The sequence below is a fragment of the Dermacentor albipictus genome, chromosome 4, assembly GCF_038994185.2.
Source record: "Dermacentor albipictus isolate Rhodes 1998 colony chromosome 4, USDA_Dalb.pri_finalv2, whole genome shotgun sequence".
In the NCBI taxonomy this organism is placed as follows: domain Eukaryota; kingdom Metazoa; phylum Arthropoda; class Arachnida; order Ixodida; family Ixodidae; genus Dermacentor; species Dermacentor albipictus.
This window is the reverse complement of record NC_091824.1, coordinates 17615889-17687977: the sequence shown is the minus strand read 5'-3', so window position 1 is coordinate 17687977 and position 72089 is coordinate 17615889.

Sequence of the window (72089 nt, the reverse complement as noted above, 5' to 3'; positions counted from 1 at the left end):
TTCGGTTCCTCAAGCGGCGAAACCATCGGTCACTCGCCGACATGGTGCACAAGGGTACAGTACTTGGCGCTAAGCGTGAACAAGTAGTCGCCTCTAGAATACCGCAACAAACTACTCCACTTAAGGTTTTTATTTCACTAACAAATAAAATGCACTCACCTCCTTTTTCCGATTCCGAGGGCATGCCTCCGAGGAACAAAATACCACAACGGAGGTCGCTGCAAACTCTGCTGCGGTAAATACCAGAGCGTTGGTAAATACAGAAAACGCGCGAAACGCTGACGGCTGACTGGCCTTCGGCTTGGACGTGACTTGACTTTGTTGCATGCACAACGTTGCCAGCATTAGTCAATCTCAAAGGCCTTGTTTTTATGCACAACAAGTGCCGGAACCCTCCGAGATTCCCTTTTGTTGAGAGCCCGCACTAGTCTGCGCCATGTGTACCGGTTCTTCGTGCAAGCAAGCCACTGAAGCACAGCCTAAAAAAATATGAGAAAAAGGATGTTTGGGAGCGAAAAAACGTAAGAGAAACTCCCCTGAGAAATTTGTATGGTATATATAACTTTAAAAAAAAAACAGCAGTTGGCAACGAACACACGTACGGCTCGCGCGGGGTTGTGTTACTCCGCCTGCCAATGTCACCTTTTCAAAATGGCGTCGTGCTTAATACCTCCAGAGCGTCTGCTGTTCTTGAAGAGGCTTTTCATCGGAGGAAGCGATAAGGTGTGCAACAGAAATGAACAAAGTATATGAAGTCTGAGCATTTCAATCCTCAAAAGTCTGCAGTACAGTTCATTTTACTGCTGACCCCGTTTTACTCATGAGATTTCACTGCCGGCTTAAACTTGACAATAAATAGTTACTGCGAAGCATGCGTTTTATTTCAGCTCAATAAAAAATTTGGTTTTCACCATTCCACTATAGCATACGAGTGAAAACGTCCAAAATTACGCGTTTATAATTTAGTTTTTTTTGATTACCATCTCATTTAGGTAACAGGGAAAGTTTGAAGTACGAACTATTTGCAGCCTCGTGGGGGAACAGTGGCATAGCGGTTATGAAGGCGTGGGATCAGTCTTTTTCTGGGGCGTCCAATCAAGCTTAATTGCTACCTATATTTTAGTATAAGTTTCAGCATTCTTGCCTTGGAAATTTGCATAGGTTTAAGCCTGCTGCAGCTAAACTGTGGGTTTTCGAGGTATTGCACTACCACCGAAATCGGTCACTCACCTCCGCTGCCTTGGTCGGCCTGGTATTGCGCTAACACCGGGTTCAGCCCACGTATGGCGCGTTACGTTACCCCATGTATTCCTACGGAGCGCGTAGATATGTGTTAAAGACGAACGGATAGGCAGATTTCAGGGGAAGCTTAGCCGAAGAATGCCTACAGCATCAAAAGAGAGGTGCAGTTCGCCATTTTCCACACAGCGACCAAGCAGCAAGGGCGGATGGATGTTCCACCTGCACCTGCCTAGCGCACGTCTAGAGGCTACAGACACCATCTATATCAGATATACGCTTATATATATATATATATATATATATATATATATATATATATATATATATATATATATATATATATATATATATATATATATATATATATATATATATATATATATATATATATATATATATATATTGTTAATTAAAGATTTATTCAATTGCCCTATTCTGAATTCCAAGACATTTATGCCGGCATGCACATTTCATGGCATAGATACAATGGTTAGCATACATATCGTTCGTTGCCGCAGGCACGTGAACTTCTGTCACTATCGCTAATTGACAATGAATATGCTATATATATATAATTCATTTATAATTTTCTGGTTAATAATGTAGGCTCTTTTCAGGACTTCCAAAGGACGTCCTATCACGCACATTTTCGGGATAAAAATGTAGGCTCTTTTCAGGACTTCCAGAGGACGTCCTATCTCGCACATTTTCGGGATAAAAATGTAGGCTCTTTTCGGGACTTCCTGAGGATGTTCTATAAGGTACATTTTCTGGAACAAGATACCAGGTCGTGCTAGGGATGTCCTCAGTTCGTCCGCTACGTGATGAGGACATTTTGACCATTTGAGGACATCCTGAGGATGTTTTGTGTTGTCTGGGGTGAAATTCAAGTCATTTCAATAGATGATCTGTTACAGCGGTTTTCAACGGTTATGCATTAATATAACATCAATAGAACAGTAATGTAACCTTAGAATTCCTTTACTTTATTAGAATGAAAAATGCAACCTAAAACTTACCCTTAAAAAAATTACGCTGCCATCATGGCTAGAATAAAAAACAAGTGTCCTTAGCTATCGCCGAAGAGACACGAAGGCGAACGCCTTGTGAAGCCTACCCTAATTCACTCTAATCTTCCTTAATTAATACACCTTAATCCCTCTCATTGAGCCTTATCCCCCTTAATTCAGTCACTACAATGAATAATTAAATTTGCTAATCATTTAGCATGTCCTATACACGGCTTGACATGCTTTGGTTCCTTTCTGGCCTTCCTTGGATCGTGTGATATGTTCTGTACCTCGCAACACGGCCTTGGAACATGCAGATCAAGGCATTTGCCTTAGAAATTACGTTTTCTCTTCGCCAGCATAGAAACACATCAGGTTCCCGCTCGAAGCCCAGCTGAGCTAGCACACGCTTTTCACGCAAGCGACAAGCGCTAGAGAAGCCTGTTGTAATCAAAACAAACCCTGATTTATAAATCAGCTGCCCACATTTGAACTGTGCTGCTGCTACAGCATAATAAAAACAAAAAGCGCAGCAGCCCGCTTGCCGATGCTGTGGAAACACGGCGGGCTACGAAGACCGGATGGTGCCGCGGCACCCACCTGCACTGCAGCGCCCCTAGTGGCAGCCGCCGGCATTCATTGCATTTGGTGCCACCCGAGAGTCCGCGGACGGCACACTAGCCAGTATATTCTAGGCACTATAGTTCAGAGACAAACCACCAGGAACGTTATGGCGCATGCGCTGTCATCGAGAATTGTACAAAGAAAATGTTTACATTGTATATATATATATATATATATATATATATATATATATATATATATATATATATATATATATATATATATATATATATATATATATATATATATATATTGAAGACGACCTGTGTTCCGGCTTGATATAGCGTCGCCCTTTTGGCCTCCGTGAGCTTCCCTGTAAATAAACTGTAAATCGTATTCGGCTTCAGCTTCACGTAACATTAATTTGGTCGAGGTGGACGTTCCCCGTACCCGTCTGGGAGCTTCGCAGCGGTCACAGCGGCGACAATGCAATTTCGGCTCCTGCTGGTGGCACTTCATCTGCACAAGCGTCTCCGCCTGCAGCCCCGACCTACGTCGCCGTTTCCCCACCTCGGGATCCTCGTGTTTTCAACGGAGTCGGCAGTCCTGATGTTGACGACTGGCTCTGCTTATACGAACGTGTCAGCACCAGTCACAGTTGGGATCCGACTATTATGCTTGCCAACGTACTTTCCAACGTCGACGGAGCCCCATTGGCGTGGTCCCAGACTCACGAAGAGGAGATCTCGAGCTGGGAACTCTTCAAAGACAAGCTACGCGACCTTTTTGGCAATCCGTTTGGTCGACAAGTCAATACCAAGAAGGCCCTTGCCACACGTGTACAGACGTCGACCGAGTCCTACGTGTCGTACATTCTTGACGTCTTGGCCCTTTGTGCCAAGGCTGACCCGAACATGACTGAGGACGATAAGGTTAATCACGTCCTCAAAGGCATTACTGACGATGCCTTCAATATACTGGTGTTTACGAATGTACCGGCATCGATGCCATCCTCAAGGAGTGTCGCCGTCTCGAGCATGCTAAAAGCCGCCGGGTATCTCAGCACATCACGCGACTTCTAAACACAGCTGCCACGTCATCCTGTGACGACCTCTTCCACCAGCCGTCGCGATGTGACAACTTGACCCGCATCATTCGTCGTGAGGTCGAAGCGGCACAACCGGCGGCCCTTTCATTCCCGTTACCTGATCATTCTCCGGTCACAATCTCCTTGATCCAGGCCGTCGTCCGTCAAGAGTTGTCCAACGTCGGCCTACAATCTATTCGTTCCGTACGCTCAGAACCTTTGTCTCCACGCACGTCCCCACTGCGCTCTTCTTACTCTTCTTATGGACAGCGCAAGCCCTCCAAATGGCGAACCGTAGACGACAAGCCGACCTGTTTTAACTGCCGACGCATTGGACATGTCGCTCGCCGCTGCCGCAGCCGCTGGACTTCTCTGACGCGCTGTTATCCTGATTACCCCCCTCGCCCCTCTAGCGCATCCTTTTCCTTCGTCCCTTCTATGCCCGCTCCATCCTCTGACCCTGCGACACCTTTGACACGACCCCGCTACTTCCGCATGCCTTCTCCCTCCCGCCGCCAATCTCGCTGGCCCCTGTCACATCATCAGCCTGGTTACGCCCACTGCAGGGCAAAGGCCTCTCCCATACTTCTCCAACAAACCCGGTCATGTACTAATTGTGGCCATGCCGTCCCTGCAAATTTCTTAATCTCATCCGCCCACCTAACTTTCTGCCGTCCCCTGCTACGCTTACCTTCCCTTGGAATCCAGTCCGTAACCCTTAATGACCATCGGTTATCTTCCCTCCTCATTACATGTCCTGCCCATGCCCATTTCTTTTTCTTGATTTCAACTAAGATGTCATTAACTCGCGTTTGTTCCCTCACCCAATCTGCTCTTTTCTTATCCCTTAACGTTACACCTATCATTCTTCTTTCCATAGCTCGTTGCGTCGTCCTCAGTTTGAGTAGAACCCTTTTCCTAAGCCTCCAGGTTTCTGCCCCGTAGGTGAGTACCGGTAAGACACAGCTATTATACACTTTTCCCTTGAGGGATAATGGCAACCTGCTGTTCATGATCTGAGAATGCCTGCCAAACGCACCCCAGCCCATTCTTATTCTTCTGATTATTTCAGTGTCACGATCCGGATCCGCAGTCACTACCTGCCCTAAGTAGAAGTATTCCCTTACGACTTCCAGTGCCTCGCTGCCTATTGTAAACTGCTGTTCTCTTCCGAGACTGTTAAACATTACTTTAGTTTTCTGCAGATTAATTTTTAGACCCACTCTTCTGCTTTGCCTCTCCAGGTCAGTGAGCATGCATGGCAGTTGGTCCCCTGAGTTACTAAGCAAGGCAATATCATCAGCGAATCGCAAGTTACTAAGGTATTCTCCATTAACTTTTATCCCCATTTCTTCCCAATCCAGGTCTCTGAATACCTCCTGTAAACACGCTGTGAATAGCATTGGAGATATCGTATCTCCCTGCCTGACGCCTTTCTTTATTGGGGTTTTGTTGCTTTCTTTATGGAGGACTACGGTGGCTGTGGAGCCGCTATAGATATTTTTCAGTATTTTTACATATGGCTCATTGACACCCTGCTTCCGTAATGCCTCCATGACTGCTGAGGTTTCGACAGAATCAAATGCTTTCTCGTAATCAATGAAAGCTATATATAGGGGTTGGTTATATTCCGCACATTTCTCTATCACCTGATTGATAGTGTGAATATGATCTATTGTTGAGTAGCCTTTACGGAATCCTGCCTGGTCCTTTGCTTGACAGAAGTCTAAGGTGTTCCTGATTCTATTTGCGATTACTTTAGTAAATAGTTTGTAGGCAACGGACAGTAAGCTGATCGGTCTATAATTTTTCAAGTCTTTGGCGTCCCCTTTCTTATGGATTAGGATTATGTTAGCGTTTTTCCAAGATTCCGGTGCGCTCGACGTTATGAGGCATTGCGTATACAGGGTGGCCAGTTTCTCTAGAACAATCTGCCCACCATCCTTCAATAAATCTGCTGTTACCTGATCCTCCCCAGCTGCCTTCCCCCTTTGCATATCTCCCAAGGCTTTCTTTACTTCTTCCGGCGTTACCTGTGGGATTTCGAATTCCTCTAGACTATTTTCTCTTCCATTATCGTCGTAGGTGGCACTGGTACCGTATAAATCTCTATAGAACTCCTCAGCCACTTGTACTATCTTATCCATATTAGTAATGATATTGCCGGCTTTGTCTCTTAACGGCCCCGTCACACCGTGCTCCTTCTCCGACCTACTCGCCGCACCCCCGACCGGAAAGCTAGACAGTGCAGCTTCTGGAGGTGAAGCTGCATTGACGACATTGGCACGAAATCCTCGCTTCACCTTACCCACGAACAAGAATCTTTTGGACGTTCTCGTCGACAATGTTCCTGTGCGCGCGTTGATTGACACCGGGGAGCATGTGTCCATTATGAGTGCTGCCCTTCGCCGTCGGCTCAAGAAAGTTCTGACGCCTGCCCCGAACTGAGTAGTACAAGTCGCTGACGGAGGGACTGTCGCTATTGTTAACATGTGTTCTGCCCGACTCACCATTGCTGAGAGACACACCGTCGTTCTCAGCACCGTCATAGAGCATTGCCCTCACGAACTCAATCACGGTCTGGATTTTCTTGCCAATCATTCTGGCCTCATTGACTATTCGGCCGGCTCACTTCGCCTTAACTTGCCTCTTCTTGCCGTCCCTGTGGACCCACCTCCAAGCCATCTGAGCTGCATGGATATTATTCGCCTACCGCCTCACTCTGTGACACACGTCGACTTGTGCTCACCAGCTATACCTGATGGCAATTACGTGACCGCACCAATTCCGGCCGTTATGCTTACACATGGTGTTACCATGCTGCACACTGTGCTGAAAATTATGGCAACCGCACCTGCCTTCCACTTGTCAATTTCGCGCTAACCACGCAAGTTCTGCCTCATGGGATCTCCTGGGCTATAACTAGCGCTTTGCAGGATGATGAGGTCGAGCCATTCACAGTGGAAGATCGTTACAGCTCAGCCCATACCGTGACGTCATCGCACGGTACTGACGTCGACATTAAGAAGATGGTTTCCTGTGACCTTAGACCTGCTCAAGCTGAAGCTCTTTGCCGCGTTCTTAAAGGCTATCACAACATTTTTTACTTTGACAATAGACCCTAAGGTCAAACGTCCGTCGTAACCCATCGCATAAATACTGGCGATGCGAACCCTATTCACCGACGTCCATATCGTGTTTCTGCGTCGGAACGAGCTGTTATCCAACAGGAAGTCAAAAAGATGCTTGCAAAGGACATTATCGAGCCTTCCTGTAGTCCCTGGGCATCTCCTGACGAACTTGTGAAAAAGAATGGAACGTGGCGCTTTTGTGTAGATTATCGCCACCTGAACAAAATCAGAAAAAGTACGTGTAGCCTTTGCCACGTATTGATGACGCTCTAGACTGCCTGTACGGTGCCACCTATTTTTCTTCTATCGACTTACGAACCGGCTACGGGCAGATATCCGTCGATGACATGGACCGAGAGAAGGCTGAATTTCTTACCCCTGACGGCCTTTAACAGTTCAAGGTGATGCCTTTCGGTCTCTGTAACGCGCCCTCCCCATTCGAAGGAATGATGGACTCTTTGCTTCAGGGGTTCAAGTGGTCCACCTGTTTGTGCTATCTGGACGACGTCATCGTTTATTCGCCAACATTCGACACGCATCTAGACCGTCTTTCACCGATTCTTGACGTGCTCCGCCGCGCCGGTCTCCAGTTGAACTCGTCAAAATGTCATTTCGCTTGTCGCCAAATCGCCGTCCTTGGACACCTCGTAGACGTCAGAGGCTTGCGACCCGATCCGGACAAAATTCACGCCGTTACGAATTTTCCTGTTCCGAAGTCTACTAAGGACGTTCGTAGTTTTGTAGGGCTGTGCTCTTATTTCCGACGCTTTGTGAAGGATTTTGCGACCATCGCACGTCCCCTTACCGACCTCTTGAAGAAAGACGCCCCTTTTTCTTGGGGTCCTGACCATGCCGCATCTTTTTCGCAGCTGACTACTTTCCTTACCACGCCTCCAATTACCGGCCCACTTTGACCCGACTGCCTCAACGGAAGTTTGAACTGATGCCAGTGGTCACGGCATAGGAGCAGTGTTAGCACAGCGCCAGCGTGGACATGATCGCGTTATAGCCTATGCCAGCCGACTTCTATCACCCGCCGAGCGCAATTATTCAATCACTGAGCGCGAGTGCCTCGCTTTTGTGTGGGCTGTTGCGAAATTTCGTCCATACTTGTACGGACTGTGTCATCACTGATCACCACGCTCTCTGCTGGCTATCCTCGCTCAAGGACCCCACGGGACGACTCGCTCGCTGGGCGTTACGCCTGCAAGAATATACCTTCTCCGTGGTATATAAGACGGGACGCTTGTACCAGGATGCCGATTGTTTGTCCCGCTACCCCATCGACGAACAGGCTGATGCGAACGCTATCGGTTGCGTTTTCTCTGTGTCCCAGTTGCTTCAAATCGGCAACGAGCAACGGCGCGATCCTTCATTACGAGCCCTCATCGACCGTTTGGAGTCAACTCCTGGCGACGCCTCTCTCCGGATGTTTCTCCTTAAGGAGGGGGCATTATACCGCCGCAGTTTCGATCCACACGGCCTTGACCTTCTGCTCGTCATTCCATAGCACATGCATTCGACTGTGCTCCAGCAACTTCACGATGCTCCCTTGGCTGGACACTTGGGCGTCTCGCGCACATACGACCGTGTACGCCGTCGATTCTTTTGGCCGGGTCTCGCCCGCTCCGTGCGACGCTACGTTGCCGCTTGTGAGCCCTGTAAGCGCCGGAAGAAGCCTTCACACCTCCAGCTGGATGTCTCCAGCCGATCGACATCCCACCCGAACCCTTTTTCCGTGTTGGTCTAGACCTTCTTCGACCATTTCTTCTCTCGGGCTCCGGAAATAAGTGGGTCGCCGCGCTACCGATTATGCTACGCGGTACGCAATCACCAGAGCCCTCCCGAAAAGTTGCGCTACTAACGTTGCTGACTTTCTGCTCTATGACATCATTTTAGTGCACGGTACTCCGCGCAAATTATTCACTGACCGTGGCCGCAGCTTTCTGTCGGCAGTCGTCGAGGACATCGTCCGCTCCTGCTCGACAAAGCACAAGTTCAGCACGTCCTACCACCCACAGACCAACGGCCTCACGGAGCGCCTCAACCGGACCATCACCGACATGCTTTCGAAGTACGTTGCGACCGACCACCACGACTATGATCTTTACTTACCATATGTCACGTTCGCGTATAATTCATCGCGTCACGACACCGCCGGCTATTCACCATTCTATCTCCTATATAGCCAAAAACTCGTGTTGCCCTTGGACACTTTGCTGCCCTCCGCCACACGTTCCGCCACTGAATACGCCCGTGACGCGATTGTACACGCCGACCACGCGCGCCAGCTCGCCCGCACCCGTCTCGAGGCCTCACAGGAGCATCAGAGATGCCTCTATGATTGCCACCATCGTGACGTGCGCTTTTCTCCAGCTTCTCTGGTGCTTCTCTGGTCACCCGTTCGACGTGTGGGCCTTTCCGAAAAGCTGCTGTCGCACTACAATGGCCCTTACCGTGTGGTACGACAAGTGACCGATGTCACGTATGAAATCATTCCCGCCGATCTCTCAGCATTATCATCAGCAGCAAGTGACATCGTTCACGTGGCAAGACTAAAACCATACCACACACCTTTCACCGCGGATGTGTAGATTAAGCACCGGGACTATCGTGTGTCTTTCCACACGTACCATTTCTGGTGGAAGTCAGCGATCCCCGTCCTCAACACGGAACTCCGAAGTGGTCGGCACACCGAGCTTGTCACCATGCCTCCTGGTGACGAGCCCGCCTCTGCAACGGTTTCGGCCAGGTGTGTTCTCTGGCCTGGAGGGACAGGATGTCGACGACTGGGTCAAGCTCTATGAACACGCTAGTGCTAATAACAGGTGGGACCCAACGATTATGCTCGCCAATGTCATCTTTTATCTCGGCGGCACCCCACGCGTGTGGCACCAAACGCCTGATGACGAAATAACCAGTTAGGACAGTTTCAAAGAAAAGCTACGGTAACTGTTCGGCGACCCCATTGGGCCCAAGGCTGCCGCGAGAAAGGCTCTTGCGTCTCGTGTTCAGTCCATCTACGGAACCATACGTTTCCTACATCCCCGACGTCATGGCTGTATGCCGTAACGCTGACGATATGTCCGAAGCAGATAAAGTGTCACATATTCTAAAAAGCATTCCCGACGACGCTTTCAATTTGCTTGTTTTCAGCAACGTCTCGACTATCGACGCCATTATAAAAGAATGCCATCGCCTTGAACAGGCTAAGAGCCGCCGTATATCGCACCACATTGCGCGGCTACCCAACACTGCTGCTACGTCTACATGTGAGGGTCGACCACGTCAGACCTGTGACGACGTCACCCGTATTGTTCGCCGCGAACTCGAGGCCGCCTGCTCACCAGCCTTCTCCACGACACCTCCCGATCCGCCAGCAACCACCATTGCGATGATTCAGGCCGTCGTGAGACAGGAATTTGAAAACATGGGTCTGAACACTGTGTGTTCCACGTTTCGACCCAGCGTTCCCCAGTAATCTAGCGGCCCTCCTCGTCCCCGGCAGTCCCTTTCTGCCACATCTCGCCGCAACCCGTCCGAATGGCATACCCCTGATGACAGGCGGATCTGCTTCCACTGCTGTCGCATAAGCCATGTCGCCCTTCACTGCCGCAACCAATGGCCACCACTTCCTCGGACTTACGCCGCAACTTATTCCCGCACCTTTGGACCTTCTGTACCCTATGCCAACCACCATGAACCCACTACCGCTGATGCCCCTGCTCCGAACCTTCGCTACAGCCGCTCGCCCGCACCTCGACGCCATCAGTCTCGTTCGCCTCAACCCCGCCGCTTCTCATCGCCGCCTATCGCCGCCCGGACCCAGCCGGAAAACTAGGCTCTGCAGCTACTGGAGGTGAAGCTGCGTTGTCGACCCTGCCCTCAAATCCTCTGCTCACGTTACCTACTAACCGAAACCTTCCTGACGTTGATGGACATCCTGTCACCGCACTCATCGATACAGGAGCACATCTTGCTATTATGAGTGCTGCCTTCCGACGACGACTGAACAAGCTCCTAACCCCAGCGTCGGCACGCGTCGTCTGCGTTGCGGATGGCGGTACTGTGCCTATCATCGGCATGTGTACGGAACGTGTCGGCATCACCGGCCGCCACACTCCTGTCCTCTTCACCATAATTGGTCATCGCCCCCACGACCTCATTCTCGGCCTCAATTTTCCCTCCGCCCATTCTGCTCTCATTGACTGCTCTTCCAGTACCCTTCGCCTTGAGTTGCCAATGCTCGCGGAACCTTCTGACGCATCCCACTGCCGCTTACGCTCCACCGGCTTTCTTCGCTTGCCGCCAAAGTCCATAGCCTACATTGAACTGTTGTCTTTCCCACCAGTTCCTGATGGCGAGTACCTCGTCACTCCTCTGCCCGACATCCCAATACAGTATGACGTCACCGTGCCTCACAGTATACTTACTATTACTGCGAACCACTCTCGCATGCCTGTCTGTAACTTTGGATTGGCAAAGCAAATTCTACCGCAAGGTATTTGCCTTGGCACCATTGATTGTCTCGGTGACCAATACCTGGCAGCGTTATCGACCGATGGTTCTTGCGAGCTTAGCATGCCCCTCGCGCCAGCCTTGGGCGTCGATCCCAACATAAAGAAAATGGTTCCGACGGACCTGTCCTCTACGCAGGCTGAAGACCTTTGCGAAGTATTATCGTCCTACCGCGATATCTTCGACTTCGGCGATCGCCCTTTAGGCCATACGCTCGCGGTCAAGCATCGGATTCTTACTGGCGATGCTGCGCCTATTCACCGACGACCGTATCGTGTTTCTATGTCGGAACGCCGAGTAATTCAAGATGAAGTGAACAAAATGCTCGATAAAAGCATCATTGAGCCTTCATCGTGTCCCTGGGCGTCACCTGTGGTGTTGGTTAAGAAGAAGGACAGCACGTGGCGCTTCTGTGTAGACTACCGTCATCTGAACAGCATTACAAAAAGGACGTCGACCCGCTCCCACGTATAGACGACGCCCTTGACTGCCTGCACGGTTCCAGCTATTTCTCGTCTATTGATCTTCATTCGGGATATTGGCACATTGCTGTTGACGAAATGGACAGAGAAAAAACCGCGTTCATCACACCTGATGGCCTATACCAATTTAAAGTAATGCCGTTTGGATTATGCAACACCCCTGCCACCTTTGAGCGTATGATGGACTCTTTGCTCCAAGGTTTTAAATGGTCCACATGCCTCTGCTACCTCGACGACGTCATCGTCTTCTCGCCAACGTTCGACACTCGCCTTGAGCGTCTGACAACTACACTTGATGTATTTCGAAAGGCGAAGCTGCAACTTGACTCGTACACATGTCGTTTTGGCCACCGACTATACTCTTCTGGGCCATCTCGTTGACGCTTCCGGAGTACAGCCTGATCAAGACAAAACTCGCGTTGTCCGAGAGTTTCCGGTTCCGAAGACAGCCGCAGACGTTCGAAGTTTTGTAGGGCTGTGCTCGTACTTTCATCGTTTTCCAGATTTTGCGACAATTTCTAGGCCCCTAACTAATCTTTTGAAGAAAGGCGTACAATTCTCGTAGAGTACTACAGAAGCCGCCACCTTCTCTCGTCTCGTCACTCTTCTAACCTCACCAGCCATTCTCGCCCACTTCGACCCTGATGCCCCTACAGAATTACGTACTCATGCCAGCGGTCATGGCGTAGGTGCCGTCTTAGCCCGGCGTCAGTGTGGCAAGGATCGCGTTATTGCTTACGCGAGCCGCCTCCTAGCACCATCGGAGCGCAACTATTCCATTACGGAACGCGAATGCCTTGCTGTTGTCTGGGCGGTTGCGAAGTTCCGTCCTTACCTTTACGGTCGCCCTTTTTCCGTAGTCACTGACCATCATGCTCTCTGCTGGCTCTCATCGCTAAAAGATCCTACAGGCTGGCTTGGTCGATAGGCTTTGAGGCTACAGGAATTTTCATATTCCGTAGTGTATAAGTCTGTCCGCCTGCACCAAGACGCTGACAGTTTGTCGCGTTACCCTGTTGACGACTGACTCCTCCAATATTGCCAGTGCTTTTTGCGTATTCTCTGCATCCCAGCTGCTTCATTTCGCCGATGAGCAATGCCGTGACGCTTACATCAGAGCACTCATCGACCGTTTTGAACACTCCCCGGCCGATGCTGCTCTACTCCTCTTCGTCCTCCGCGACGGTACTCTGTACCGTCGTAACCTTCATCCGGACGGCTCTGAGTTCCTGCTTGTAATACCTAAACACCTCCGCTCCACCGTTCTAGAAGAGCTTCAGGACGCACCAATGGCAGGACACCTCGGCGGATCTCGAACCTATGACCGTGTACGTCGCCGTTTTTTCTGGCCGGGCCTTGCCCGTTCCGTACGACGTTACATCGCCGCTTGTGAACTTTGCCAATGACGCAAGAAGCCTTCCCAGCTCCCCGCTGGTTACCTGCAGCCGCTCGACATCACTGCCGAGCCCTTTCATCGTGTCGGCTTAGAGCTCGGCCCATTTCCGGAATCTACATCAGGGAGCAAGTGGGTTGCAGTCGCGGTGGACTACGCAACCCGCTACGCCATAACCCGTGCTCTTCCGACCAGTTGCGAAACTGATGTTGCGGACTTTTTCCTACATGATATTATTTTGGTGCATGTTGCTCCGCTTCAATTGCTAACAGACCGTGGCCATACGTTTTTGGCCAAAGTCATCGACAACATCATGCGTGCCTGCTCAATGCGGCATAAATTTACCACCTCCTACTATCCCCAAACGAACGGCCTCACTGAGCGCTTGAACCGCACCCTTACAGACATGCTATCCAAATACGTTTCTGACGACCACCGTGACTGGGACCTGGCTCTACCTTACATTACCTTTGCACACAATTTTTCCCGTCTCGAAACTGCTGGCTTTTCCTTGTTTTACCTCTTGTATGGCCGCGAACCAACGCTACCAGAAGACACTGTGCTTCTGTCTGCCACATCTTCAACTAACTATTATGCCCGTGAATCAATCGCCCATGCTGTCTACGCGCGCCAACTTAGGCGCACTCGTCTACAAGTGTCTCAAGACAAGCAGAAGCAACGCTACGACCTCCGTCACCATGACGTCCATTTCGTGCCCGGCAGCCTCGTGTTGCTTTGGTCACCTTCGCGTAAAGCTGGCCTATGTGAAAAACTCCTTTCTTGTTACACAGGTCCATATCGCGTAAAGTGACCGATGTACCCTATGAAATCGTTCTAGCCACGCCCACTACATCCTCCGCTGTGACAACCAGTGGCATTGTCCACGTTGCCCGACTCAAGCCCTACAACTCTCCATGCACCTTGGATATTTAACAGCCCCGTGACGGTGCTTTTGCCGCCGGGGGGTGGTATTACGATATCATCGAGCGATGCTCAAGAGACGAGCCGCCGCGAGAACGACGTAGTTGGTCGGTGCCCTTGGCACAAGCGAGCGTCAGCCTGGCTGCCTGGCTCCAGTGTAAATCGCCTGTAAATAGCATCTTTCGTCTGCGTCTTTCCACACGTAACAATGTATATTGTGATGAAGAATATTGGCAGGCTAAAAAACCCCGTTGCCATCGCGTTGCTTATACCCAGTTCGTTCACTGGCTGCGCCCTAGCTGCTGTTGCCGCGTTGGTCGCTGCTTCTTACGACCCGAATAAACCCCCTTTACAATTGGTGGAAGTGCGGGGTACAACAGGAATTCTGGAACTTCGCAACCGGACACTGCAGCCTGTCTTCATTATGCTGGAAGAAGGACCACCGCAACCACAAACCGCTGCCCCGGTGACTAGCGTGGTCTGCCCCGGCCCGTTGCGTCAACGCGACCCACCCATCTTCAGCGGTACCCAAGACCATGATGTAGAAGACTGGCTCACTGACTACGACCCGGTGAGCATTCACAACCACAGGGACGACACCAAAAAACTGAATTACGGGTCGTTATATTTGAGCGGTGTCGCCAGCGTGTGGCACCGCAACCATGAACGTGATCTCACGACGTGGACAGTCTTCAAACTAATGTGACGGAGGTATTCGGGTGCCCTGCCATTCGCAAGCTTCGCGCCGAGCAACGTTTGCGCAGTCGTGCGCAACAGTTCGGGGAGACATTTACTAGCTATATAGAGGATGTTGTCGAGCTCTGCAACCGCGTTGACGTCACAATGGCTGAGGCCGAGAAGATCCGCCATATCTTAAAAGGCATTGAAGACGACGCCTTCCAGATGCTGTTGGTGAAAAATCCGGCGACAGTCTCTGAACTCGTCAGCCTGTGCCAAAGCTTCGACGAACTCCGCAAACAACGCATAGTCACCCGCCAGTCCCCTCCTCAGGCGACTTCAATGTCGAGCTTGACTGCTTCGCCGGATAACACGTCGCTGCTCCAGCAGATCAAGGAGTTCGTCCGTGAAGAGGTGGCTCGTCAGCTTTCTCTGATTCCCCTTAGACACGGCCAGTCGAATTCTCCGTTGGCGCCCGCTCTCCAATCTGTCATCAAGAGCAGGTAGCCGACCACATTCCACCATCTCCCCAGCAGGCTCCGGTTGCCGCTCCCCTGACGTACGCCGAAGTCGCTTGAAGGCCTGCACAACAGACCTACGGTCCCCTTCGCCCGCCTTGGCGCCCGCCCGATTCCGCTCCAGTCCGGCCACTGGTGCAGTATGCACGACCTCAAGATCACTGGCGCACGGAAGACAATCGTCCGATTTGTTTTTATTGTGGCCGTGTTGGACACCTAGCACGTCACTGTCGCCTGCTTACACCGAACGTCCCCTACAATGTACGTCCATGTGCGCCATGTTTCCAACAACGCCGCAACTATTAGGACACCTTCGAATCTCCTGTCGTCGAGACCGCATTCTCCGCTCGCCGTTCACCTTCTCCACGCGGCCGCTCCCTTTCTCGCATGCACCGTCGGCGGAGCCCTCTGCGCCAGGAAAACTAAAATCGCAGTTCAGGAGGCGGGAACTACGGTGCCTGCGAAATGTATAAGGCCCCACACTTCCCCGAAAAACGTTATTGAAGCCGCAATAGAAGGAACATTGGCGCTAGCACTTGTCGACACCGGCGCTGCGCTTTCAGCGATAGATGCCCATATTTGTCGCAAGATAGGAAAAATGACGATGACGCTTTCTGTACTGACTGTACTTTCGGACTGCCAACGCGCAGCACGTCGAGCCATCCCATGCCTGCACCGCTTGTGTCATCATTCAGGAGGTCCTCTATATAATAGAATTCATCGTGCTGCCATCTTGTTCTCACGACGTCATATTAGGTTGGGACTTTCTGACCACACATCATGCGACCATTTACTGCGCCCGCGCCGAAATCGAGCTGTCTCAGTTTTCGGGCGATATTATCACTGATAAGAAGGACCCTTGTCACAATATCGCCGTTTCTGAAGACACCGTTATACCTGTCTGGTCTTCCGCCCTTGTCAGTATCTCTTGTGGCTCTGTAGATGACGGAACAGTATTCTTTGCTCAGTCTGAACTTTTAGTTTGCCGCCGTTCACTACCACTGCCGTTCGCCGTCCTCGAGTTCAAAACTGGCGGCTCTCTGATGTGCGTGTCAAACCCGTCGGCCGAACCAGTTATTTTACGTCGCCGTAAAAGCCTTGGCAGAGCAGAACCCCTGGCTTCATCTTCAATATTTGACACGACGGACGACTCCACTTATCTTGCAGCTCTCGAGGCATCGCCTCCTCAGTGATGCACTGCCGCGTTGTCTTACGCCAGCTATTGCCAGTGACCTTACGACGACGCAGGGCTGTGAACTTCTTCACTTGCTCGAAGGCTTCTCTTCTTCCTTTGACTGCCAAGAAACATCCATCGGCCGCACAACGATTGTCTCGCACACCATCGACACTAGTAGCCATGCACCCATTCGGCAGCGTAACTACCGAGTATCGGCGACCGAAAGACGTGTTATCAATGGCCATGTGAATGATATTCTGAAACGCGGTGTCATCCAGCCTTCTAGTAGTCCCTGGGCATCACCAGTCGTCCTAGTTAAAAAAAAAGATGGCACCATACGATTTTGCGTGGATTATCGAAGGCTTAACAAGATTACCCGAAAGGTTGTATACCCGTTGCCACGTATCGACGACGCCCTTAAATGTTTGCAAGGAGCGGAGTGTTTTTCCTCCTTAGATTTCCGCTCTGGCTACTGCAGTTGCCCATGGCTGACGCTGACTGTTCTAAAACGGCGTTTGTAACACCAGACGGCTTGTATGAATACACTGCAATGCCGTTTGGTCTGTGCAACGCGCCCGCCACTTTTGAACGCATGATGGACGGCATCTTGCGCGGCCTGAAGTGGCACACTTGTCTCTGCTACCTCAACGACGTTGTCATCTTTCCCCCTGATTTTCCGACCCATCTTCACCGTTTACATCAAGTTTTGACCTGTCTCAGGAATGCTGGGCTTCAGCTTAACTTGAAGAAGTGCCTATTTTCAGCGCGAGAATTGACTATATTACGCCATGCGGTCCCCATAGAATGCATCCTTCCGGATCCTGCTAAACTTCGCGCCGTATCCGAATTCCCGAAGGCCACTAAATTAAAGGGCCCCTGAAACGGTTCGGACAAACTTTGTAGATGCGTAGGGTACAGCTTAAGGAGAACATTCGCACCGCACTTTAAGTGCAGCGTTACGTAATAATGGGGATACAAGCGATTACAAGTTACCCTCCTCTCTAGCCATGCTTTTCCTCCTCAACTCATTCACCGAGCGAACGGGGCTAAGCTCCGCCTTCACTGGTTCTGCGTCGCGATGCGACGTCAGATCGTCCACTTCCGGTTGTTTTGGAGACCGCCCCCGCCCGCGCGAAACCTCTCCGCTAGCCGCTTGGCCGTAGACCCCAAGCGAGAGATTTCGAAGCCACGTGCGTTGCGAGCATTCTGTGGCAGCGCCGAACGTGTCTGGTATTCTGGTAACCACAGGATAGCCGAGCCCTTCGAGGTATGGGTGGAGGCATAAACTCAAGCTGATGAAGGAACTGTAACGCAGACGTACATGAGCGTCCTGATCGGTCTCTACGGTCCAGCCACCCGTGGCGCAGAGCTTAACCAGCCAAAGAAAGAGCTAATATTGCTCTAACCAAGTGTAAAACATTTTAAACATGTGCAAAAACAACGTGTTAACGATTACCCTCCTGGGAAAAATTTACACCAATAGCAATGAATACATCTTGTTACTGCTACTGTATCTGGTTGAGCTCTATGCCATGGCTGCAGCATGCATACCATTCACACTTGCGCTTCTGTTCATCCCATGAAATGACACGCAAGGGGACACGGCCAGGCCCTGTCCCCTTGCGCTTGAGTTTACCCTTATACCGGACTCGCGAAACGCTATTGCGTTAGTAATCTTCCGGTGGAAAGTGACGGCCGCAATCGCACAAATCCTGGCGCTGATCGGATAGCGGGAGTTCGATGCGCTGCAGCCAGTCCGCTCGTCTACTGGCTTGCAGAGGGACACGATGTCGCAGCTTGATATATTCGAATCATAGCGCTCGCGACAAGACGGACCGACACTGACGGCGGAGCTCTCGTCAAAGACGGAGCACGTTGTAACACTAGCAGACGACACTTGCTGTGTGCCGGAAGTGCTTAAGTGTACTGAAAAAAATTTCATGTGCATTCCCTTTGTCACGGATCTCCTCCGGAGAACACTTTGGCCGAAAGAATGGACTAGGCGACAGGTGTACCCACACAGATGCACATTTAATACAACCCACGCGACACGAACAGCAGCTCACAAACTTAACAAAAGTAACACACAAGATACAAAAACTATCAGTACACACGAACCGGTAACACTGCCACTAGCGTTCTATTGAGAGTGGTTGGCGTTCGTGCTCACGTCTGGTTCGGTGCGGATGTGGCGTGGTGTGGGTCCCGTAGCCGGCGTCGGAGTGGCGTTCGACATTCGAGGGCTGGCGTCGCTGGAGGCATCGTTGGTTGCGTCGTACACGCTCCTGGTCCAAGCGCCCATGGAGGTGTGGCCGAGGATGTTGGCGTTGGGGCACCACCCGGAAGGGTGGCAACAGCGGTAGAGACACCCCTGGCCGTAGCAGGTGGTGCCCTCCTCCGTGGACTCCCCGGAACGGGCTCAGGAACGGCAGGAAGTCTGCGGTGCAAAGGTAGAGCACGAGCACGTCGGAGCAGTAGCCGGCGTCGCTCTCTTCCGGTCGAACCGTCCCTCACCCGCCGAGTCTCCGCTGCTTTCTTCTTCCCCCTGTGTCTCGCCCTTCCTCGCCCTTTTATAACCTTCTTGTTAGTCCACGTAATCCTTCACTTCGTCTTCTTCTCTTCTCCACCAATCACCGCTTTCCATCTCACCGGATACTTCTCCACCAATCATCTCTTGTCACCTCACTGAGAACTTCTTCTTTATCTTCTTTCGTCTTCGGTTAATCCACGTCATTCTTAACGCCATCCTCGTCGTCTTTTTGAAACCTTTCTTCGTCTACCATTTTATTTTATCTTCCCTCTTATATGTGACACCCTTTATGTTACTTTCTTTTCATAAAAACAAATGAACTAACATTCCAACTATTACGAACATCATTTGTTTATCATAAAGTTGGAAAAATTATCGATCACGCGCCCTGGTCAGCCAATCGGATAGCTCGCTCCAATGACGTCATATGGGTGATTTGCGTCATATGGGTAGGGGCGGCTTAAAATTCCGCCGCGCAGTGTGCTGCGATCGGTAGCGATGTGCATTTTTAAAACCTTATAATAAATTACACGCTTTACGCGGAGCACTTAGTGCGTCAATTAATGATCAGAAGGACCTACTCTAACGACTTAGTACGTTTGTAGAAAATCGTCAAAACTGTTTCAGGGTCCCTTTAAAAGCACTACGCAGCTTCATTGGCCTATGCTCCTATTTTCGACGTTTCGTTCGCAATTTCGCTACTGTGATCGCACCACTACACCAACTTCTACAAGGCGACAATGAACTTTCTGCTTGGTCGGAAGCCTCCGATGATGCCTTTACGACTCTTTGTCGCTTACTCGCGTCTCCGCTGATCTTGCGCCATATTGATCCAAGCGCACCTACAGAACTTCACACTGACGCCAGTGGTGTCGGCCTTGGTGCCGTGCTGGCACAGCGTCAGAACCCTAATGGCGAATACGTGGTCGCTCATGCCAGTCGTACCCCCACAAAACCTGTGGCCAATTACTCAGCAACAGAAAAAGAGTGCCTGGCTATCGCATGGGCTCTTCGAAAATTTCGCCTAGTTTGACTAGGCGCAAATGATTGAGGATTCGAATTATGCTAAAGTTTACGAAACATTTTGTGAGCACCAAAAATAGTTTCAAGTTTCTAGCATGCGCGCAATAACTAAAAACAAAGGAAAAAATTGCCCCTGATTTTAGGCCGACATAATGAGCGGTATTTCCTACAGAGACTGGATGTGGAACAGTAGCAGGTGTGCGCTCAGAAATCAACACTTGAAAACGGAATATAAGATTGCGAGGAATAGCGTCATTGCTTTCATGAGATCAGCAAAATAGCGGTATTTTTAGACAGATTTAATCAAGCACTCAGAAATTCAGCAAGAACTTTGGCTTTAATAAGTAAGCTACGAGGCAATAGTGTCGCACCTAGGAATTTCTTAGGATCTTTTTCAGAGACGCATGATATAGGGGCAGATAAGTTCAATAATTTTTCACACGTTTTTCTAACGCTACGCAGACCCAGAGACACACTTTCTCGCTTAAACAAGCTGTTCACGAATCTGATTTCTTGCTGACGTAGTGGAAGTAAGACCTGCTGAGAATAATGAGATACAGACGAGCTGGCTGTTGCAACATTGTTGCCAAATTTTTACACATTAGCACACGTACTTTTCTTTATGAATAATTGTTTTATAAGCAACGCATCAACTTCCAACACATTAAAAACAACAAGTTTTAAGCCGCTGTATAAAGCAGGCAAAAAAGAGATCTTGAAAATTATAGACCTATCTCTGTCTGGAAATTTTCTGTTTGATTGTATGACTTCCTCCTTAAAGAAATTTTGAGTCGTAACACCAAAACAGTCTGAATTTATTGCTGAGCGAAGTGCTATTACATTGTTAGAACAGTTCGCCGATGTATTCTGCTCTAGATAAGAACCTGTATAGTTGTGATTTATTTCTGGATTTAGCGGAAGCGTTTGAAACTGTAAATCATCACATTTTATTGGAACAGTTGTTTCGTTTGGGTTTCAGGGCACCATTTCTTGATCTACTTTATAATTATTTGCATGACAGGTGACAGGCAGTCATGGGTAGTAAAGGAATCGTTAGTGCTAGGAAATATACTACAGCTGGGGTTCCACAAGGATCTGTGTTGTCTCTGTTATTCAATTTATTTGTGAACGACTTTGCCACGATAATTACAAAAGCTACGGTGTATCAATATGCTCAAGATACGGTCCTACTGACACGCCACGTACGTTATGGGCACGCTATTAACGCCCCACAGAAGGCAGTACACAAGGACATGCAATGGTTTGAAAAAAAATTGTGTATATGTTGTTACGGATGTAGAATGGATTTATTTACAATGAAAAGGATAGAGTAGACATGGGACGGTCCCAAATAGCCGAGCACCTAAAAACCTCGCACCGCTTCTTTTTTCTCTTCTACGCTCCTCCCATGCAGCGTTACATTTTACTCCGGGGCAGACGAAGCTAAAGAGTGCGCGTTGGTGGTACGGTTTCAGCCGTGCGACGTGCACAACTTGCGTCTTCCTTGAACGGCGGTTATCAGCTCTCACTTTAGCGATGACATAGGTCACTTCGCTCAAGCATTTGAGAAGGACGAACGTGCCCGAATACTTCGAGAGATGTTTTTGGCAAAGTCCCTTTTCCGAACCGGTTTCCAGATCCTCACGAAGTCACCGGTGGCGAATATGACGGGCAGATGTGCGTCGTAGCGAGCCTTAGCATGGACACGTGACGATAGGGTTCTGAGCCGGGCAAGTCGACGTGCTTCTTCGGCACGACACAATATCTGCGTGACAGAAGCATCGTCGTTAGGTGAAAAAGAGTATGGTGTCGTGGAAACTTTGAGGATGGCGAGCGTAGAGGAGAAAGAAAGGCGCGTATCCTGTGACTTCATGCTTGGCTGTGTTGAAGGCATGCGTGATGAACGGTAATACGGCATCCCACTTCCTTTGATCCGCTGGGACATGCATTGAAAACATGTTGACAAGGGTACGATTGGTGCGCTCAGTTACACCGTTGGTTTGCAGATGGTAAGGCGTGGAATGACGTTATTGAGTTCCACAAAGGCGTAGCAACTCTTCCACGACGTCAGCGCTGAACTGCCGGCCGCGATCACTTATCACCACACGAGGAGCTCCGTAGCGGAGGATAATCAAACGCAGAAGAAACCCGAAAAGATCGGATGCTGTAGCTGAGACAAGTGCCATTGTTTCAGTATAACGTGGTAAATATTCCACACACACGATTATCCAGCGGCAGCCAGTGGCAGACTTGGGGAAGGGACCGAGTAAATCTATACCCGCTTTATCAAAAGGCGAAGTCGGTGGTCTCACCGGTTACAGAGATCCTGCAGGAGCTGTAATCGGTTGTTTGTGGCATTGGCAGACATCAAAGCTGGCGACATTCTGCTTAGTTGTCTTCCACGATTGAGGCCAGTAGAAATGTTGTCGGAGGTGGTGGAGCGTTCGGGCGAATCCAAGGTAACCGGATGTAAGGTCGTCGTGCATGGTCCGAAGTACAGCAAGGCGCAGGCATTTTGGGACGACGAGCAGCAGTGGAGCAGCATTGTTTGAATAATTCTTGTGGTAAAGCAGGCCGTCACGAATCACAAATGGCGTAGCCCGTTCATATCTGTGGATCGCATCAATAATCGGCTTTAAGGGTGGTGCTGTTCGTTTTTGAAGACGGCAAAGTAAGGAAAATCCAATGAGATTGTAGTTAAGCAGTCGTCGAAATCGTCATCATCAGTACCCTCGCTCTCAGAGGGAAGACGAGATAAGCAGTCGGCATCTGTGTGGCATCGACCGCTCTTATAAGCAACAGAAAAGTAGTATTCTTGAAGGCACAAGGCCCACCAAGCCAACCACCCTGCTGGGTCACGCAGTCACATGAGTCAGCACAGAGAATGACGGTCAGTGACAGTCTTGAAATGGCGGCCATACAAATAAGATCTAAACTTGTGGATGGCGAAAACAAGAGCAAGACATTCCAGTTCCGTGACTGTATAATTGCTCTCTGCTCTCGTCAAAGTCGTCTTGCGTACGCATAGATGTGTTGGCGTCCGTCATGAAACTGGGCGAGCACAGCACCAACGCCCACACCATTTGCATCAGCGTGCAGTTCGGTGAACGCCTCCGGATCGAAATGGTGGAGAAGTGGCCCAGAGGTGAGCAAGAACTTCAGCTGCTGGAAAGCAGCGTCGCACTGAGCAGACCATATGTAAGGAGCATCCTTGCGGAGTAGGTCAGTCAGTGGAGAAGCAAGCTGGGCGAAATCTTTAATGAACCTGCGAAATTTACAATAAAGGCCCAGGGAACTTCTGAGGTCTTTCACTGTTTTCGGCTGCTTAATGTTGCAAACAGCAGAAATTTTTTGGGGATCTTGCCGTATACCGTCCTTGTCGACGAGATATCCTAACAGAAGAACTTGACGCTAACCGAAACGACACTTATTAGAGTTTAAAACGAGGCCATGGTCTGTTGGATGCAGTCCAAAACAGTGCCGAGCCACTGGTTGTGCTATTAAAAGTTAGGCAGAAAATAATCACGTCATCTAAATAACACATACAAATCTCCCCTTTGAGACCACGGGGGATGGAGTCCATAAATCGCTCGAAGGTTGCTGGGGCATTACATAAGCCAAACGGCATGACGTTAAACGCATAGGGTCCGTCAGCACGCAACAAAAGCGGTCTTTTCTATATCAGATGGTGCATCGGTATCTGCCAATACCCGGACCGGAGGTCAACGAAGGAAAAGTACGATGCAGAGTGAAGGCAGTCAACAGCATCGTGAATACGTAGTAAGGGATACACGTCTTTCTTTGTGACAGCATTCAGGCGGCGGTAGTCGACACAAAATCTCCACGAGTTGTCCTTCTTTTTCACTAGCATAGCAGGAGCTGCCCAAGGACTGCAAGACTCCTGAATAACCCCTTCCTGCAGCATGTTGTCGACCTGTTCGGCGATCACTTTTCTTTCCGTCGGAGATACGTGATAGGGTTCCTGACGTATCAGAGTCGCTTGCCCTGTGTTGATGCGGTGGTGCATGCGGGATTCCTGTGACATCCGAGAACGCTCGAGTTGAGTAAATCAAATACTGACGTATAGCGGGCTAGCATTTGTTGAAGTACGTCCTGCTCGGAAAACGACAACGACTTGTTTATCATACGGCGCAAGTGATCGGAATAGATGGGCAATGGTCGATTGATGTCTGAAGACGCTGCAACTGTTCGCACATCAATTGTGGCATGCTCCTCAAATGTTGCCAATTTAAGTCCTACTGGCAGGGTAACAGACTCCGTAGAAGCGTTCACTGTCCACAAGAAAGTGCACCCGTCGATGGCTTGAACAATAAATCGAGGGACCAACACATTCTTCTTAATTGCGTTGTCATGATCTGGCTCGACAAGAGCGCTGCATGAACCCATCCGGACACGTGAAGAACTCACGGTGTAAAGAATGGCCACCTGCAGTGCCGGATTGCCGCCCGCTTACGACTATGAGGGCAAGATACCGGGAGCTTCGCCGCCAACTTCTAGCCAAAGCGTGACTAAATCGACTTTGTGACGGAATGAGTTCGGCGGGCCAACTATTGTTCCCAAACTCCCCAACGCGCTACCCGGAACGGCTCCGAGTGCTACGGGGCCCCTCTGTCGTCGGCTCCGGACATTGGAACGTGTGTGCCTTTGTGTGCGTAGGTCGTCCTGCGGGAGGCGGCTAGGTTGCGTTGGCGCAACGAACGTTCGCCGCCTTGTATCGCCAGAGGACCGAGTGTTTAAAAACTGCTGTTGTGCGGATGCTCGACTCCCTTCTCTTGAGCAGTCATATTGGACAGACACACTTCTCTCAAGCAGTCATGTTAGACTGATGTACTTTCTCAAACGGTCATGTTAGACTGATATAAATATTGTAAATAAACCCATATTCCTCGTTCTCGATGAGAAGCAGTCCTTCCCTTCATCAACGTCCTCAGCGTGGATAAGTTGGACGACGGCATGGGCCAGCTACCTTCTAATTCATGCCGGACTCCAATCTTGACAACGGATCACGAGCGACGGGATTGAGCCCCCAATCCTGACAACGGGAACATGGCTGTCCGACCCGGCAGTTACTCATCTTCAGGCATCGAAAACACGTCGGCTTGCTCGGTCTACAAATCATCAAGTACGGCGATTGGAAACGTGCTCCTTAGTCAAATCTCTCCAGTATACCACAGTCAAGCGTAGCGCTGCATTCACGTAGGAAATATATGCCTAAAATATCATCATGAGTTGCGTGGGCCAATACAGTCAATTCGGCTCTAAAGATCGGTCCTCCGATCGCAACCAAAACTGAACAAACACTAACAGGGCGCAACATTTGACCTCCAACTCCAGGAAAAGTTTCTTTGCGATAACTTTGCGACATAACTTTCTGTCCTAAGCGATCTTGAAGCGAAGGCTCATAACAGAAATAGCAGCACCCTATTGACAAGAACAGTAATATTTACACCTTGTCTATACACACGCACACACCTTGTTCTTCCGCATAATAACTGACGGAGGAATTGGCTAGTCTGACCGTCCCGTGAAGGCCCCTCCATCGGCCGCTCCAGCTAGTTTCCGAGCTGCGGCGGGGAAGCCGACCGACGACGGTGCGGGGAGGGCGAACGGCGTAGTCGGGTCGGCGGCGGTGTAAGGCTGTGCTCGGAGACAGGCGACTCATCGCGCGATTGGAGCGACCACTGTTGCCGCAGAGGATGGCCTCAAAATGGCGCGGGCGCGTCTACGTGCACACGAGCTGTGTACTCCGAAAAACGAAGTGCTCGCTGCGGGCGGCGGCGAAAAAAGCGCGCAATATGTCCTCGGGAGCCGCAGGCGTAGCAGACTGGTAGGTCGCGGTTGAAACTAAATGGAACAGGTACGCGTGGCGCCGGGTATGATTCCGCGGGAGCATGTCGTGGCATCGAGTATTCCGCAGGAACACGTCGTGGTGTTGGGTAGTGTCACGACGAACTGGTGAGGACTGGCGGCGACTGGGATTCGCCGGAAGAGACCGAATACTCGTGTTATTTAAGTGTGGTTCTTCAGAAGGCCGTCGGCGCTCGATGCGATGTTCTCGCGACCAGGATGGTGGTTCGGGAATGCACTCGTCAAACACGCACTCATAACCAGCGTTTGCTCCCTGAAGTCGTGCTAGCTCTTCTTGAACTACTCGACGCACGATCGAGGCAATGTAATCACAGGCTGCGACGTCCATATTTGCAACTGTGGTGACGTCGTCCAAGCGCCTGAACTTCGGTAAGATCCTTCGGGTTTTCAGAGCTTCGAACGCGCCACATTGCTGCCATGATTCGGAAGGAGTGTTCAGATTTTCTTTCGTTATTAAATAATTGTAGACGTCTTCAGCTATGCCTTTTAACAGATGTCGTACTTTATCTCCGATTCGTAGATAATATTGCCTTGCTTAGTAACTCAGAGGACCAATTGCAATGCATGCTCACTGACCTGGAGAGGCAAAGCTGAAAGGTGGGTCTAAAGATTAATCTGCAGAAAACTAAAGTAATGTTTAACAGTCTCGGAAGAGAACAGCAGTTTACGATAGGTAGCGAGGCACTGGAAGTGGTAAGGGAATACATCTACCTAGGACAGGTAGTGACCGCGGATCCGGATCATGAGGCTGAAATAATCATAAGAATGAGAATGGGCAGGGGTGCTTTTGGCAGGCATTCTAAGATCATGAACAGCAGGGTGTCATTATCCCATTATCCCTAAAGAGAAAAGTGTATAACAGCTGTGTCTTACCAGTACTCACGTACAGGGCAGAAACCTGGAGGCTCACGAAAAGAGTTCTACTTAAATTGAGGACTACGCAACGAGCTATGGAAAGAAGAATGATAGGTGTAACGTAATGAGATAAGAAAAGAGCAGATTGGGTGAGGGAACAAACGCGAGTTAATGACATCTTAGTTGAAATCAAGAAAAGGAAATGGGCATGGGCAGGACATGTAATGTGGAGGTAAGATAACCGATGGTCATTAAGGGTTACGGACTGGAAGGGAAGTGTAGCAGCGGCCGGCAGAAAGTTAGGTGGGCGGATGAGATGAACAAGTTTGCACGTACAACATGGCCATATTTAGTACATGACCGGGGTAGTTGGCGAAGTATGGGAGAGGCCTTTGCCCTGCAGTGGGCGTAATCAGGCTGATGATGATGTACTTTGTCTTCATGCGACATATTAGCGTTTAGAATTCCGCATAGCTTCAATATTTCTTCAATATACTTTGTACACGTTTACCAGGCAATTTGGCTCTGCGCGAAAGCGTGTGTTCCGCTTTCTTCTTTTTGTAATTGGAGTCGCCAAAGCAGGCTTTTCATTTCTGGACAAAAGTTTCCCAACTGGTCATCACGCGTTAATGATTGTCAAACTAATGTATATAGAGTGGTACCAGAGAGAAAAAATCTAACGTTCACAAGCTGCGCTGACGTACTCTACCCGTTACGCCGACTTACTCTTTCGTAGTGTCTCAACCAGTCATCCACGTCTTCATGTGTTTTTCAGGAGAATATGTGTGGTTCCGACGTCCAGTAACTAGGTTGCCTTGGTCTCTGGCTGACTTAAACAATGTTTTCTTCAGTGGTGTTCGTTGACCGGCCTGCATGGGCGTCGGCAATGCTTGTTGGATCTGGTGGTAGTACATCCAGGCGTCTGCTTCTTCGAAGGTCTTGTAGGATTGGGTTGTCCAGGGCGTCCAGTGCACTTGCATCTGCACTATTTGTTACCGTTGTAGAGTGGATTTATTTACAGTGAAAAGGGCACAGAAGACAGGGTACGGTCCGAAACGGCCGATCACCCCTAAACCTCCCGCCGCTTCTTCTTTATCTTCCACGCAACTCCGATGCGGCGTTATAATATCATTGCTACAAAAAGCAAAATAACGTGCTTTCGAAGTCCATTAAAAACTAAAAAAAAGCTTGCCAATATTTTTTAAATGATGAACATTGTATTTCATGTAAATGTATTGCTATATATTATGTGGAGACATTCAAATACCTGGGTATAACATTCCACAGCGGCATATCTTGGCTGTATGGCATGACATTCTTATTTGGCAAAATAAGAAGTGTTGCATATCTGTTTTTCAACATAAATGGTTTAGTGCCTCTACCAGTCAAGAAAGTGATAGTCCATACACTAGCGTACAGTGTGCTGAGGTATGGCGTTAAGATCTTCGCCTTTTGTTCAGAGCGCTGGAAAAATCGGATTGATAAATTACTAACCGATATATTAGAAAATTTTGCTTATGACGTACTACACTACATTACAATATTTTTCGTGAATTGGGTTTTTGCACTTTCGAAGATTTATTTGCCCGGACGGTTATTATTCGACATGATTGGAGTGCTGAATTCAAAGAGGCATACGTTGCACCTCGATTGTCAAGAGACAAAAAATGGTTTGAAGTACCCTATTTTGCTATTAAGTATTGTAAAAATGTTGTCTACCGCAGATCCAGCTAGCTAACCACGCACTTGGCTAAAAAACTAGCTCTGGTCGAGTGAGGCCCGCGAATGTGCCACTGTGCACCAGAAACACGGGACGCAATGTAAGGCACACGCGTACACTTGCCTCAAGCGGCTCCCACTCAAAAAGGGCGCCTCGCGAACTTGGGGGAGCAAACAGACACACCACCTTTCTCTTTGAAACGCAATTTTACTCTTCCTACGACACCGGCTACTGTACGCCGCCGGGGTCGTAAGACGTAGGGCTCGAGGCGGAGGGAGATGCCTGCTGTCCGCGAAGGGGGTCGAACCGGCCGAGCTGTCGCGTCGCTCGTCGGATGGTTGAAACTCTGGAGAGCGTGGGGGCGTAGGGAGCGAGTGCGGGACCAGAACCTCGACGAAGAACGGAGTGAGAAGGGTGCGAGGTCATCGAGACGTCTGACAAGGGCGTCCAGACGGCCTTCTGTGCTCGCGAGCATAGGGGCTGAGGCAGTTGCCGGAGTCGTAACGGCGCCGAGGCTAGGGGCTCGCGAGTTGTCCGCAACTCGGTCAGCCAGTTCAGCGAGCTTGTCTAATGGCACATCACACGGAGCCGCAAGAACTGGGACCATGTTCTGCGGGAGGCACTGGAGGAACAACTCACGCAGCAGCTTGTCCTGTTGAAAGGCGCAAACTCCGCCAAGAAGCTGGCGCATGCGTCGAAGGGGCTGTGAAGGGCGACTGTCACCGAGCTGCGTAGCTGTGAGGAGCTGCTGGAGTCTGCTCTACTTGGACTCTGACCTGCGCGAAATGATAGCCGCCGTCAACGTGTCGAAGGGATGGCTCGGGTCCGGTGAGGTGATAACATCCGCTGAGTCCTCGGTGGCGTCCGGAGGTAAGGAGGACACCAGATGTAATACCCCTGACACACGGGCACTCTAAAGTCCTTTAGGTAAGGGGACATCTACCGGAAAGGCGTTCGAGTGCAGTGACACACGACAAAGGAGTATCTCCTTTACGTCAAAGTTCCTTTTCGGGAAAGGAGATCGCGCAACTACTTTTCGAGCGGAAAAGGAGTTACTCTCGCACACAGCGTGCAGAACTCGTCAATAGAAGGAAACCTGCCACACAACTACGGTGCCCATAGGTATTTTTTGTACCTTGCGAAAACGTTTTAATTGTTAGCGGTAATACAATTTGTTGAATAGTGAAGATTTCCTCTAGCTATACTCTCAAACACTCGCATAACGTCGCTAGTGCCGCCATGCTGAATTCCGACAGTGTCGTCCTCGTTTGCTGCGCGCATGTGGTGTGTTCACGTCGCGAGATGGAGACTGCACAATCAGCGCCCGCAAGAAATACCCAGAAGAAACCACAGTTGTTGGAATGACATATTGAATAAAACGCATTACGCCTGCGCGCACAAAGGAAGGGACGACAAAGACGTGAAAAAGGACGACAGAAACGCGGGCACCACCACAATAAACAGCACGCACAGCAAAACACCGGCTGCACATAGTTGCTAGACCAAGTTAAATGGCTGCTAACAACGCAAAAACACGAATAAAATAAACGACTATAAGCATTATTAGCCATCAACAATGAAAAAATATATAGTTTTAGGTTCTACAGTAGCTAAGTGTAATTAAATACGCAGCTTTTTAAGAATGTTTTCTCTCTTGTGGCTTTAACAGCCAGCGCTATTTTTCTTGCGGCGTTCATCTGAGGAACTTCCTGAAGAAGTTCAGTGCGGTGCGTGTGTCATCGGCGCAACTCCTTTCTGCAAAGGGTCCTTCAGAGTAGCAAAAGGGGTTTACTGGAAAGGACTTTACTTTTGCCCGTGTGTCAGGGGTATAAGAAGTTAGTCTGTGGACTCGTGACACGCCGGAGACGAAAGTGCGCCTCGACCTGCAGGAGGAAGGTGCTGGGGTTGTTGGGCCAAATTTGTGGTGGGTTGATGTGTTGGAACGCGGTGACCGTAGCACCGCCATGTCAGGCGACCTCCTGGGCGTCGACACCGGCAGGAAGAGTGGTAGAGCCGGCAGGATCCGTGCCGGAGGGTTGGAGCTGCGTTTTTTTTTACCGGGTCACCAAGTGTGCCGGAGCTAATGGGAACCCGCCGTGGTTGCTCAGTGGCTATGGTGTTGGGCTGCTGAGCACGAGGTCGCGGGATCGAATCTCGGCCACGGCGGCCGCATTTCGATGGGGGCGGAATGCGAAAACGCCCGTGTACTTAGATTTAGGCAGTGGCGTAGCAACAGGGGGGGCCGGGGGGCCGTGGGCCCCGGGTGCAAGGGGCCAGTGAGGGTGTCATATACATCTGAAGACACCGGAAATTGTCGATATCCTCGCCTTCCTCGACTACAGGCGAGGGGGGGGGGTGACAGAAGACCTATGGGCCCCGGGTGCCAGACGACCTAGTTACGCCACTGGATTTAGGTGCACGTTAAAGAACCCCAGGTGGTCAAAATTTCCGGAGTCCTCCACTACGGCGTTCCTCATAATCAGAAAATAGTTTTGGCACGTTAAACCCCCCCAAAAAAGAGCTAATGGGAAGAAGACCTAGCTCCGGCATCGATGGCTTTTGAACTGTTGTTTTTATTTTTCATATCATGCTACGCACGCTGCGCGGCCTGGAGCTAACTTCCTCCTCGTTGACGGGCGCTGCACTCGGAGCGAGTTGTGGCCTGAGGCCTGGGCCTGAGGAGAGCGTGCAGCCGGTGCAGAGGCCAGACCCAATTATCAGGCCTTCAAGTGACTTTCTGTAGATTCGAGGGATCTTGGCCGGAACTCTGGGCGCCTTATCCCGGCTTTCAAAAGTGGGGGCAAATGGCCCCACAGCTCTGAGAGTGGAAGTGCACGGGTCCCCGACGCAACCACCGGTAGATACGCCTATGTGTGTGGACTAACTGTCGGGGTGGTAGTGTTATGCTGTTGCAAATAGGGCACGTAAACTGCGGGTTGCTTTCAAATTCTTGTATCTGCTGTAATAATTTTCAAATAAGAACAGCTCATGTGAATGATTATGTGTTTCCTGTTTGCTATACGCCTCGTGCACCGCCTATAGAGGCGCCACTGAAAGCCACCTAGCGGACGCTTCCAACAATACACGCGGGAGCAGTAGCAGACGACAACCCTTTGCAGCAAGGGTGGCTTAAGTTCGCGGCTGCGATTTCTCCTTTGTTCGGGTGCCAGGCTGCTTCTTCTGCGGTGATAGTTGTAGGGAAGATGCTGACCTTTGTGCGAGCGGGTATGAACACGGTGTTACCGGTGTTTGGGACAACATGGTCCACATACGTGCAAGGTGTGTCCCGCAGAAAAACACCATGAACCCCATTTACATGACGTGGAGCTCATGTTGACTAGCCGATAAATTTTGTTGAGTGATGCGATCTCTCGATGTTTTTTTTTTATTCTACCCTTGCCGCAATGCTGCTTCTGTACCTGAATAATAAGCACCCGTCGTTAGTGCAGGCTTATATCAAACAAATCCGCACGGTGCAATCTCTGCATATGCCGTTGTGATTTTTCTGCCGATGAATACATGTGACATCGCCGAATAACTGCAGTCGAAGTTGCCTCAAGAAGAGTAATTGTCAATTTATTGATGGAAACGCGTACACTAGCCAACGAAGTCACCAAACACACGGGTTAATAAAAGCGCGTGTTAGTGCTGTACCGCCGATGCAATTCTGCCGCATGCGCCGATGAACTACCGCTCCCGCTGCAGTTTGTGCTATTTTAAATTCCCCAAGGGAGCTGCTTGGAAACGTACAAAGCTGAAGACTGACGAGCTTTTCAGTGCTTTCTTATATTACTAGAGAGAGGTGCCACATGATATATTTAAAGCAGGAGCAGTGCCAGTCAAAGTAGATGAGCGCTGGCGGCAAGGCCCGGTTTAGTCGTCTGCAGCGTAAGTATAAGAAATAATTTAGTTGAGTACAAAACTCACATGCAAGAAGGGACTACGTTGTGAAACAAACAAATCACTCGGCGTGTTAAGTTTGCTCAGGTAGCATCAAGGTGTGATGACTTCCCAAACGGGACGCGAACTTTTCAGCGAGAAATGGAACAAAAATACCATATGCAGCAGCTATTAGCAATTCTTGCCCTAACCTACCTATTTTCTAAACACATTTCCAAAAACGCAAACAATATCTAAGAAGCCCTCGGGCGAAAAGAATAAAGCTGTTAAAGAAGCACTTCCTTGGTATCATTCCGATAAGACACAGCGTGATTTATACCCTTTATAAGCAAGGCAGGGTGAAAACGTCGCAGCTCAAAAGAATCGACAAGAGTTATGCATGGAGGAAACTAGCAACGGTTAAACATGTGCGAAGCCTTGCATATAGTAGATCTAAAAAACATGAAGTGCGCGCAGCTGGTGCAACTATTTACCGCACCACATGAAACCAACAATTTCAGTCCTTGCAAACTTCAGTAGCTTTAACATACAACGCAACGCGCTCGTGCAGTCGTGCTGCCTAGCTAGCGCAACGCGGTAAAGAATCGGAAAACAATATAAGCGGCAAACAGCATTCCGAACTTTAGCGAAATGCCTCTAAACCTCATGCTGCGCTGCAGACGAAGTTCGTTGCTCACGCGTCTAACTATGATCTAGTGGAAAAAAACACCGACGAGACAAAGGAAAGGATGAGAACAAGAAATTTCCCTTCGAAGCGACGATCCATTTTTGCTACCGTTGCTCCCGCTGATGAGGCTTTGCCGGGAATGATTAGAACCGTATCGCCGGCACGTTTTCACCGGTATTTGAGCCCCCCACCCTGCAACAATTCTTCTTCGACATTCCCTGAAGCTTTGGCCACCCCACACGTGCGAATGGTCTTGCCTATCTTGCTTTGAAAACGGGAATAAGACAGAGAAGCACGGTCAACGACACAACAAACTACGGCGCGCGCCAGGCTCCTCTCCTGCGTGTTCTGTGCAAGGCCGCCACCAGTGGCGCGTCCGTCGTTGTGCACGGCGCCTATAGACCATCAAGGGGAACCTTTCTAGTTTGATTTCCTTTTATGAAGAGCTGTTGTCATCTGCTTCAGAAACTGGCGATTACATGGTGTATGCTGGCGATTTCAATATTGACTTGTTGACCATTTTTGCACCAAAAAAGGCCATGTTAATCATGTTGACTTCAAACGGCTACGAAAGTTGAATGCGTGCGCCAAAGAGGATAGGTCTTCTGTAACCCCCCCCCCCTCCCCCCGATTCGCTTTCGTTCCCGGAGATCGGGAATGCAGGTATACACGCTGTTTCATTTTCTGCAACAAATAACACAGGGTGCTGCACTAATGACTTGTAATAAGCGCATTCTGCTGTCAGACTGTAAGGTTTGGTGGCCAATACAGATGCGGAGTTGTGGAAAATATGGCTCACAAGCAAAGCAAGAAAAATATTTTATTACAGTTTGAATTAGCAATTTTAGAGGCAATATTGCATTTGCAAAATTGAAGCCCGACAGTCATATGTTGCCCAACAACAGCTTCACAGAAATCATCGTAGGTACTACGGCGTGCAATATTTTGGTAGCGGGCTGCCCTGGACCCAAAAGAAAAATAAGGGCATCAGCGACGCTGACCTCCCCACCCTATTAGAAAACGCCACCCGCTTCCTTGCTGCGCGGGCGCCAATGCTATGACAATCATGAGTTCTCCTCATTCTGATCCATAAAGCCCTTCTTTATTTGCTGCTGTTGGCAATCGTGATCATCCGAGCTGCGATACCGTCACAAGGTTCTGGACAGAATACAGCACGATTCGAGACAATTTCTGGCGTCACCAGGCAAAGAGAGAGAAGGCGGCCATCATACGTGTGCCAGCGAAAGCTCGCGCTACTGTTGGCCTGCACTCGCAATGAATAGAACAGAGGGATCGATGTCACTGGTGCACTATTCCATGTTTCTTTCGGTACTGCCGTACTGGGCCGCCCGCAGTGCCAAGGTACTGCAGGCTCTAGCACCCAAGACGATTTCGTTTAGAGAAAAAAATTTTGTTGAGTTAATATAACTTTGGGTCCTCAATTCCCGAATCGCAAAGTTTCCTCTATAATTCCTAAATTAAACAGCTATTTAATAAATCCTATATTAAGATAGCGCGTACTTAAGACAGGTACGCATGAGCGCACCGCACATGAAACGTTCCGCTAAGGCGAGTAGTTAGCCCGCGCATTCGTCCAGTTATTACGTGAGATATTGATAAAGCTGCATCCGACCATTCCGCGGCACTGCACATCTGGTACATCGGGTAAATGAGCTCGGGCTGCTGGTTACCGGAGCATTCTTTACCATTTGCGCCCAGTCACGCCGGCGGAAAGAGGGGGGTCTTCAGACATACTTGAACCCCCCCCCCCCCCTCTACTGGCACCCAGGGCCCGCAGCCCCCCGGCACCCCCTGTTACTACGCCACTGATTGAAAGGCAAGCACCGTTGGCTTTATTTATCACTAATGCCGAATCTAAAAATGCTGCTAGTCCTATATTATCACATGACTTTAGTGACCGCCTACCAATATTTTTTTTCTGCCAAGGAAACATACATTTATAGCAATAAAAAATAATCGGTGTGTTTCATTTCAAAATATTGCACAAACCGCTTTCTATAGTTTGAGAGATGCATTACTACGTAGTGATATTACGCACATTCTTGAACAAGGTGACACATACAGCAAGGTTATTAATGAGATATGTTGAATATATACGGCGCCAATTCCTATAAAAGAAGTTTAGGCTGGGTAATAATACGAAATCCGTAGATAACCTCTGAATTGTTAGAACAAATCAATTATAAAAAAAAGCACTTTGTCCCAAGTTTATGAAAACTGAGCGGTTATAAGCATATCGAAGGAATACAAATCACATAGAATGAAACTAAGCAGAGAACTAAAATCACACAGGAAATGCTGTTTTCATGCTGAGTTTGGCAGCTGCTCGAATAAACCCGCTATGCTGCAACAAAAGCTAAATACCATAGAGGCCGACTACGGGCCCCAGAGTCCCCTCCGGAGTTTACCGGCAACCCAGCTCCTCAGGCGCGGCGGTGTCGCCTTCAATGACCTTTGACCCCATGCCATACCACGTGACACCGTGACGTCAGGACAGAGGAGAAACGGGGCTCCAACTCGCGCCGTCGCTCGCGGCGTCGCCTTCAAGGCTGACCTAGTGACACCGTGACGTCACGACAGAGGAGAAACGGGGCTCCACAACTCGCGCCGTCGCTCGCGGCGTCGCGGCGGTATATAAGCAGCTGCGCTTGTTTCTAGGTGGCTTTGGCTCAACTCTTGCAAGATGGGCTGGGTGGGAATCGAACCTGGGTCTCCGGAGTGTGAGACGGAGACGCTACCACTGAGCCATGAGTACGATACTTCAAAGCGGTACAAAAGCGCCTTTAGTGAATGCGGTGTTGCCTTAGAAACGAGCTGTTTCTAAGGCTCAAGCATGCGCCGCTTGCTCAGGCGCACACTTCGTTGCCGCGCCGAACGCTGCGTTGCTCGACGCTCACCGCGTCCAATGCGGGGCGCGTAGTCGCTGCGCCGTAGCCCATTGTCTTACACCCCTTGGCGGGTCGACGGGAACGCTGTCGTGTTCCACTCTTGAAGGCGAAGCAGAGTGACGCATGAGTTGTTTCTTCGTCTAGCCGAACCAAATATAGCCAAGCAACAGCAGTTCACCAGGCTAAACAGTGGTTCAACAACTAAAATAAAGGCTAGTATGCTTCGTATCCTGGGCTTTTTGAACCTTCGTTAAAGCAAAGGACTCCATCCCTCGTGCCGCTTCGTACGGGAACATATCCAAGAAAAAGAACTTGAAGACTTTTCACACGTGCAGGCGTAGGCTAGTGGCAAATACAAGGCCGCGGTAGCTTTTGCGTGCCCCTACGTTACAATTTTAAATTTCTAAGGACCGAACAATCCCTTTCTCGATTTTGGGGATTTCCTGATTGAACGAAATAATTCTAGGGTGGTCATTTCGATAATTCGATGTGCAACTATATATATATATATATATATATATATATATATATATATATATATATATATATATATATATATATATATATATATAGTCACGCAGCAGAGACGGTAAATAATGCAGCAACAAAACTGTGAATGACGAAACTAACTTTGACTGGGCGAACTTGCGCCCACAAAACTAAATTACGCTCACAGCGGCGCACACGGTCAGTCGTCGTCGAAATATGATCTGCGCGTCACGCGCGTCGGCATTTATGCACGAGTAATCTGAGGTTCCCGAGTAATCGGTGATGCCCACGTTCTTTCGAGAAAGTACTACGCCATTCGCGTCTCTCATACAATCAGATTGCACATGCTCTGGTGACAACAGACAACGGATAGAACAATCGATAACATTCGAGAAACTTTCGATGCATGCAGGCGCGTCCTGCCCTGAGCGACAGCGTTTAACATCTGTTAGCCGGTGACAAGCGGTGAAAATACACGTGCCCCCTTCTCAAAAAAACATCGTCCCGAGGCTACAAACAAAAGGAGAGCGAAAAGCAAACGCAAAGTTATGAAAGAAAATAGTAATAAAGGAAACAACAACAAAAAAGAAACAAAAGTCCAAAGCAACGAAGCCCAAAGAAAGAAAACCAAAGTTCAGCTAGGTAAAGTCCCAAAGTTGGTTAGCGCTAGTAGAACGGCTTAAGTCGCACAACGTGGACTATTTCAGGCCGTGAGCGGCGACGCTGTGATAGCGAAATGCCGTCTGGCAGGACACCATAGTCGAGTGCGCCAATGCGTCGCATGATCTTGTAACGTATGAAATAGCGTGGTAAACATTTCTCGCTGAGTATCATCGGCGAATCGGAGTCCACACCGAAAGACGGTCGCCGGGCTGGTACTCCACGAAGTGTCGTCGAAGATTGCAGGGCCGGCTGTCGGTCCTCGGCTGGTTCTCGACGCGCAGGTGGGCGTGTGGTCTGGCTTCTTCGGAGCGTTGGCGATAGGCGTCGACGTCTATGTATATTCTCTTCTTCGGTGACGTGCGCTAGAATGGCGTCGAGAGTCGTCGTCTGGTTCCTGCCGTAAACCAGCCTGAACGGTGTTATTTGAGTTGTTTCTTGTACTGCAGCGTTTTAAGCGAATGTTAGGTAAGGCAGGATGGTATCCCACGCTTTTGGTCGACGTCGACGTACATCAATAACATTACAGTAGCCATCGACAACATTTCAGTAAGTTGCCAAAATGCAGGCGCGTCTTACGCAGACTGATAACTTGAAGTTGTTAATGGGTGAAATGCAGTGCCCGAGAAAAGGATAAATAAGTACACGTGTCAATGCAAAATATTGACACGCGAAATGAAAACACGTACAGAGCTGCGCTCAAATTTCGTACTAGGGAGTATTGTAATCATCGGCGAAATTTTTCGTCACGCTTTCGATAGTAATACGATGAAAAAGTGCAGTTTCTTGGAGTCGTTTTATAAGCATTTATTTCTCTCTGCTTGAAACATAGTGACTTTTTCTTAAATATATGCGTGCCGCCTGCATATACGCGCTGCTTCTAGTAACGCTAAGGTAGGTGTACGTCTGTAGCCTTTAACACTTATAATTTTTCACAACGGACATTGCAAACTGCGGTGCCACATCGCGGTACCAACGATTCCGTTCACTAAATGAATATATATATTTTTTAAATGTGCCATTAAGTCAGAACAGGCATAACGGAAAAGACTGCTTGTCAGACAACACTAAACCAATTCAAAAGCGCGTGCTATAGTCCAGTGTTCAGACCGGTAGCTTATGAAGTAAGGAAATAACCAAAACAAATAAAGGACACATAATTAGCAGGACGCGCTTGGTGTGACAAGCTGATGCGTTTCCGGCGGCTGTGCCGTGCGGCATCCTAATCTTGGAAGCTGCTCTCGCTCCGAGCCGGCACATCGGCCCCGGCATGCGCTCATCTGCCGTCCGCGCCATACTTAGCGCAGGGTGTAAGCGCGCCTTTGTTAGACGTGCCTGGAGCGGCTCGAGCAGGCCACCCCGTACGAATCGGAGGCAGACGAGCCCCGCGACCGAGCGCTCGTGAGTGTTCGTGAGGAGGGGTGTTTCAGAGTCGCCAGCGCGTGACGGCAGCGTAACGCAATAGAGGGCGCCAAAGTCCGAGAGTGTCCTTGGCACAATGGCACGTCAGCCGCAGTGGGCGACGACAAACGAGCTCGAGGAGGAGAGGGGCGACCGAAAAACTGTTTCCGCTTCCGCGAGCGGCGAAGAGCGCCGGCCGGTGTCGGTCGCTCCAAAAGGGCGCGGACGTGCCCACGCATCACGCACGAAGCGGGGGGTCGCGGCTCCCGCCACTCCGCCTCGGGGGTGCCTCGAAAACTCATTGTTTGACATTCTTGAGCACGCAAGGCGCGTGCACTGGTTAGTGTATTCAGTATGCTCCCGGGCAGTGCCTCGTGGAGAGCACGCCGCGAATCATTGTTGATATTTTTCAGAGCCGCCTCCGGTGGAGGAGCATCGCCGTCCTTTGAATCTCGACCACGGCCCTAAGCGAGCTCGACGCCACAGTTGGGACGAACGGCACAGAAATCAAGGCCGAGGCTGCCAGTATAGTCGCACGGTCAGTGCAGTATAAGGAAGGAGGATGGCGATGAACTGCACACACTGCTGCTTGTGATGGAGTGAGCGCGCTCACATAATACTCGCACAGTGTGGCCCCAGCCGCATGCAAACGGTTATGCTAACATTGCTGCAAACAAAAGGCCTGGCACAAGGGCTTTTCCGTATGGATTCGAAGTAATGTAACGCCACTTAATGCAAAATAGGAACAAGACAAACCGAAAGTGTGTTCCCCAACAAGAAACAATTATTCAGAAAACGAATGGTTAGACAATCACGATCAAGGCAATAATTAGGAATGTAAAGCGTGCCCTTACAACGCGCTGCTTGAACAAAACTGTCATAACTAAAAAAAAAGCGACCAATGCTTCGCGCTATCTCAAAGAAAACCCTATATACATTAAACAAGAAGGGCTTACGTGCACAGTCTGTGCCGTTTTTTAATGCGTGCGGCAGTCTTGGAGTGCGTCCCGCACTTTCCGTAATCTATCTATCTATCTATCTATCTATCTATCTATCTATCTATCTATCTATCTATCTATCTATCTATCTATCTATCTATCTATCTATCTATCTATCTATCTATCTATCTATCTATCTATCTATCTATCTATCTATCTATCTATCTATCTATCTATCTATCTATCTATCTATCTATCTATCTATCTATCTATCTATCTATCTATCTATCTATCTATCTATCTATCTATCTATCTATCTATCTATCTATCTATCTATCTATCTATCTATCTATCTATCTATCTATCTATCTATCTATCTATCTATCTATCTATCTATCTATCTATCTATCTATCTTGAAATGGAGAAGAACGAGCAGTATTCACTGCTTCGAGGAAGAGGACAATGACGAGTTAGTCGAAGCCTTGTGCCTGCATTGCCTGAGCCTGTTACCTCTCGTCACGGGGCTTTAATACCTGAGAAATGTCTGAACTAATATCTGAATACCAGAATGCCTGTCAGCATTTGGTGGAGGTGCGGAGCCCCTTAAAAATCTAGAACTTTGCAGCCGGGCGCTCCCTCCCGTATCTGCCATGCCTGATACGCCACGTAGCTCTATCGTCCCTAGGCATCGCCGGTCGTGTGTTCAGGTGCTTTACGCCAAAGATATCCTCCTACTTCAGCTGCATCGACGACCATGACGTGAAAGATTGGCTCTAGTCATACGACCGAGTGAGCACACATAGCAAATGGGACGACACAGCTAAACTCCCTAACGTCATCTATCGGGAGTCGCCAATGCCTGGTTCCAGAATCATGAATCCCACCTTTCCACCTGGGCAGCATTTACGACTACTGTCAAAGAAGTCTTCGGTCGCCCTCCTGTGCGCAAGCTTCGCGCAGAACAGCGGTTGCGTAATCGTGCTCAGCAGAGGGATGAAAACTTCACCAGCTACGTCGAATATGTAGTTGACCTTCACTGGCGCAATAATACTAGTATGCCTGAAACTAAGAAGATAAAAAATGTCCGACGATTACTACACCCCCTAATGCAAAATTTGAGCCCGGCTGTATACGTGTTTTCATTTTACGATATGTTCAGGGGATTAATTTGAGACCATATTCACCGCACCGACTGGCTGTGGGAAAGTGCCGCCAGCGCCTTCGGAGAGGGACTGGTAGTATGTGAATACTGTCATGACGATCGGCATCGCAGCCAGCTGTGGAAGACGACGAAGGCGCGAGCAGTGGCACAAGCGCGTTCTCGCAGTTACGCCGTGGTACGCCGACGCTCAACCCTGGAACGGGCGCGCAGCGCTGTAACCTGTCGTTAAAAAGCATAGGGGATGACGCTTTCCAAATGCTCACGGAGAAAAATCCTCAAACGGTTGACGAGGTCAATACCCTGACGAGGTCAAATAATTCGTTTGAGAAGAAGTCACGCTCCAACTGTCACTTCTTCCTGCCACCCAGACATTTGAGTCGTCTTCGTCTCCGGAAACACGAGCAAGTCAGCGACGCACTGCCACCGGCTAATCTGCCGCCTCCAGTGCCGGTTCCGCTCACGCACGCTGCCGTCGTGGCAAGATATTAGAACATTCACACAACTTTCTTCACGCCCATCAATTCGGCTATGCGCATGCGCGGAGCGCCCCTCTGGCCCTCTATGCCCTCAAACGACGGATAAGTGCGCTCAAAGCGACTAAGACACCGACGATATTGATTTCTCTCGACTTCACCGGCGCGTTGTACAGCGTGTGGCACGATTCTGGCTTGTTTTCGCTGCGACAGCATCGTTTCCCTGAGAATCTCTATCACCTCCTCCGACCCTTCCTGACGGACCGCCGAGTCGTGTTTCGGGTGAACGCGCGAGACGCATCGGCACGTCCATCCACTGAAAGTCCCCAGGGATCGCCAATTAGCCCCTTGCTATGGAATTTAGGGATTTATTCCTTGCTAGACCTCCCACTTCCACAAGGGGTTCATATCCATGCATATGATGATGACACCATCATACACGTTTCCGGTTTGTCACGCTTGCAATTGGAGGCTCTCGCAGAATCTGTACTCACCTTGGTTTCCAATTGGGCCCGGCATAACAAGGTCAAAATTAGTCATCAAAAGTCTTATTTCGGCTTCTTCAACAATGGGCACATTGGCACTTCTAAGCGGCCTCCATCCATTCGATAGGACGGCGCTTACCTAAAGCACAAGGACCATATTAAAATTCTCAGTGCGGTCCTTGACGATAAACTCAATTTCCATGCCAATGTTGACTTTATTAAGACCAAAGCCGAAGTATTGGTTGCGCGATCTCTCAAGTTTCTACGCATGCAGTTCTCGCTGCGTCCCGTGCTTATGCGGCCTCTGTATAGACAGGTTCTGCTTCCTGCGATTGCATACGCGTAGCCGGTGTGGTGGCCCGCTTTTCCATCGTAGTGCTTGACCACCCGACTGTTATCTGTCCAACGCTCCATCATCGTGGCTTTGACCGGCGCGTATCACACCACGCGCACCACAGCATTACATATTCTTGCGAACTGTCCACCTTTGAACGTGGAGTTGGACAGAGTGGCGGTGAAATTCTCCATCTTCACACTCTGCCAAATAACCCATTATGGCCAGGACACCTTCCACCTGACCTCCGTGGCGCGTCCCTTTGACCAGTGGTCGCATCACCCGCACGTGCCTTGTCGCTTTTCGTTCACGCGCTTGACGCCCGCCCAGGCTGCCATGCTTTCCACCTTGCCGGCCTACTATCTGTGCACCGATGGTGCCTACACGGGCGTCGCGGCGCGTGCCGCGTATGTGGCATTCGACCCCCGGCGCCGCCTCCTCGCAGTGCGCTAGTGTAGGGTCGAAAGCGCCGCCAGCGCGTACAGTGCCGAGTCCATTGCTTTTGCGGAAGCTCTGGATTTCGTTGCCAACTTGCGCGGGCCTGTTGTGGTACACCTATACACAGATTGCCTGTCCATTTTGACGGCGATGTCGCGCATTCGCGTACGAGACAATCCTTCTCTTCCACGAGCCAGTCCACCGGGGCGCGGTGGGCAATCAACTGCCTGATGCGGCTGCGTCGTCAGCAGTGACCGCCGGTCTCGTTCGCTCTTGCCTCGCCTCCACACAATCGGTCAGGACCATATTATTTAACACTTCACTGCATCTCGCAGCTGCATCTCACTGCATCTCGCATCTCTATTGCAGCTCGGCATCCTCCTTATAGAATTTGTCGAGGTGTCAAATACAATAATAATAACTGCATTGCCATTGCAAAAGATGCTGCGAACAAATTCTTGAACACTGCGCACTGTGAAGACAACTAAAATATGTATTTTTTATTAAAAAATATACTCATATATCTCAGAAATTGTGCCCGAAATAACTGATATCAATGCTTCCATGTTTTCTGTCTATTTAATAAGTAAAAAAAAACTATCACACAAACTTTGGAACTATATCAGTTTGAAACCCGCAATGCTGTGCATGCCGCCATGGAAAATGTAAAGGCCATACACAAGTTGAGGCCAAATATATTAATGAAGCCTTTTCGTTCAAGAACCTTGTTTACATTTTTTTTACATATGCAACGGCCAGGGAAAAATCTCAATGATGTTGTCCTTTGTTACAATGTATTGCGTAGGAGCAGCTGTCACCGGTCGTGTATTGTGAGTAATTGCACCGAAATTATAGTCGCAACAGAGAGCACTTATAAAAAAAATGGCTGTGGCTTAGGTAAGGTTAAGCCCAGGATGCGAAGCATACTAGCCTTTATTTCAGTTGTTGAACCACTGTTTAGCCTGGTGAACTGCTGTTGCTTCGCTATATTTGGTTCGGCTAGACGAAGAAACAACTCATGCGTTACTCTGCTTCGCCTTCAAGAGTGGAAGGCGAAGGCGTTCCCGTCGACCCGCCAAGGGGTGTACGACAATAGGCTACAGCGCAGCGACTACGCGCCCTGCGTTGGACGCGGTGAGCGTCGAGCAACGCAGCGTTCGGCGCGGCAACGAAATGTGCGCCTGAGCAAGCGACGCACGCCTGAGCCTTAGAAACATCTCGTTTCTAAGGCAACACCGCATTCACTAGAGGCGCTTTTGTACCGCTTTGAAGCATCGTACTCGTGGCTCAGTGGTAGCGTCTCCGTCTCACACTCCGGAGACCCTGGTTGGATTCCCACCCAGCCCATCTTGCAAGAGTTGAGCCAAAGCCACTTCTCCTCTGTCGTGACGTCACGGTGTCACGTGGTATTGAAGGCGACACAGCCGCGCCTGAGGAGCTGGGTTGAGCTCTCGTAATATGCTTCGCATAAAAGGAGTTATGCTAAATATACGAGGGCGAAGCAAATGAAAGTGAGCCAATGCGAATATATTGCAAAGGGGGTACTTTATTTAAAGGTAGTTTCCATGCGCATTTAAACATTTGTCCCACTGACTGACGAGTCGCGTGATTCCCGTCTCATAAAACACCTTGGGTTGCTGCTTCAAAAAGTCTATAACTGACTCGTTCACGTCATCGTCCGACAGGAATCTTGTTCCTTTGAGCTGTTTCTTCATATTCTCCGAATGTGAAAGTCGCAAGGCGGCAGGTCTGGACTGTATAGCGGATGCTGAAGCGTCTCCCACTCGAATTTGAACCTGGAGTGTCCATACAGTCGCTATCACAATAATATAATACGAGTGTCCGGCAAATGAAGCGTCCCGTGGCCCATTACTTTCCGCAAATGAAGAAGTAACAAAATGGAACTTTCACCATGCCACAATTTGCTGCGTCGCAACAATGTCTTTTCTTTTCTTTTGTGGGGCGCCGGCACGGAAATGAAGAAATGCAAAGGAAAGCAAGTTGGGGGGGTGGTGGCACAATTGATTGCCTACATTGCGCACCTAATGTGGCAACCGAAGGAATATCGAAGAAAACGTGAGACGCTTGGTCCACAGAAAACCATGCGCACACTGTCGGTATCCTACAACGGCGAGACAAAATTTTCCAGAGGTTGGGGGCGGCGCCACCTGCTGCCGTAGTGACTGGCCGCACTCTCTATGGGCTCCGCATTTCGAACCATCAACGAGCGGTTCCCCTGCCTTCTCACCACTGAAAATACCACCAAACGACGCAGCTCGGCGAGCGGCATCGATCGAGTCCAATTTCTCCAAGATCAGTGAGATCCTCACATTTTATTGGCTTTGGAAGTTCTGGAACACCGACGCCGCCGCGCTGGGCCTTACCTGCGTTCACCTCGCCAGCCTAGACGCGGGCGCGCGTCCTTTCCAACGCCAGTTTACTCCGCTCAGATGGAGACCGACGACACCCGCTCCCCTGACACGATGGACGCCGACGCTTCGTCCGGTCAGGCCGAGGAAGACACCAACTGGTTTCTGGTCGCTCGGAAAAAGAAACGCTTAGCAGAAGCTACTGCGAACTTGCCACCTCCTCCCACACCCGAAGCACCGCGCAAGAGGAACGCGCAACTCCCGCCACTGCCTGTCGCCGACTACAAGATTGTGTTCCGCCCGAGAGACGGCCTGAACCTCAGTGCGTGGCCTCATACTTCTGTTGCCCGAGCCATCGGCATAGCAGCGGGGCTGGACAGCGCCGTGCTCAACGAGCTGATCATTCGTATCCGCACTGAACAAAACCTTGCGGTGCTCAGCACACCGGACGAGAACCTCGCGGCACGGCTGCAGAAAGTTCAATTCATCTCCATGGGCGTCACTCAACACGCCGTCCAAGCGTACGTAGCCGCCCCAGACAACTCCTGCAAGGGTGTAGTCTCAGGCCTTGAGCCCAACACCACTACGACGACGCTGCTAGAAAACCTCCGCTGCTCAGAAGCCCCTGTCTTACACGCTCGCATGATGGGACCTACGAATTCGGCCCTGATCACATTCTCCGGCACCCACGTACCCCGCTACGTCCGCATGTACGGAGCGGAACTCTGCTGTCACGTATACCGACCGCGCCAACAAGTGTGTAGCTTGTGCTTGTCGATGGGCCATCGGGCGGACGTCTGTCCCACGCCCGACAAACCCCGTTGCCCGGCTTGTGGCATCTCAAACCCACCGAAGGAACATGAGTGCACACCTAAATGTATTCACTGCAACGGCGCTCATCCCGCTACTGACCCTCGCTGTCCATCGCGTCAACTGCCGTAACGCAACAAATCGCGCGTGCTTCGTGAAAAAACAAACAAACACAAGGACGAGTGCCCCCCGCCCGGATCAGCGCAAGGCCAGCCTGGGACGACGACTCAGCAGAGTGCTCAGGAAACTATGACCCAAGTAGCAACGACACCGGGGAACTCGGCGGAGAACCCCTGGACTAGAGGACGCAGCCGCAGTCGCGGATCACCCGGGGATCGCCGCCAGACTGACCGGAGTCGCTCCAAGGGCCACTCCAAGGGCCGGACTCCCAGTACCAGCCGTTGGAGGGACCGCGGCCATAAAGGAGATGGATTTGCCAAGAAGGAGCAAGCGGTAAGCTGGGCAGCGCAGTTCCCACCTCTGTCTCCCTCTCCACATCTCCACACCCCTTCAGTCACACAACACGTTAAACCTAAACCCACGCCGCAACCTATGGTGACCGACAATGAGCCGCATCTTAATGACTCTGCACAAACCTCTCGCACCAACTACTGTACACAACAAGCACTGAACGAAATGGCCGTCGCTTTAAAGACAGAATTGGTTGCATAATGCAGGCAGAAATGCAAAAAATGAAGGAGCTCATTATGGCTGAAGTCACAGCACCACTTCAACAGCTAATACAACAGGCCCTGCACCCTGCTGTCCAGCAGATCGTGGCCGATATTAAACAACAAATAGCGGCTTCACTTGGCCAACTTTCGATCCCTCCGCCTTTATCCAAACGCTCCCTGTCCCCTTAACGTGAAACACAAAGACCACATCCTTACCTTCGTCCTGCCCGATTACCGTCACCGGACCGGAAACCCGCCTCACAGGGCCCGGAACACTCACTTCCCGGCACCTCCCAGGCCGATGAGCCGCCACCCGGACAGTCCCCGGGTATAAAACACAAAAAAATAATACTTGATCATGCCCAGCAACCGTAAAGGGACACGCGCTACCCCCCAACCCCTAAGCGTGTGGCAATGGAATTGCAGGGGCTACTGCCGGAAACGCGGATCCCTTACGCAATTCATTGCCACACAGCCCCATCCCCCCGATGTAATAGCGTTGCAGGAAGTGCATTGTGCTCCTACACTTCCCGGCTACAACACACACACAGACACAATAAATAGCAACACACCACACCTCACAGCCACTTTAGTGTCCAAACATTTTACCGTTATCGAACACACCCTCGAAACCTCACCCATACCGCATGTACTTCTCGAATTGGTCCCGTGCTCTCGCTCCCATACCAGCCTGTTTGTGCTTAATATCTTCAGCGCGCCTAATGCGAGGAAGCGTGAGTTCGGACATATTTTTGCACATCTATGCAAGGTGGCTAAACAGATGGTCATTGTAGGCGACTTCAATGCCCCGCACCCGGCCTGGGTTTACCAAACAGAAACACCGAAAGGACGCGGGCTTGCTCAAGTTCTTGCGTTACATCGCATGACTCTGCTTACGGAACCAGATCAGCCAACACGATTAGGCAACAGCGTAAGCAGAGACACGTGCCCTGATCTCACCATGGTCAGAGGGGTAGGTCAACACTCTTGGCGCAATCTCGTGGAGAACTTGGGCAGCGACCATTACATTCTAGCTACTGAACTGCAGGTACAACCAACACGCACTCCTGAACGTACTGTTAAGCTAATCAATTGGGATAAATTTAGGCGTAATCGGTCCTCCCTAGCTCCTCAGGACACCCTCTCCCTTCAGGACTCAAACAACTCCAAACTGATCTAAAAAGGGCAACTTAACACATCACTGCGACAACACAGACACCCGATGTGGATCTCCATTTGCTCCATCTCTGGAGGCCTGACCCGGCGGTGGCGCCGGCAAAAACATAATCGGAAACTTCGTCTGCGTATTGCCCGCCTAACTACGGAGGCAGATGACTACGCGAACACCCTCACTAATAACAATTGGCGTAGCCTTTGCGATCGCCTCAGCGGCACGCTAAGCACACCTCGGGCCTGGTCGCTACTCCGCGCATTATTAAACCCTACGCAAACCAAAATACACACTAGCAACAGAGTCCGCACCATCCTCCACAAATCAGGCCTCGATGACACTACTCTACTCCACACTCTACAGCAACGCTACAATGCTACAGGCACCCGCCCCGCCTACAGAGACTACCCACACATAGACGCCACCTCCCTAGACGCCGATATTACAGAAGCCGAGGTTAGGGCGGCCTTACAGGGTATTAGGCGCAACACTGCACCCGGGGCTGATGGGATTCCATACACACTCCTACGCAACCTAGATGATGGGGCCATTAAATACTTAACTGCATTCTACAATGACCACTGGAGGAATGGCACGCTTCCACAGGAATGGCGCCATGCGGACATCATGCTAATTCCTAAGCAAGGCAAGCCACTGCCCCTCCAGAATCTCCGACCTATATCCTTAACTTCATGTGTAGGTAAACTCTTCGAGCGCGTTGTACTTTCGCGGCTACAACCCTTCCTCGAAGACAGCCAATTCTTTCCGGATACACTCTTCGGCAACCGCCCTAACCTCTCTGCGCAAGACATTTTGCTGCAGCTTAAGGAGGACGTTGTGGATGGCCCCACTACGGCACAAACCGGAGCTATTCTGGCCCTGGACCTCAAAGGGGCTTTCGACAACATCTCCCATGATCTAATTCTCGACAATCTGGCTTCTTCCCAATGCGGCACACGTACTTATAACTACGTCAGAGCTTTCCTGTCGGACCGCACAGCCACTATTGGCATAGGAGAGCTCCGGTCGGACGTCATCGCACTCACAGGTAGAGGAACGCCACAGGGCTCGATTTTATCGCCCACCCTCTTCAACGCGGCTATGGCTAAGCTACCCCCCTTACTAGACCAGATACCCACCATCCGGCACGCTCTCTATGCCGACGATGTTACGATCTGGGCAACCCAGGGATCCGACGGGGCCATCCAGGATGCTCTCCAGGAAGCTGTACGTGTCGTGCAGAACTATGCAGCCACGGGAGGCCTTTCCTGTGCAGCCGAAAAGTCCGAATTGCTCCTCGTGCACAGGCGGCGCCGCAGAACCGACAAATCCCCTAATATCTCCCTGTTCTTACACGGCAGCCCCATCCCTCAAGTAGCTAGGCTCCGCACGTTGGGCCTCCACATTCAGTCGTATGGGAAAGCCTCGCACACTACGCACCTTTTGAGTCAGCAGATAGCACAAGTCACACATATGATAAGCCGCATTACTAATCGTAGAAGAGGCCTTCGCGAGAAAGACGTCCTACAAATAGTACAGGCTCGGATAATCAGCCGGCTCACATACCACCTCCCCTATCACAATCTCACCCTCACTCAAACTCAGAAGATGGACGCCCTTCTGCGGAAGGCAATGAAAGCGGCTCTTGGGCTGCCTCCACATGCTTCCACAAAACGGCTTCTTCAGCTTGGCGTTCACAACACCGTAGGCGAGCTTTTGGAGGCTCATCGCAATGGTCAGCTCCAACGTCTCAGATGCAGCCGTCAGGGCTGCCCTATACTTTCTCGCCTTGGCTACCCTGTCCCTGAGACACCCACACACGTCCCACAATATCGCCTCGCTCCTGCTCTACGCGCTAGCATACAAGTAGCTCCAATTTCCCGCAATATGCATCCCGAGCGACACGCCGGCCGTAGACGCGCCCGAACTCAGGCCCTGGCACGCATTTTTGGAGACCGCACCACAATTACACCGGTTTTGTACACGGACGCGGCCCGCTACCCAGAGAGGCGGGCCATGTGTTTAGCTGTAACTGACAATACAGACGCGCTTAGGGTGTGTGCCACAGTTCTAACAACGCACAGCTGCTCAGCAGAGTAAGGGGCAATAGCCCTGGCCATTGTCCATGCCTCGACCCTCTCCGCACACGACACCCCCATCACCATAGTGACAGACTCGCAGGCTGCCTGCCGGGCCTTCGCGCAAGGACTCGTGACTGCACATACACATCGAATTCTCTCCTCTGTCCCCCCTCTCACGTTACACGGGGTGCGTATCGTCTGGACTCCTGGACACGCCTATCTCCATGGTAATGAAAGCGTTAATGCGGTAGCCCAAGGTCTGACAGGCCGGGCACCATCGGAAGAGCTGTCCAACCCAGACGACGCACCGCCAGAGCCCCTACAGTACACTGAGACGCTCGAGTACTACCGACAAAGTCGCCATAACTATCCCCCTCCTCATCCGTCGCTTAATAGAGCAGATGCCGCTGTCTGGCGGCAACTGCAGACCAATTCATTTCCCTGTCTCCACATGCTACATATCTTTCATCCCACCCTTCCTATTGTCCCCACTGTGGGGCCAAACTCACGGTGTATCACTCCATATGGGAATGCCCTAACCCTTCAGGTGTTCCTCCCATACCCAACCCTACCCTTTCCTCTTGGGAGTCTGCGCTGCTCAGCACAAGCCAGCAGGAACAGCAACGGCTGATCCAGTGGGCTCGCGAAGTCGCGCATGGCAATGGAGCCCTGGACTGAGGGCCCCACTCATCGAGGAAATTTTCTACTCGCTTTATGAAATAAATGTTTATTCTTTCTCTCTCTCCAGAGGTTGCGCTCAAGCGAATGCGTTGCAATCCGTCGAGTACCCGCAGTGATTGCGGCGAGCGACCTTGCATTGTTTCTTTCTCTCATCTGCTAGCCCGAAAGCGTCCGATACTCTGCCAGGCGAAAATTTAGTCGGCCAGAAAAAAACGAACGCGCATCGAAGTGGGCCGTGCGTTGGTCGGGGCAATACGAGAAAAATGCATGCGCTCTGGCTGGCTCCGGCAGACCACGGGTAGCGAGAAAAAAGACAGAGAGAGAGAAGAGGCTCAATGTGTCCTCGCTAATAAAAGCCAATGTAGAAAAATACATCAGAACGTAGTTACCCTTGCTGGCTTCAGTGTCTTGACATCGATGCTCTGGCGCAGGTGACAAGAAAATGTTGATATTTTCTCTGACATGACGGCAAAATTGAACCCCCACGAAGCTTCGTCTCATCAAACCTCACTGCGTGCTTTGTCAACTTTTCTGATAGTATGTTGATTTGCCTTGTCTCGTTGTATGGTCCGATGTACGACTTTAGAAAAGTCAATGTACCTTTGGCGTCAAATGTTTATAACAACATGAAACCCACGAAGTTCCGGAATTGAAAATCAAAAGCACGACTTGGTAAATGCCAATGCACCTTTCGCATCAAAAGTTTATGAGAACCTTATACCCATTAAGTTTCAGAATTGAAATGCATGTGCTCCGTAGATTCCGCGGCCTCCGCGAGATGCCACAACAAGCACGCTCGCCGTTAGCTCGCCGTAGTGTTCCTGTATATGCTTCCCCCATCCCCCCCCCCCCCCCTTGCGGGAGCATATACAGGAACACGAGTTCACCGTCGAAACGCTCTTGAATTGTTGTGCTCGGATGGGGCTCCTTGGGTTATGACTCCCGGTGCGAGGGCGTTGCCGCGGAATCGAGCCCGATTGCCCAATGTTCGTGCTGAAATGTTTTTTCGAGCGTGAAAAGGTCATTCTAAGCAAATCCAGAAAAAATTCGGTGGGAGGGGGAGGCTGAAGCCCCATAACCCCTCCCGCACTGACTACGTCCCTGCTTGTGTCCGCGATGGAGCGCCGCGTCATCGACGAGCACGTACCATAGCAGTTCTGTCCAAAATGAAGATTTGTGCAATTCTTTTTGTGCTTACTATAGCCGGCTCAACAAGATAACCTGGAGGAATGTTTATCCTCTCCCTCTTATCGACTATGCGTTGGACTGCCTCGAATGTGCTGAGTATTTCAAGTCCTTAGACTTATGATTCCGTTATTGCCAAGTCTCGATGCCTGAGGCCGATTATCCGAAAACAGCATTTGTCATGCCTGGCAGCTTAGATGAATTTACCGTGGTGCCCTTTAGCCTGTTTAATGCGCCTGCGAGATCTGAAACAGTCACAATTGCAATGATTATTTGCATCAGTACATCAGTACCTGACGCCAGGGGCATGCAAAAAGAAGCTGCCACCTGGACACCTTGACGAAGCCGCAGGCCCCCGCATTGGCCTTTGCGTGGCGTTAGCAAACACAACGGCAGTACATCATTGTTTAGAAATGCCATTTATACAAAATTGAGCATCACGAACCATGCGAAGCAAATGAAGAAGAAAATGGGCTTAACAACAGGGCATAGTAAAAAACGCCTCCAACCAATAAGGACAAAAAAGCAATGATAGGCATAACGGTATCGCAACTGTTCGAAAGAGTTGGATAATGATGGATGACATCCTCCGGGGCCTGAAATGGCGGACATGCATTTTTTTCTCAATGGCGTTGTCATAGTTTCTCCCTACGTTCCTTCTCACCTGCTCTGACTAGAATGTGTTCTCACTTGCCTCGCCGATGCTGGACTCAAGCTGGCAGCTAGTCCTCATTGGCCATTGTTGTATTTGAGAGCTCACAGAAGAACGACAGGAAAATAGGTCATCTGCTGATGAACATCATCTGCTTTAACGTGCTCGCGTCGTCTCGCTCCTCGCGGCCTCTATTTTGTCTTCACACACACACACACACACACACACACACACACACACACACACACACACACACACACACACACACACACACACACACACACACACACACACACACACACACACACACACACACACACACACACACACACACACACACACACACAGACACACACACACACACACACACACACACACACACACACACACACACACACACGCACACACACACACACACACGCACGCACACGCACACGCACGCACGCACACGCACGCACGCACGCACACGCACACACACGCACACGCACATACTCACCAAACGCGATGACTCACCACGCACACACTCAGCAATCGATGATGAGTGAGGTTCCTCCGAATGGAAAGCGCCTAGCTTGCGGGTATGTCCAAGGAAGGAGAGCTGCGGATCGTAGTATAGCCGGAAGTGCTTGCGTTTGGTACAGTGAATTCCTTGGAAAAAGTCGTCACGCAGCTGCCTTTGAAATGGGGACGAGCCTTATAGACCGAGTAGAGGTTTTATCGCCTGCTGACGATTGACAATGTTGAGGTGGCGCAGTGAGCAAGGATGGCTTGCGCAATCTTCGTAGAAGTCGGAGCCGGGGGCTGGCAGCCGTAGCCTGGAACATAGCCGGAGCCTCGTTGATATGGATGTAGCTGTTCAGCTGAATGAACAAGATATCCGACAATTCAATTAAGAATTCCTGGACACTACGTCCACGAGACGTCTGCCGGACCGCGTGAGGCCACGTCACTCGCGCTTTGGTAGAGTCGGTACGTTGATGTTGGCAGGGCTAGGCTTGGCCTTCCGGGTCACCAATTTGTGGGAGGCGCTGCGGAGAGGTAGCCACCATAGCCATGGTTTATTCAGACGGGCCATCCATGTGCCGGGGATGTCTGTAGGGGTCCATGCAGCGGCCGCTCAGGTTGAGTACGCCAGCGCGTTCTCTTCTGGCGCTGGCGGCCCACGCACGTGGGCCGTCTTCTGCACTGGCTCTGGAAGCGATAGTCGCGCCGCTATAATGTTCAGGAGTCTGTTCAGCCAGTTTACAGCATGCCCTTATTTTCGCCTTTACTATTCGGGAGCAGGCGTCAGCTGAGTTGTAGAAACTTGAAGCACAAGATATTGAACGTGCTGATGCCTCCAAGTGAGTTTTTCCAATAGTTGTGGTTAGATTAATACGAATGTGCGTTCATCTAAAGGAACCCAGCAAATCAATAGCTGTCGACAGTTTTCCACTTCCGCAGACAGAGGAGCTGCTAGATAGTTTAGCTAGTACCCAGCGATTTTCGAAGTTCAATTTAGCATCTGCTAACCACCATGTAAAACTCGGCCCTGAGAGTCGTGATTTGAGAGAGAAAGAACAAACATTTTTATTGGATGAATGAAACTTCGGAGAGGCGTCCTAATTCTAGAATGCCTTGAGCTCGGGCCGTGTCCTGGGCCCTCGCAATCAGACGTTGCTGATTCTCGAGGTCGCAGCTTGCCAAGGCTCTCTCCTAAAGCTCGTTGGTGTGGTAAGTGTTCGGAGGATTTAATGGTGCCGCTCTGCAATTCCCTTCTATGTGACCTGAGGGACCCGGGCTCTGCGCAGAAGTGGCATTACGGAGAGAATTGTGTAGGGGCTATGAGGTGGTTTCTGGTTGGGTGGGGGAACGTATTAACCTGTAGAGCTCGGAGGAATCGCTCCTGCTCTCTAGGCAGTGACATGTGTGGGGGTGCATATGTTCTGTGGGTTAGCTTGTAGTGTTGTGGGATGTCTTGGTACGAGACTAGAGGGTGCATGCACTCGGCTTCAGATTTCTGGGCGTCGGCTCGGTGGGTGAAATCTCGAGCCACATGGTTGGTGACCTCGTTGCCAGGAAGAGAATGGACCTCCCCGCTTCCGTAACCACCAGCCTTGTTCGCTGACTGGATAAATGTGCCTCGATCAGCTCCTCGGCCCTGTTGTGCACACCTAGTGATAGTAGGTGGTCTGTGGACGTACTGATCGGCAGGTACATCGCCTGCTTATGTGCCTTTCTGATCATTGTGCTGATTTTCTTGAGTTCCGTCGCGTTGGGTATTTCGTATGGAATAGCGTAAGTTATTCGAGACACGGCGAAGGCTTGGACAAGCCGAAGCATGTCCACCTCCCCCATGCCTCTTGTCTTGGTTGTTATTCGCCGGATCATGTGGGTAACTTGGGCTGTTGTATTCTTAAGCTTGTGATTTAATATTGTGCAAGTGCGATCCTACTGGAAAACCATTCCCAATATCTTTATGCCCTGTCCCTGCAGTTGTATCTTGATAGTGGGCGAGTCGGATGCGTGCTTCTTTCGCAGTGAGACCAGAAGTAGCTCCGACTTTTGGGGGGCGCAGCTAAGGCTGCGTGACTTAGCATAGACGCTCACCACTTCTGCCGCTTCCTGCAAGCGGCTCTCCATTGCCCCGATGGACCCTGCTGATGACCACATGGTAATGTCGTCGGCATATAGGCCATGCCGGATACCCGGGATGTTATAGAGGAGCGGCGGAAGGCCTATTAGGGCGATATTGAAAAGGAGAGGGATAACACTGCGCCCTGTGGTGTGCCCCGCCCGCCCAGTAGGAAGGGGTTTGCGGCTTGGTCTCCGGCCTTTAGGATGGCTTTTTTATCTGAGAGGAAGTCTCTAATATAGGAATACGTCCTGGCCCCACAGCCCAGCGTGTTTAGGCTCTGTGAGATTGCTGTACGCTTGACGTTATCGAACGCCCCTTTAAGATCTAAGGCGAGGATAGCCGTGGTTGAGAGACGTGTCGCTGGTACAATCACCTCCTCTTTCAGCTGAAGTGGGATGTTTTGAGTTGAGAGGTGTGGACGGAATTTATCATCGTTGATGGAAGTTTCCCCGAGTCCTCCACGAATGGTTGTAACCGGTTGAGAACGATGTGCTCTAGGAGCTTTCCTACACACGAAGTGAGGTAGCCCGGTCGTAGATTCTCAATGGCTGGTGACTTCTCTGGCTTCGTATTAGACAAACCTCGGCCATTTTCCAGTCCTCGGTAAGGTTTCCTTCCCTCCATACTTCGTTAAAATGAGCGGTAAGCTCTAGTAGCGAGGGGCTGTCAAGATTGACAAGTGCCTTATTGCTAATTTGGTCCATTCCCGGGGCTGTCTGGCGTCTCAAGCTCACTATCGCCGCTGTTACATCATGTAGATGAATGTCCTCATCTAGGAGCTCGCTAGGGTGCTGGTGTACGGTGGCAGAGGCTCCGATGGCTCTGTAGGGAAGTACTGGGCTTTGAGAGTCAAGAGCAAGTCCGCCTCGTTTCCCGGACATTAGTGGATTACTTGGGCAATATTGTGGTGGGATTCCGTTTTGCTGCTGACCGGGTTGATTAAATATCTCAATAACTTCCACGTCTTGAAAGTACTCAATCTTCCTCTCAAGCTGTCGCAGAGGCATAGCCAATTTTCTCGGCATAGCGTGGTAGCGTATTCCGCAGCCTCTTGTGTGAGTAGTGTGATTCGCGTCTTTCGCATGCGATTTAGTCTTTGCCTTTTCCAGCGTTTCAGGCTACCCCAGGCTTCCCGCATGTGGAGCAAGCGAGCTTCGATGCTTGGAGTGGTGGTGGATGTTTCAAGCATATTGGTAGGTGCCTTCACATCCTGGTGAAGCTGAGTGATCCAGTCCTTAATCGACTTAAGCTGTTGACTCTGTTAGTTTGTAGCTCTTTGTTCTCTAATCTCCTGCAGCTTGGTCCAATCTGTGAGGCGAGCAGTGCCTATCCTGACTTTGTATTCGAGCCCACGGAGAGTGATGGCTAGCAGCGCGTGGCCGCTGCCTAGGTACTCCTCCAGATTAGTTCAGTAAGCTTGTGGAATACTTCTGGTGGGGGGTCAAGTCAGGGTTTGTGTCTTTTTGAACATTTGTGCCGAGCGTCGACTGATTTCATTACACATGACGGGCTCTCTCGGTTCAAGAGAGCTTGTTTCGGCTTGGCTTCAGCTCCATCAGCATTTCAGGAGATAATGCACCTGACACACGAAGGATTCAAAGTGTACTCTTCCACATCGATGACATTATTGTCTATGGCCGTTCCCGATAAGGTCCCCTCGCAAAGCTCTGCGCCGTTTTGCAGCGCCTTTCGAAGGCGCGTCTCAAACTCAGCCAGAAGTCCGACGCAACGAAACTAACGTTTCTGGGACATGTTTTCAAAGGCAGATAAGTTTTTCCGCTAGCTTTATCTATCAAAGCGGTTAAGCAAGTTCCTGCGCTTTCAAGCATAAACGAACTTCTGCCCTGCTTTGACTTGCGGGATTTTATTCCAAGTTCGTTCCCCATTTTTCCTGATATTGTGAAGCCTTTTCGCGTATTGTTTCGAGGTAAAGAGCTATTTGCTTGGGCATGAGCCGCGGAAGAGAGCTTCGACCCTCTAAAATCACTACTGGCAACTTGCAACGTGCTACATTTCTTTGATCCGAACTTCCGTGTCATTGTCGCGACTGATACCTCTGTATACGTAATTGGCACTGTACTGCAGCAAGATAACGGGGGATCCCTGCAGACGGCTGCCTTTGCCTCCCGCACCTTGAGCCAGCAAGAACGAAAATACTCTGCAGGTGAACGCGTAGCCTTAGCGTGTATTTGGGCATGTGAACATTGGCACATGCATCTTCGTGGTCGTGCCATTGTCTTGCGAACTGACCACAGTGCTCTGGTCCCCTTTTTGTCAAGAATAGGAACCAGGCATCCGGCTTTGCGCATCTCACTTTGATCAGTACGCCTACCCTGCTACAACTACACCATCCAGTACTGCAAGGGAAGGGATAACGTCGTGGTCGGTGCACTCTCTCGACTACCTTTGCAGGAAGCGCACAACGATGCTGCTGTTGAATATAATTTCGTTTGCCATATTTCTCCTATGGTAATGACACAGGAACTACAGGCAGCTAATGCCAATGACAGTGTTATTGCACAGGCCAGGGAATTCGCTTATTCATATTGGCTTGATAAGAAAGCCCTACAAGCAAAGTTTATGCCATATCTTCATTCGTCCTCTGAACTCTCCGTTGTGCACGAATTAAATTATCGGGGTGACCGAATAGCGGTTCCAGGTACCGCTACCCGTCGTTTGATGTAGGTCGCTCACGAATCCCATCCTCGTCGCCAAATGTTGTATTTAAGAGCTCACAGGAGAACGATAGGGACGTGTCTTATGCCAATGAACGTCATATTTTTCATGTGCTCGCGTGGCCTGGTTCCTCGCGGGCACAACTTCGACTAGTTCACTATATGACAGGCATGTTGTTTCGAATGATGGTGTGCTTCCAGATATGGCTAAACTCCAAGCCGTCACCGAGACCATAAAAGAACTTCAGAAGGATGTTCTTTGCCCAAGAATGAAAAAGAACTCCAGAGCTCCACCCGACTGTGCGCGTACTTTTGCCGTTAGGTTCGCAACATCGCCACCATAACAGCGCCTTTGACGCAGCTTTTTGCTGGTAACCACGACCTTTCGGCCTGGTCGGCAGCTTGCGATGCCGCATTCCTCGAGTGTCGGCGGTTGTCCAGCGAAAGCAATTGCGTCACGCTTCGGAGTTATCTTCTCGGCGTGCAGCCCATTTTTTTACCCACAAATGCGCGAGACAGGAAAAAGTGCTGGCAACTACTTCATCCAAGCGTTCTTCGCCAGCCAACGTGGCGCTTGCGAACACAGTTGTGGGAAAAACACACTTGTGTTTTTTTTATTTATTTTATTACGCATTCGATTCACGTAGCCTCTTTCAACCGGCTTCAATCCGGCTCCTCGACCGATTTTCCTGCATTACAGTGCGTCCGAAGGATCATTTCGGTCGAGAAATGCAGGCTTGGTGCTGCAAGTTATCATCACCGTCGCGTCGTACGCAGGCACGATAAAACGGTCGATATCGTTTGAAGTATAATTTCTGCGCAGTTTCATGCAGTCAAAACCCGCCAACCTTTCAAGCCTGAACGTAATCCCTCTGTCAACAAGTCATTACACTGAAAGTTTAAGGTTTCTGCACACCCCACTTAACTTGTCACGTTGTAGCCGCTTAATAAGTACATTAAGCTCACTGAAGCTTCAAGTACTCGTTACTGTCACAGCCTAAACCTTTTAACGTTTCAACCCAGAGCCGACATGTACGAACAGTTTCTTCTCTTAACAATTGAACATCATAATTATTTGCGCGTAGATGTCCTTTCATTGTCATTGACGATTTTGCTTCTGCACTAGTGCATATGTGACGTTATCCCCACTCCTGCCCAGCGTGGCAGCAGTATGTAAAAATCAATACACAACAAATAAATAGGTTTCACCCACTAGCGACTGTGAGTGGAGCACTGCTTTCGATTACTGTGGTGCCTTGGTGATAACTATGCCCCGTTGAATTACTACGGAAAGGGCGTCGTGAACATTTCAAATGCGAGTGTGGTCAACAGTTTCTGTGCTGCCGTGGCCTAATCCAATATTTTAACAATGTAAGAATCTACGCTAGTTCGTGGGTCATCCTTAACTATGCTTACAGCACAAGGCTTCACAAGTACAAAAGTGGACGTCGGTGTCGTAGTTGCCTATTTCGTCCACATGAAGCCTTGTGCTGTAAGCATATTAGGGATATAATCCCATAGCGCATATGTTCAATCAACTTTTTATTTGTTTATTTATTTAGTACAGACTATGGAACAATTAAAGTCCAAACGGTACAGGGAGTACAATATCTTCAACGCATACATGAATCATATCAAATGAAGAATAAACCAAAATATACTGTAATACACTAGTGAGATATAACTTCTGTACAATGCCATATTCACTCAGGAAGCGTAAGAAAATGAGAAATTTTTGATAATGCTTGTCATTCGGCGAACGTATTTCGAAAAAAGGAATATTTATATGCATTGGTGTGTGCGAAAATCGGTATAATGTTATGCATATGTTTGTTGCGGGATGCTCTTCTATCTTTGTCGAAGACATCCTCAGGTCGAATTCCCGGCTTACCAAATAATATCCAACGAAGCATCTTGAGTCTGGCGACCTTCCTCCTTTCAGGTAGGGACCCAAGATTTGCTAGTTGCAACATAGCTGATCGAGAGTCCTCACACATATAACGATTGTATATGAATCGGACAGAAAATCATTGAATGTTTTCAAGTTTCTGTTGGTGTTCTCCGACGCGTTCATGTCTCACACCATGTTCGCTGTCTAATAATACGTCTAAACATCATTCATCAAAGTTAATGGAGGCTGAAACAGAAAACTAGCCTTTTTCGTGAGCGTGAATTCCGTCGTGGGAAACATGCATTAGCCACATGCTTTTGTCAGACATCCACGAATTCAAATGAAGAGAGCACCAAAGTGGTGACTGTTCTTTCAACACCCTGCCATAAGGAGGCGGAGGGAGGGGGGGGGGCGAAGAAAAGGCGAAAAAAATGCTTCAGGTATTATGAATCAATGGTCAACGCGTTTTGCCTAGAAGCTGAATGTGGAGGCTTGCGTATTGAATGCTAGAAAGCAGCTGTAGCCTGAAGTTAGCTTTATGTCAGCCACACCTCCTGTTTGCACGCACGGATACAAGAACCATTCCAATTGTAGCCTGCGCGAAAGGATGGCAGAGCTTTGGAATAAATTATCTGACTTAATTACAGCCCAAGTACATTGATTGAGGACTTTCTCCTTTCCAAAGTTATCCTTAAATTGCCTAAGGCTCTGAGTAAAAACTATTGAAAGTTGCGCTTCCAAATAATGAGCATTCGGAAAAGTCATAAAATTTGTTTAGGTATATATGCCGGAGCATGTAAGCTCCAGTAAATACCAGCGGTATTCTAAGAATATTGTTACTGAATGAGTTTGTGCAAGAAGTAACGCGTTGGAAAAGTTAATAGTGAACACAATTAAAAAGCACAATTTTTTTTAAAGGTCGTTTCAAATTTGCGTTCGAAACTATATTTTCATGGGTCAGTAGAGCATGACGAGATTTTCCTGATTATGTTATGATGATGAGGGTATTGTTGGTTAACACCATTCCAGCGTTCTTGGTGCATCTGGAACTTCAAACTTTCAGGTAAGCTGAAGTTCAAGCTGTCTTATCAGAAGTTTAGCGGGAGCGCGAAATTTCCACGTAAAAAGCTGGAAGCAGTGCTTCAATCTCAAATATGGCTCACGATAAAATGTAAGGACGCCAAATAAACGGACACACACACACACACACACACACACACACACACACACACACACACACACACACACACACACACACACACACACACACACACACACACACACACACACACACACACACACACACACACACGCACACGCACACGCACACACACACACACAAACGAGAGAAGAGAACGGGACAGGACGCTCTTCTCTTGTGTGCGTCCATTTATAATGAGCCATATTTGAGATTGAAGCACTGCTTCAATCTCAAACTAACCCAACAGGAAGTGCATTTATGGCTTTGGAACGTCCTAGAAGGTCTGTACGTACTGTTATCGATATGGAACATGATTTTCACATGACTCTAAGTATGCATGCTAAGAAATGGAGGACTAGACAAGTGAAATAGATCACTTTCAAAAGTTTAAAAATGGGGAGCACGTTAATGGAGTGTAATGTCGTACTCGCGTTGTCAGGTGGAACTTTTCTATAATTTTTTAATTTACTGGTCAAATACTGCTGGATATATTTTGGCTACCGTTGCACGAGGGATTACATAAATACAATACAAAAAGAATAAATACGAAAACGAAAAAATGCAATAGGCAAAAAATTCATGCACACAACCAAAAGACCATATGATGAGCTAGGCATATTATGAACACTATAAAATATTCACTTTTAGAGATAGAATTCTACAGCGAGGGAAAAGTAGAAAAAAAAGAGGTTCCGTCATTTTAGTCAAATAAAACGAACGGAGTAATAATGAATACACGTTGAAGGCATTAGCAAATGTACTAAAATCTTGCAAGGTGTAAAGCGTCCGACGGGCAATCTTCAGCTCTTTCGTTCGAGAACCGCACTCACTAAGCACGGTAAGAGTAAGTTTCGTGAAAAGTGGCGCGTCATTACTGACGACAGACTTCCGGGACGAGAAAGAAGAAGGCTGGCGCAGTGAGCGAGTCCTCAAGACAAGAGCTGCCAGTCCCACGGGAGGCTCATCTTAATTTCGCTCTCCCCGCGATCTCGACGCCTGCAAGCTGGAAGGCGCTCCGCAAGGTCAAACACCTCGGAAGTGATTGGCGTGCGCGGAGCTCCCTCGCGTGAAGCGAGCAGAACCAGTGGCCAATTAACGTGACGAGATTGTTCTCCCAACCATAAAAAGTATGGCTTTCCGAAGCAGTGCTTTAACTTGAAAGCACTGTGATAGAGAGGACCATCAGGAGAGGGAAAGGGACGGAGGGTGGGTGGAAGTGGCTGTTGGCGCAGCGGAAAGCCGCAATGAGTTGGGCGTGCGCCTTTGCTTTCTGACACGCAGCAAAGTGAAAGCTGCAGTTGTAGTCACCGGGTTTAAAAGAGGAGTCTTTATGGCCGGGACGATTTCTTTTTTGCTAGAGCGTAATCTCTGCAACTCAAATCTGAGTGGGGACAACCCTGCAGTTTTGAGATCTGGCAATAAGAAGAGTACACGCAGTTCATCATGACTACTCCGCCTCTTACCGCCGGCAACGTCTATTCGCTTCCCAAAATGGGAAGCACTCCGCGAGATTCGAGTGAGTGAGGCGGCGATGATGATGATGGCGGCGAGGAAGGCGGTGCGCTAGCGACGAGCCAACCTCAATCCACAAACGCAACGACGAGTTGGCCGGAAAGGAGGAGGGAGCGGTTACACGTGTTCCCACGATTCTGCCACGGCAGCCGGTGTCGTCGGTAATGGCAAGAGCGGGTCGCCGGGAGCGCGCGCTTTTATACCTCGGGCCAGGAGAAGCATCGCCTGTCTAACTGAACGGACCGGGCCGTCTTTCTCCACCCGCCTTTCGCATTCCTCGACCCTTTCCCTGAGAAAACACGCCGCGGCCAGAGAAAGAGAGAGAGAGAGGTTTGGTTTCTGAGCATTCCTCTGGCAAACGCGTTATTCGAGCTGACAACGCGGAAAGATTTCCTCTCCTCAACGCTCGCACTCAGTGCATACGAGAAGCAATGTAGAGGGCGAATACAGTAAGAATAGCAAAAGCGCTGCTCGAGAAACCGGTGAGAGAAAGCCGCAGTTCAAGACACGGGCGTTTGCTTTCTTGTTTGTTTGGGTATCTGGAAGCAATAACGCCGGCGCAGGGTCGTTGGCAGCGAACGGAGTTCGTGCGCATCCCTCGCAGCGAGTGGGAGGGTCGGAAACAGGTACGGTCCTCCATTAGGAAGCGGAATATACGCTCCCTTACCGAAGTCGCCAGACCGCTCAGGAGCAATCTCGCATGCAAAAGAACAAACAGCCAAACGGGGGAGTAAGAAACAAAGACGACCCCGGCACAACCACGCCTTGTATAGACAGGAGCGCCTGACGAGTACGGAGGGAAGAGCAACGAAAACGCTGTAAACTCAATGGGAGCCCACGTCAAGACTCGTCGTCGTCTGGGTTGCTGCGACGGTGCGATGCCGCGTTCGTCGTCGACTGAGCTGGCTGTGCTTAAGCCGCGCCATCCATGGAGCGTCGCGTACTTGCCCTCGTCCCGTTTGCACTCGGAACCTTTTTTTCATTATACGGCTTACCATTGCTGATCGCGAGACATGTGCTGGCCATCGGGCGTCGACAGATCACGCATGCACATCGAAAAGAATTGACCTCATCTAACATCTAACCACCGCGAGACCCCACTTAACACCACATAGGTATACGCGCTGTGAGCTTCTTCGAGCGAATGGGCCACATATAAAATCGAGATGTGAGGCGTCTATCCCCGTAATGAAACGTTCAGACTGACATCCTTACAATTATATATATATATATATATATATATATATATATATATATATATACGCGAGTGCGAGGTGGAGACAAGTGTAAATGTTGTTTTTGGAAGGCGAATGCTTAAGGCACACGCTGACACTAAAACATGGCGGCGGGAGTGCCCCAGCAATAACAGCACTTCTTCGTCATCGTCTCTTGTCTGCATGTCCTGTTCTGCATCGCGGCACTACGCCGCCGCGGCTGGAGCACCGACCCGGCGCAAGCGATTATGGCCCGGCAAAGACACGCGCGGTAGGGCTTTAAATGGGAGACGTGAACAAGATCGGTTCTTGGCTCTACGGACGACGGGCCTGGCTCTTCGGGAGCAATCTTGTACGCCACATCCGAAAGCTGTCGCAGGACTTGGTAGGGACCTGAATATCGCTACAGAAGTGTTCCCCTAGGCACACACGACGAGATAATGACCACAGGAGCACGAGGGAATCAGGTAAATACTGCACGTTCCTGTGGTGCGTATCGTAACGGGACTTCCAGGTGAAAGAAAGGCTCAGTGGGGATACCGATGGGTTGTAAAAGCCCAGCTGGAACCATGGGAGTGGGTTTCCGGTGTCGGCACAGGTCACAAGCAGTCACATACCGGCGCACAGAGGGGTAGCGGTGGAGCCAGAAGTAACGGCGCCGGACTCAGTCAAAGGTGCGAGTAACCCCGAGATCCCCAGTGGTGGGCGCGTCCCTCGGGTTGTCAAAGCACGGTGCGCTGAAGGTGCCCCGGCACGGCCAGCAGTAGGCCAGCACCATCAGGGCGCAAGGTGCGTTTGTACAGGACCCCATCGGAAATAGAGAAGAGACGAAAGGAACGATCAGGAATTGGCGAGCTTAACCGATCCATGATGGTTCGCAGAACGGGATCACGGCACTGTTCATCACCAATGTTGAGGAAGCCTGAGATGGACATAACGCTGGTGCCGTCATCATCATAAAAACTTCATTGTACAGACTGAGGAGTTTGGGGCACGCAGGCTCCCGGGCCCCCGCACGACCCCATGCACTGCACTGGTGTCGGATTCGAGGTCTGTGGCTTCCGGTGGGTCAACAGGATGGCGAAACAAGCAGTCGGCGTGCTAATGTAAACGGCCGCATTTGTGCATTACAGAGAAAGTGTACTCTTGCAAGCGCGATGCCCAATTCCCAAGACGCCCAGTAGGGTCATTCAACGAGGAGCGCCAGCAGAGCGCGTAAATGACGACCAGATAGGTATGCGTCACAGAACCATCGCTACGCACTCTCGTTCTGTGATAGAATAGTTGCCCTCGGCCATAGACAGAAGACGGCTTGCATAAGCGATAACGCATGTGTTAGCCCTTGGGCCAAAGTTTGCTGTGGAACCTCGAAAGTCGCCACATGAGCTTCTCACCCTTGTCAGGCAAGTTGCAGGACGTGCCCCGGATACCGAATCTGAAAGGTGCGTTGCAGAAGGTGTGGATGTTTGGACACTTTGCAAACATTCCACAAAGGTACTCCCAATCGGAGATGTTACATCGTTTCTGAAAGCGAACTCGTTATCACTTTTACCCTATGACAAAGAAAGTGGTTTCGCTGTCTTATCATTGGGTGACTTCAATTCGAAGGCCACCCTTGTCATTGATTCAGTTTTTAAACTTGATGACAGTGTTTCCCTTGCAAACATGAAATTGAAAGCATAAAAAAGGTATGCAAATCCCTTAGCCTTGACAAGCTATCAGAATGTGATAGAAAAAACTAAAAAAGCTAAGCCTAGATATTATCGTTCAGGCTAAGACGCATTAGATTGACTGCACTCTGTGGGTTATCGCAACTGAAGCAGAAACTTGGCAGAAAGCTGTTGGCTTGTTCTTGCAAGATAAACTAAACCTAATCATTGACGACCCTTGCCTTGTTAGAGATTCTAGTGTAGTTATTAGTTTTTAAGAGAGAATGAAAAGGGACTCAACATGTTCGCGATCGACGTTAAGGAACTGTACTATTTATTTCCGCATGACAGAGTGCTACTGTGTGTTGAAGAATGCATTGATGACTTTGGATCAGTTGGCTTTCAGAATGCAGCAGATGTTTCTGTTAGTGGCTGTCTTGAATTGCTGACCTATTTGAAATCCACTTTCACCTCATGGAATGAACGAAAATACATACAAAAGAATGGTGTTTGTACAGGATCTTGCCTGGCGCCGGCACTAAGTGATGTTTATCAAGCTCATCATGATCACAATATTCAAGGTCACCTAGACGCGTCCCCTGTTGTCAAAATGTGCACGTTTGTGAACGACCACCTGGTATTTATTGATTGCACTGATCGCGCTTTCGAGCCTGCTCCTTCGGGAGTCTTGGATATATTAAAGAAAGAGCTGCAGCCTCTATGACTTACGCATGAGGTCCCCATTGATGATTCCTTGCACTTTCTAAATCTCAGGCTGTGCCTTGCAAACAAACATGCGTGCTGCTGCTTCGAACCGAGAAGTAAGAAGCCACTCTTGCCCTTTAACTCCGCACACTGAAAGCTCGTTAAACGAGGTATTATAAAGTTATGCCTCGTCGACAGCCCCAATAAATCTTGCCCACACGAGATGCAACATAGTCTTGCTGCACAGGTTGATCGCCTTTTTTGGGCTGGCTACCCTTTGGCCTTATTTTCAGCCATAGCGGAACAGTTTCTGAGGTGCACAAAACGTGATGAGCCCACTCAGTCAAGGAACCAGCCGGTTGAAAGACGCAGATTTGCAGTGCTACCGTATGGTGCACGATGTCTCCCATACGCTAAAGAAAGTTTGGGCAGCGTGCAGGAATCACAGTCGTTTTCTCAGCCCCGGAAAAGCTGGCAAGGCTCTGTAAGCATGTAAACACGCCTAAATCACGTCAGAGTTGTTGCTCTGTCGGGCAGAGAAAACGTTTTGTGACTTGCGCAACGAATGTGGTTTACCAAACTGCTTTGTCTTGCGGCAGTAAATATGTTGGGCAGACAGGCAGGTGCTTAAACGAGATAAGTCAGGATACTTTGTGGATGCAAGATTTATTTAGAGCTTCCTTTAGACAAGTCATTGCAACTCTTGACTTGGTAAAGGAAGCTCTAAATAAATCTTGCATCCACAAAGTAGAAAGGAGGTTAATAACCAGGTTTCAAGGCCACGCCCGGCCGGTTTCCCTTCACATTTGGTTTCTAGCGTCAGCGATAAATTTCCTTTAAAAGATCAAACAGGCAAGAAAGGGCATTAACAAAGAAAAGACAGTTGATAGGAAGAGATTACATGCGATTCCTTATTGGCACAGGGTGTCCGACAACCTCAAGAAGGTTGCGCAAAAGGGACAGTGTTAATCTTCTCTTCAGTGCACCGTGTAAGTTGGCCAAGATACGCCCTATGCTGACAAAGCCAAAGCCCGAACCATGCTCTAAGAAACATGCAGCGCAGTACACGGATTGCAAATGTAATGTCGTATATGAGGTACCCCTAAGTTGCCAACAGGTTTATATCGGTCAAACCGGACGCTGTTTCAATGAAAGGGCACGTGAGCATAATTAGGCCGTAAACAATAATGCGGGGGGCCACTTGGCTGAACACTGGAAACGTCACAATTGCCGTCCGTACTCTTCGTGACACCGGGTTTCTGGCACGTTCTAGAGATAGACTAGAACGGGAGATATTAGAAGCTTCCTACATTTCAAAGGCCGAGGGCACGTGCATTAGCTGCCCGTCTGTGACGCTTACCGAAAAAGAGATAGCTTTTCTAATGAGATAGGGAGGTCGTGATGTCACGGTGGTGCTATTCTAGGTCGTATCTATATGAAATCCTGTTTCTTCGAGAAAACATTTAGTTTGAAGTAGCGCGTTGTCCATCGTACATGTTCCTCTTTTTGTCCGCAACTTCGCAGTGCTCTTTTCTTCAAGAACATGCGGTCGAGCGTTATAAGGTACAGCAGTAGCGGCTTGAGGCGGCAACTGGGGGATTTCGGCAGAACACTGGGGCGGATGATGTGCATCAGAAGCAAAGTAGCTGTCAGAAGGAAGGTCTAGCAGCATGACACCTGTAGCGCAGTCTATTAGGGCAGAATGGGTTGAAAGAAAGTGAATCCCTAAAATCAGGTCATGAGGACAGCGATTTAACACAATAAATAAGACGGTGGTTTGGTGGCGGGAAATCGTTACTCGTGCTGTACACAAGCCGATAACCGGTGGCGTACTGCCGTCGGCAGCGCGTACTGTGCATGGTATACTGCAGGCGTGAGGACCTTCCCGAGCCTTTTGCGAAGGGCGGCACTCATTACAGACATCTGCGCGCCAGTGTCGACGAAGGACTCGACCGGGGCTCCATCCACCTCAACGTCTAATATACTTATAAGGGTAGGTAATGTGATCAGAGGACCTGCAGGTGGGGTCGTTGATGGAGCGCCATTTCCAGGAGCTGCACCGACTTGTTTTCTTGTGACACGAACGCGGGTGAAACAGAGTGGCAGGACTGTGGCGAACGAGACTGACGACTTAGGGGCGATGGTGACGTCGTTCGGAAGGTCGTAGTGGCGTTGTCAGTGTTCGTAGATGAAGGACACGGAGAGAAACGGGGAGCACCTTGATCTGGACGGTCGGACGGGTAGCTCCACCTAGATGGCGATGACCAAAGACTGCGGCACTGACGAGTGATATGTCCAAGACGCGAGCAATCGAAACAAATCGGCCTATCGTCAGGTGTTCTCCAGTCGACCGGGTTACAATGGCGAGTTTGAACCGCTGTAAACGGGGAAGTAGTGGTTGGGCCGGACCGGTCCTGACTGACGGCGATATCACGAATGGGGCAGGGACACAGGAGGCCTAAATCTGCTATCTCTTGCCTGACAACGGCCAGCATAAGCGATACAGAACGTGCGTTGTCTGGGCAATTCTGACGAGGAACGGCTGGAGACGTGGCTTCGAGCTCGCGACGAATTAACCGCGTCAAATTTTCTTGTCCAGACAGAGGATGTTCACGTGACTGTTCTTCACACAAAGACGTCGAAGCTGTATTCGGTAGCCTGTTGAACTGCTTCGTAATGCGGTGTCCCTTCATCGGTTTGAAATTGCTGCACTCTTTGATGATCGCGTCCACCGAGTCATAGGTCTTGCAGATAAGCAGGTTGAATGCGTCATCTGCTATGCCCTTCAGGATGTGCCCGATCTTGTCGGTCTCGTTCTTGTCTATGCCAATTTTACGACAAAGCGCGAGGACATCTTGAATATATGGCACGTAAGATTCTGTCGACGTTTTAGCATGGGTTGATAGCTCCTTCTTCGCTGCCAGCTGCCGGCCAAAGGGCTTTCCGAAGAGGTCTAGAAGATTCTACTTGCAGGCGTCCCAACTCGTTGTCATCTTCGTGGGTCTCGTACCATGCTAGCGCTGTGTCTCGGAGATAGAATATCACATTCGGAAGCATAAGCGTTGCGTCCCACCGATTATTTTCGCTTACACGCTCATACCAGGAAATCCAGTCTTTAACATCGGTACCAGCGGTGCGATTGTAGGTCTCCGGGTCTCACGGCATGGACAACACAACGATATATATGGTGTATTCACGGCAGGGACCAGACAACGATATATATATATATATATATATATATATATATATATATATATATATATATATATATATATATATATATATATATATATATATATATATATATATATATATATATATATATATATATATATATATATATATATATATTGTATCACTCTTCAATGAAGCACACTAAACACACTGGATTATTGTGGGCGAACGTGTGCCCGGAAACTCAATATTAAGCATTCACACACTTTAAAAGAAGAGTAACAGGAGCCTATTCCACAGTCAACCGCGTCTCTCCGCCGAACGCACTTTTCACGTGCCCCGAAGGCCAAGAGCCACGCCGTGGCTTCTCATTGGACGGCAGACTCGGGCGCTGCCGTGAGCACGTGCACGGGAGACAGGCGCTGTATCGCCATGCGCGAGGCGTTGCTGGCGCTCTTCTAATGGCGATGCGACGAGTAATGGGTTTTAGCCATGAGACGCTTGGAAAGGTGCCTGATGAGAGCGCTCGTAACTGGCATGTAGAAAGCTGCCTGTGGCATTAGACCCCTCCAAAAACGCATCGTCCTGATGGGTATGAAACAAATTTATCTACAGATGTGTTTTCATTGCCTGTCGTAGCAAGGCTTCATGCGGACTACGTGTACGACCTCCGCATGGATGTGCCGCTTTGATCGCTCTTGCTCATGAGGGATGGCTTCGTGATTCAGGTCACCTACTCGGCGAATAACTTCGTAAGGTCCAAAGTATCGGCGAAGGAGTTTTTCACATAGTCCGCGACGACGCACTGGTGTCCATGCCCACACTTTGTCGCCTGGATGGTACTGAACTTCTCTGCGGCGCAGGTTGTAGTAGCTTGCGTCCCTACGTTGTTACTGGCGGATACGGAACCGTGCCAACTGCCGGGCTTCTTCAGCTCGTTGCAGGAAGTCGTCGACGTCGTACGGGTTGTTGTTGTCGTCATCTACCGGCAACACAGCATCCAGTGTGGTTGTTACTGTGCGGCCATAGATCAGTTGAAATGGAGTGAACTGAGATGTCTCCTGTACTGCCGTATTAAAGGCGAAAGTGGCGTAAGGCAAGATTGCGTACCATGTCTTATGTTCGTGGTCGACGTACATGGACAGCATATCGGCCAGGCTTCGGTTTAGACGTTCCGTCAGGCCGTTTGTTTGGTAATGGTATGCAGTACTTTTTCTGTGACTGGTGTGAGTCAGCTTCATTAAACATTGCATAAAATCAGCTGTGAAGGCCGCTCCTCGATCGGTAATCACGACCGTTGGTGCACCATGTCACAGTACTATGTCACAGCTATGTTAGTACTAAGTACGGCAGTACTTCAACTGCCGTTCCTCGCTCAGGGCAGCCAGTTTCAGCATATCGTGTTAAATAGTCCGTCACTACTACGATCCATCTCTTCCCTGACGACGATGTTGGGAACGGGCCAAGACGATCCATCCCAACTTGTTGAAATGGAGTCTTTGGTGGGTCTATGGGTTGAAGAAGGCCGGCTGGTTTTACGGGTGGTGTTTTGCGCCTTTGACATTCGCGACATGTCTTCACGCAATGCTGCACCAACGCTAACAATTTAGGCCAGAAGTATCTGAGACGAATTCTGGCGAACGTCCGGCTTACACCTAAGTGACCCGACGATGGTTCATCATTTCAAGCTTCCAAAATTTCTGGTCGCATGGCTGATCGTACGACGAGTAAGAATTTTTCCTGGTTGCGTTCAAAGCTTCTCTTGTAGAGCGCGTTATCTCGGAGGCAAAATGATGATAAACCTCTCGTAAACATGCGTGGGACTTGGACGTCGTATCCTTCGAGGTGTTTGATGAGTGGGAGCAATTCTGTGTCGGCCAGGTGACGCTCGGCGACTTCCGAAGCTGTCATCGCTGTAAGAAACCGGAAATCTTCTTCTGAAGGAGTCTACTCCACTGGTGAGCGGGACAAGCAGTCAGCATTCTTATGTTTTCTTCCAGACCTGTACATGACAGTAATGTCGTATTCTTGGAGCCTGAGGCTCCACCTCGCAAGTCGTCCAGATAGGTCTTTTAGGATTGCCAGCCAGCAAAGGGAATGGTGATCGCTGACTGCACGGAATGGCCTGCCGTAAAGGTATGGTTGGAACTTGCTGATGGCCCGTATGACAGCCAAACACTCCTTTTCTGTCGCAGAGTAATTTGTTTCAGCTTTCGAGAGAGTGCGGCTAGCATACGCCATGACTTTCTCTTCCCCATTTTGCCACTGAACTAAAACCGCGCCGATACCGAGATTGCTTGCATCTGTGTGGACTTCTGTGCCTGCTGTCTCGTCGAAGTGGGCGAGGATCGGTGGGGCTTGCAATCGTTCCTTTAGTTCATTGAACGCAACCTCTTGTTCGGTATGTCACTTGAAGGGTACGTCTTCTTTAGTAAGTTTCGTCAGAGGTTCGGCAATTTTTGATAAGCTTTCTACAAATCGCCTGTAATAAGCGCATAGTCCCGAAAATTGCCGTACCATCTTCTTGTTTGTAGGCTTTGAAAATCGTGCAACTGCAGCAGTCTTGTCGGGATCCGGACCGGTACCTTGCGCGCTAATACGTGTCCCAGGAAACAAAAATTCTTGAAATCCAAACTGGCACTTTTCTGGTGTAATGGTTAGGCCTGCCGAGCGGATGGCTTGAAGCACTAAACGCAGCCTCTGGACATGCTGGTCGAATGTTGCGGAAAAATACCACTACGTCGTCTAGGTAAACTAAGCATGACTGCCATTTAAGACCCGAAAGGACACTGTCCATCATGCGTTGGGACGTCGCCGGCGCACAGCAGAGGCCGAATGGAAGCGCTTTGAACTCATACAGACCATCTGGGGTTACGAAAGCAGTTCTTTCACGGTCTCTTTCGTCTACTTCAATTTGCCAATATCCGCTCTTGAGATCTAATGAAGAGAAAAAAATTTGCATGTCGTAGGCGATCCAATGTGTCATCAATGCGGGGAAGTGGGTATACATCCCGCCTCGTCACACTGTTCAATTTCTGGTAATCAACACAAAATCTCAATGTATTGTCCTTCTTTCTCACAAGGAGTACGGGCGACGCCCACGGGCTGTTTGATGGCTGAATGACATCGTCCTCAAGCATCTCTTGCACCTGACTCTTTATGATCTCTCGTTCAAACGGTGACACTCGGTACAGATGTTGGTATACTGGCCTGGTCGCTTCGTCTGTTGTTAT